This window comes from Peromyscus maniculatus, chromosome 5 (assembly GCF_049852395.1).
Source record: "Peromyscus maniculatus bairdii isolate BWxNUB_F1_BW_parent chromosome 5, HU_Pman_BW_mat_3.1, whole genome shotgun sequence".
Classification (NCBI taxonomy): domain Eukaryota; kingdom Metazoa; phylum Chordata; class Mammalia; order Rodentia; family Cricetidae; genus Peromyscus; species Peromyscus maniculatus.
Genome location: NC_134856.1, coordinates 53,041,103 through 53,096,722, shown reverse-complemented (window position 1 = coordinate 53,096,722; position 55,620 = coordinate 53,041,103). Strand labels below are relative to the sequence as shown.

At 51.9% G+C, this 55,620-nt stretch overlaps 1 protein-coding gene across 4 annotated transcripts; it reads right to left on the bottom strand.

Annotated features, from left to right (window-relative positions):
• Window positions 1-556: 556 nt before the first annotated feature.
• Wfdc1 (WAP four-disulfide core domain 1) lies at window positions 557-27,090 on the bottom strand. 4 transcript variants are annotated; one of them, XM_042277774.2, is made up of 7 exons: window positions 26,608-27,088; window positions 14,414-14,603; window positions 12,957-13,040; window positions 12,018-12,158; window positions 9,041-9,082; window positions 7,511-7,584; window positions 557-1,484 (listed from the first exon to the last, which is right to left on the bottom strand). In XM_042277774.2, exons 1-6 carry the CDS (start codon window positions 26,725-26,727, stop codon window positions 7,526-7,528), a joined length of 636 nt encoding a protein of 211 aa, XP_042133708.1. In that variant the 5' UTR covers window positions 26,728-27,088; the 3' UTR covers window positions 557-1,484; window positions 7,511-7,525. The 4 variants fall into 4 exon arrangements, with proteins under 4 accessions (XP_042133708.1, XP_042133707.1, XP_006990231.1 ...); XM_042277773.2 differs by lacking the exon at window positions 557-1,484 and adding an exon at window positions 3,339-3,774; XM_006990169.4 differs by lacking the exon at window positions 557-1,484 and adding an exon at window positions 5,810-6,155 and having other exon boundaries at window positions 26,608-27,083.
• Window positions 27,091-55,620: the final 28,530 nt, after the last annotated feature.

Below are 55,620 nucleotides of genomic sequence, written 5' to 3'. Positions count from 1 at the left end.
ATGTCCAGCTTGGTGAGCTGGTGAGTGTGAGTGTACTGGGATTATCTCCAGAAACATGGCTGCCTCGAAGGTAGCTACACCATCAACAATTCCCACCCCAGCATGGGTGATGCACAGATGAGTCTTCATCCAGTCAGCCCTCTCCTCCTGAACACTCACTCTAGTGTCTCCAGGAGAGCCACATACAGCTGGGCCAGCAGGTGGCTGTGATCTCAGGTGAGGGTCTGATGTCCCCCCCATCCCCATTCTTTTTTTTTTTTTAACTTTATTTTATGTGCATTGGTGTGAGGGTGTAAGATCCCCTGGAACTGGAATTACAGACAGTTGTGAGCTGCCATGTGGGTGCTGGGAATTGAACCCGGGTCCTCTAGAAGAGCAGCCAGTGCTCTTAACTGCTGAGCCATCTCTCCAGCCCCCTCTATCCCCATTCTACCAAGGGTCTCAGGAGTCTGGGTGATCACAGCTCTGAGTCTGAGTCAGTAATGGCCACCTCACAGTGTTACACAATGGGACACCCAGTTCCAAAAGAAAAGTGTTCCAGAAAGTCACTGGTTTATTTCTTCAAACAATGTAGCCATCAGGCATCAGGAAGAGGTTGTAGAATATTCCAGAAGGAAGGTGATGCATCTCAATAAAATGAGGCTCATGATCATGGAATCAGAGAAAATGTCTTTACCTTCTGTCATAGAGGAAGGGATGGATGGGGAGAGGGAGGGAGGGAGAGAGGGAGGGAGAGAACAGAGTAAGGGAGATCAATAGAGGATACTGTGGCTCAGAAGGTTGTTGTTGTGGGTCTCTTCTTATGTACTGTCCTTGAAATGACATGGAGTTGCAGTGCAGACACAGGAAGCCAGGCTAGGGACAGCTGGGGACACCTCTATGGGTGTTATGGGCCATTCTGTTCGGGTGGAGATGATAGTCATGTACACCCATACAAGTCAGCCAATGGCACAGACCACACACTTGCCCTGAAGTCAGACTGTGTCTCTGGCTCTGACATGCCCCATAGCCACAGCCGGGGAAAACATAACTGTCGAGGAGACAGATTCCTCATACCTGCACATCCTCTCTGCCTCTGGAGATCTGGGGGCCATCTCGGCACTCTCCAGTAACCCTGTAATTATTCCAAAATTGCGATACTTTGAATGTAACTGGCCCCCATAAGCTCATAGTGAGTGGCACTATTAGGAGGTGTGGCTTTGTTGGAGTAGGTATGGCTTTGTTGGAGGAAGTGTGTCACTGTGGGGGTGGGCTTTGAGGTCTCACATATGTTCAAGCCATGCCCAGTGTCTCAGTCTTCCTGCTGTCTGTGGATCAAAGATGTAGAATTCTCAGCTCCTTCTCTAGCATCATGTCTGCCTACATGTCGCCATGCCTCACCATGATAATGGACTGAACCTCTGAACTGTAAGCCAGTCCCCATTAAATGCTTTCCTTTATAAGCGTTGCCATGGTCATGGTGTCTCTTCACAGCGATAGAAACCCTAAGACAAAAAAAAAAAAAAAACACCAGAAAGAAACAGCATACACATTCATCTCTCCCTCCTGAGCTCCCATGTGCTCCCCCAGAACACCTCTGTCCACCCATGTGACTTAGAGTGCTGCCAACTGTCTGTCCCCCGTGGGCTGTCAGCCCCATGAGAGCCAGGCAAGGATCTGCCTTTTCCCAGTGACACCCCAGCCTCTGGAAGTGTATCTGGTACACAGTAGATGCTTATGGTCTGTTGCTAGATAACCAAATGAGAGACCTGTGGCTAACCTTAACTTAATACGTAGCCAAGGATGAAATAGAGCTTTTGACCCTCTTGCTTCTACCTCCCAGCTGCTAGGATAAGAAGCCAGTTTATTCCATGCTGGGGACTGAACTCAGGACGTTGAGCATCCCTGGTCTGGAGAACCTGGGGGACCCAACTGGGCTGGCAGGTGTGCTTGGGCAGCGAGGGGAGCTCGGGGCCTCCATCCATATGCTGCTGTAATGGACACAGCCGATGGTGGAGGATGAGCATCTCTTGACCCCTACAGTGCATCTGTAGTGTGGAGCCATCCTGGGACCTGGCTGGGGAGGGGACATCACTGCATATTGTGTGCATCTCAATGGAGAGCCATTATGGGAGCCCACAAGCTCCAGGTTCTTCCATTAGCCTTTGGGGCTGTAATGCATATTATGTTGGTAAATTGTGCACTGTTTGAACTTATGAAAAGCAGAGTCAGGGAGCAAGGAGACCTTTGTCTCCTCGCCTCCCCATGAGACTGGGCCCCTGGCTGTGCACACCCCCTTTCTGGCTGCCTGTGATACTGGGCCAGTTGCACATGGCCTCAGGAGGTGCTGGAGTAAATAGAGGGTGGAAGGGAACCAAAGAGGAGACTCCATCTGTGTGTGCAGTTAAGAGGAAGGCGTCATCCATGGTGGGGTGAGACTTTTCAATGATGTGTTTGCTCTGGTGTCACCCACGTGCCTGTAACCCTTCACCCATGCTCTGTAAGAATCCTAGCTCCCTTTCTACCGCTGTGATAAAACACAGACCAAAACTAATCTGGGGGCTGGGCGGTGGTGGTGCACGTCTTTAATCCCAGCACTCAGGAGGCAGAGCCAGGTGGATCTCTGTGAGTTTGAGGCCAGCCTGGTCTACAGAGAGAGATCCAGGACAGGAACCAAAACGACACTGAGAAACCCTGTCTCGAAAACAAACAAACAAACAAACATAAATCTGGGGAGGAAAGGGCTTATTTGGCATACGTATTCTGGGTCAGAGTCCATTGAGAGAAGTCAGGGCAGGAACTCAAGCAGGGCAGGAACCTGGAGGCAGGAGCTCCAGCAGAGGCCATGGAGGGGCGCTGCTCACTGGCTTGTTCTTCATGGCTTGTTCAACCTGCCTTCTTTAGAACTCAGAACCACCAGCCCACGGGTAGCAATGTCTCCCAGTGGGTTGGGCCCTCCCACATAAATCCTTAATCAAGAAAGTGGCCCACAGCTTTGTCTATCGGCCACTCTGACAGGTGCATTTTCTCAGTTGAGGTTTCTTTTCCCAGATAACTCTAGCTTGTGTCAAGTTGACCAAGAAACTAATCAGGACAGTAAATAAGAACAGCAAACTCATTGGTGGCCTTATTCCTTCAGCTGTAAACTATATACACACATATATAGGCATGTGTATGTATACATAACATGCATATATGTATACATGTGCACACATACATATACAAATATAGAAATAAATATTAAATAAGCCAGTCTCTTTAAGATTTCATATAATCTTGAGTCTGGTTCATAATCTTTTTTTTTTTCTAGACAGGGTTTCTCTGTGTAGCTTTGGAGCCTGTCCTGGAACTCACTCTGTAGACTAGGCTGGCTTTGAACTCCCAGAGATCCGCCTGCCGCTGCCTCCCGAGTGCTGGGATTAAAGGCGTGTGCCACCACCACCCAGCCTGGTTCATAATATTAAAGGGTCAGGTGCGTAATCTAACAGTTTATATTTGAAATATGTTAGTAATAAATCTTGTTGATTTCACAGAGGGGACATTCTGACTTCTTGTTTGGAGCCTGGGTAACAGGAGCAGGAGGCTTTCTGTGGCATTTTTGTGGCAGCTGGCTGCTGATGACACACAGGTGGTGAGCAGGTATTCCATGGCTCAGCTGTGACTAGTGAAATGAGAGATAGTCATCCTGATCCTCGGTTTTCCCCGTCTCCAAGACTGGCTAGGGCGGCACTCCTTCATCTAATGGGCAGGGTGTTGCCCATCTCCAGGCACCTGTTGAACCACTCTGAGTGTGACCTGGTGAGAACCCAGAGTCTCTGTGAGCAGGAGAGACAGGTGTGGGATAGGTGTGGACTGGGGACGTGGCTGTGCCTGTCCAACAAGCTCCTTTGTTGCCTGTGACTGTGGCCTGCTGGACTTTCTCTCCCTGGTCTCAGGGTCCAGGACAGGAGATTCCCAGCAGGTAGATCCAAGGAGGTGCTGACAGACTTCACAGAGCCCACCTGCCAGCCTGTCCCAACCCAGAGGTTGTATTGCTTGAATTTTGTTGCTTACAAACAAGATAAACCCATTGAGCAAGTCCAAACCAAAGTCAAGGGAGCCAGCTACTGAGGACCCTGGAGTCACTGCCTTGACGTCATGTGGGTTAGAAGCCAGTCCTGGAACGTGGTCAAGAGCTGCCCCCCCCTTCTCCTCTCCCTCTCTCCTTTCTTCTTCTCCTTCTCCTCCCCTCAGATCTGTCTAACCCACTCTCTTTTCTACCCCTGACATTTCACTTCATCCCATAGTAGTCAGGGGGAGGTGCCATTTTCATTGTTCTAAAGACTGGACAGGCCAGGGAAGCTGCCCAAGGCCACGGGGTGAGGGTCAGGCTCTGAAGCCAGGCTCAGTCATGTGCTGTGTTTCTTCTGTCTTTAATTACTTGGCTGGTGACCACTTGGGATGGCAGCCCCAGAGACCAACACTCAGAAACTTAGCTCAGACATTCCCCACCTCTGGGAAGCCCTCTCCAGCTGCTCTCCCCACCCCCAGTCCATGAATGGCTTTCTCCCACACTTATCTCACAGCACCGAAGGCACAGACACAGTGCACTACCTTGACTCTGCCGAGTTAGGTCACTGTGCCTGTAGAAAGGAGTGTTCTGGGGACAGGGGTCTGCTTTACCCAGGATCATGTGACTGTCCTCTGTAGCAGCACAAGAGGACCCTCCCTGGGGGTCATAGATGCAGTGTACTCTGCCCTTTGGCCACCCGAAGGGGACCAACCTGCTTTTTCCTTAGATCAGCCAGTATACTGATATTGTGAGAATGTTCTAGGAAAGAAAGAAAGAAAGAAAAAGAAGCTAGGTGTGGGGAGTTAAAACTGGAATGGCTGATAGAAAACCCCAGCCAGGACCGGGCCAAGGTCAGCAGGACCACAGCACAAAGAGATTGTTTAATTAAGTCTGCTCCTACAGGGAAGTCCTTGTTAAGGGAGTTGGCCCAGGGGAGGCCACTGGCCTGGGGCCGATCCCAGCTCACCTTCTCTTCCCAACTTCTCAGTGCCCCTCTTTGCTGTGGGGATGATGCACTCAGGACTCTGGCCTCGGGAGGCACAGCATCCCTGTGCTCCTGGCCAACCACCAACGGGGAGCCTCTAGCATGGCACCTCTGAGGACATGACAGTTAAAGCCCTGACTCTGTCTTGAGATGACTCAGTAGATCAGATGCTGACACCAAGCCCGCTCAGCCGAGTTCAGTTCCCGAGACATGGTGACCTCCACACATTTGCAGACTGTGGGAGGCACAGAGGTCCTTGTCCTCACAGATAAGCACCAGGGGAACCTGGAAGACTAAATACATAGGGCTGTTCTTTCAAAGGAAGGGATGCATAACCTGTTATCCGTCCAGAAGGCTGGGAGGGGATGTGGTTAATAGCCTGGTGACCTTTTCACTATCTGTGTGCCTGAGACCACACCAGATCCTTCCACAGACCTTTTCTGTGAGCTTGTCAATCTACAGAGCCTATCTTTATGGAAAGTGTCATATGTACTTTACAAAAAGTTTTGATATAGACACATCTTTGCTTTAGTGTGCACTCAGGATTGAGCTAATTATTGCCAAAAAAGTTTTCACCAAATTGTGCTGTGCTTAAATATGCCTAAAATAAACTACTTGCCGCCAGACTCCTGAAGTGTGAGCCAGCACCAGGCACTTAGTCATACTGAACTAAACTATCTTCTTGCCTCCCGAGGATCATTACTCTGCTGGCCGTGGTGGTCTCAGAAAACCCTGCAACAGATGTGCGTACACACATAAATAAATGTAACACAAAATTGAAAAACAGCTGTGGCTCAAGTTTGATAAAGGAGTTCATTTTCCACTATGAGCGGTGGGAGAATTTATTTTGGGAACAATTGGATTGGATATATGTCTTCCACAGTCCAAATCTGTAAAAGTCACCTCAAAGCTGCAGGCTTGTGTGACCAGGGTGCTGAGCAGGGACCCAGAGCTTGTCAGGGGCTTCCCCTCAAGTTACCACACCAGGCTGGGCCACACTGGTGTTGGGAGTCTAGAGTCCCATTTCCTAGGAGCTCTAGAGTTCTCTTCTGTGGAACTGGGTGTGATGTCTGGGGTCAAATTCTTTTCCTGTTTCCAAGGCTTAGCATGTGGAAAGCATGGGAGGGGGTCCCTCAAAAGCTGTAAAGGAAGAAAAAGGAGAAAGGCTACATATGAGTCGATTGTGGGCAGGACAAACAGCACAGGCCTTTTAAAGTTTCGTCTGCCCTGGACCCATCAGGAGCACCAGAAAGATGTGTTTCTTTGAAGGAGAAACCCTCAAGCCCCTGAGAGGTCTCTGGCCCCTGATTAGCTACTGACCATCCATTTCCATCATACTCATTTTATAGAGGGGAAAATAGGTTTGGAGAGTTGAGTCATTCACTTAAGGCTACACAGTAGAGAGCGGAGCTTTACAGCCAGGTCCCACTGGCTCCCGCGTCTGAACATCCACCCATCCTCAGCTGTGCTTCAAGACCATGCTGAGCCTGGGCCACAAGGCCCTGGTGAAAGTTGCAGGTTTGAACTTTATCAGACACACACCGAGGCTGGCTCCTGTCATTTTCAGACAGCAGACAGGCTGGCATCAGTCTCTGCCTGTTCCACAGTCTACCAGGGATTTAGCCCAGGATACCCTGGAAGCTGGAACCTGCTTCCTTTTCAATAACCCCTAGGGAACTGCTATGGTCATGGCTGCCATTTGCTTTGTGAGCTTGCTGAAGTCTGGGAGGGTTCTTGGATTTGAAGTTGGGGACCCTCTGGTGGCTGCTACATGGCACCTTTGTACTTTTCTGCCGGACAGACCCCTGTGCAGATAGCCTCCTTGACATCCCCTGTCCCCTCAGTAGCCTCCCGGTGGCTCCTCACAGCTGAAGTGATGCATTGTGGGAACCACAATCTTCACTTCCCTCCACCTGGTGCACCTGTCCTCCAGCCTCTTATCCCAGGTAGTACCTCCTCATCCGCAGATTTCAGTTACCAGCTTAGTGTCGGACCCCCGCCCCTCTGGGTCCTCCCTCATTCTCACTGGAGCCAGCTCCTGCACCCTGCTAGTCATTCCTGGCACAGTCCCTGCTATACCTGTGGCCTCCTTGTTGATCTACCCGGTGGCTGGTGTAGACTCCCTTCTAACAGGAGGTCAGCCTCATCTATGGGATTTGTCCCCTGCGGTGTATAGTGCAGACTACCAGCTACTGCTGAGCGGTAGAGTTTGGTCGATGCCACAAGCCATGCTGAGCCAGGGGGTGCTGGCACGACAGCCGTCAGACAGGTGCTCCCTACAGCACTGTCTGGCCGAATAGGGGAGAAGGCAAGATTTGGGAGGCACTGGAGGCACCACTGGCCTAAGCGTGGAGGCCACAGTCAGCCAGGTCTTCGGTTTAGATCCTGCTTCTGACTTACTGGGAATCTGGAGGGATTGTGACATTCTGATGTCGCCCTCATGTGGCCAACATGGGGACGATGGCTGTCTAAGCATCCATCTCACCTCCGCTTACCTGCCAGTCTTGGCTTCATTGAAAGTGCCTCTGTTGTCCCTTTCCAGGTTCCGCCACATTCTTGGAGTCACCTTCTGCAACAAGAACCCAGTTGCCGGGACAGATGTTCTGCTCAGATCCCCGCCTGGGCCCCCTGTGACCTCCAGAGGTAGTCTGGATGGATGCCTTGGCACAGCGTGGCAGTCTGCAGGTGCATCTCTCCCTTTGCCCCAGCAGGGTCCCTGCCTGCATGTCTCTGCTCCTTCTTTAGCATCCTGGAGCAGTACTGAGCCCAAGGCCTCAGACACACTAGGTGCTCTATCTCTGAGCCTTATCCTTGGCTCTCCTGCCTACCTAATCCACAGCTCACCCGTCACACACTGCAGCCATGGGGACGGCCACACCTCCCCCGATCATCACACATAACCTTCCACTGCCAGGGGCTCCAATCCCAGAGGCTGAGTTATCTTGATCCCTCCTTAGGAAGCTCTTCTCCTTAGAAACTCTTCTGGTCTAAAAGGTCCTCATGGTATCTGGCATGTGACATCTGGAGCCTTTGTCACCGGTACCATGAAATAACCACATAGACTTTATGAGTATTTGAATTTCCTGCCTGAGCTACTCTGTGACAGGAACTGGGTTCGCTGTGTTTACAGATGGAGCCACAGCCTCCAGCCCTGAATGGTGAGCAGTGCCTGATAACAACATGCTGTGTGGATGGAAGGGTGATGGATTGGTGATGGACAGGTAGATGAGTGGGTAGGTGAGTGGTGGATCCATGGAGGAATGAGTGGGCAGGTGGATAGATGAATGATGAAGAATGAAAGAATGATAGATAAAAGTGGATAGGTAGGGTAGATGGGTAGAAGAAAGGATAGATAGAGGGATGAGTGAATGGGTAGATGCGTGGATGAGAAAGGGAGATCAGAAAGGGATGCAAGGAAGAAGGGATGGATAGATGAAGAGATGATGGAAGAATGAATAAAAGGGTAGTTGGAAAGAGAGGTGGATGGATGGGTGGGTGAGTAGGTGGATGGGTGAGTGAGTGGATGGATAGGAGACTGGATGGGAGGATGGGTAATTGATGGATGGATGGAGAGATGGATGGATGAATTGATGGATGGATCAATGGATGGGTAGATGGATAGTGGGTAGGTGGGTAGGTAGACGGGATGGTGGGTGGATGTAAGAATGGATAGGGGGATGAATGAATGGATGTATGTATGTATTCTCAGATAAACGAACAACCAGGAAGATGGATGAAGGTCATCTCTTCCAATTCCCTGAGTGAGGGTAGCAGAGACATAACTGTCCCCATCCCCAGATTCTGACACTAGGGTGAGGGCATGGTTGCCCTGATCACCTCTCTGGCTCACATCTGTCCTGCCCAGCATCATAATGACAGGGCTCGGCTTTATTTCTCAGACCTAACTGCCATTTTGTCCTCTAGCTCAGCCCTGGACTTGGATATTTTCTTTGTCACTTAAAGGCTTGCCTCCTTTCCTTGTGTCTTCTGCAGAGAAAGAGAAAGAGTGCCTTCTCCCCTCTCACCTGGATATTCCTTGTGAAGCTTCTGTCTCAGGATCCGCCCCTCTGGAAAACAAGCGGGAAGAGAAAGCTTGCAGGCTCTCAGGGGGCCGTGTTAATCAGTTTCCAGTTGCAGTGTTGCGCAGATATTTTGACATTATTTTGAGGGTCAAAGGGGACCTGAGACCAAAATGTTTGGAAACTACTGCCCGGATCATAAAGCTGGCCTGACCCTCTGACCCCAGGAGAGCTGGTAGCAGGGAAGACTATGCCTTAGAGTGGTCATGAGCCCACAATTTATTGTGTGTGTGCATGCACACAGGTGTGTGTGTGTGTGTGTGTGTGTGTGTGTGTGTGTGTGTATGCATGCACATGTTATGTTTGTATAGGTGTACATGTCTGTGTGTGCTTGGAAGCCATAGAAGAACATTGGGTGTCCTGCTTTATCATGTTCTACCTTATTCCTTTAAGGCAGGGTCTCTCACTGAACCTGGAGCTGGGCTGGCGATCAGCAATCTTCCTGATCGGCCTGACCCACCCCAGTGGTGGGATTTCACACCTGGCCACACTCGGCTCTCAGCTTTTTTTTTTTTTTTTCAGGTCCTCATGCTTGCTCAGCAAGGGCTTTTATGCACTGAGCCATCTATCCAGCCCCAGAAATTAATTCCCAAATGGCCCAAGAAAGTGCATGCATCCATTTCTATGGAGAAAAAGAGGGAGAAGAATGTTTGAATAGTGCTGGGCCTGGAGGTGGTCCCAGGAATGTTCCTGCAGCTTTTCTGCAAGTCTGGGATTCTCTGAATATGCAGTTAAAAAAACTTTTTTTTTAACTCTTTCTCTCAGTTACCGTGACATATGTGTTCTTATGCTCTGCTGAGAGTTTTGCCCTAAAGGAAGGTGAGGGACTTTAAGATGACTCCAAACTCAGACATAATTACCACCAATTATTCCTGAGTGACAGCCCTGAGGTCAAGGCTGGGAGAATTTGCTTCCACCTGGGAGGCTGGAGGTGTTCCTGGGGGAGGGGAGGCATGCACAGCACACATGGGCATGGGCAGGTGCAAGCACACACAGGTGCATTCACTCACAGGTGCATCCTCAGGTACATACATGCCCTTTGCAGCTGGTGGGGTACGTTCCCGACCTGATTCCTCCCTCTTACTGTACCAGGGCTGGAGGTGGCACATACTCACCGAGCTTCAGAACCTGCCCCTGTGGTAACTACTACATTACCACCCCAAATCCCATTTACAGATAGGAAAACTGAGGCTAAGAAAGTCCCGGGGACAGAGCAAAGCCACCCAGGAAAGAGGAAGCAGCTGAAAGCTGTTTCTGAAGTTCCAAGTCTGTATTCTTGCCTCCATTACACTTCTTTCCTGGGCTTGGACATTTCTGGTGTGGTCTTGTTGGATAGCCTGATCTCTACGCTCAGCTTCCCCCAGGAAATGCATCCATCTGGACTGGGTTCAGACTCCCTAGATCTGGTCTGAACTGGTTTGATTTACACCAGTCTTAGAAGTCATAGAATCAAATGAGCAAGATCAGGGGACCAGGGGCTGGAGAGATGGCTAAGCAGTTAAGAGTACTGACTGCTCTTCCAGAGGACCCGGGTTCAATTCCCAGCACCCACATGGCAGCTCACAACTGTCTGTAACTCCAAGATCTGACACCTTCACACAAACATACATACAGGCAAAACACCAATGCAAATAAAAATAAGAATAAATAAATTGGTTTAAAAAAAAAAAAAAAAAGACCAGGGACCAGAAGGACCTTCCTGGGGCCTGGATGCAGCTCAGTTTGGAGAGTGCTGCCTCGCTACACAAAGCCCTTCACCCCACCCCCTGTGCGCAACCCAGCACAGCAGCGTATGGTGTTGGCCTGTAATCCCAGTACATTAGGGCAGAAGAATCAGAAATTTAAGGCCATTCTTAGCTATAGTAAGTAGAGGGTCTGGGCCAGCCTGGGCTACATGAGACTTTGCCAGAAAGAGGCAGGGATAGGGGCTTCCAGTGTATGAAGCATCCTCAGCCCAGCTGGGGCCTCTCATGGAAGACATCCCTCTGTCCTGCAGCCCCTGAAGGCTGCCTGCCTTCTGGTGTTCTACACCTGCAGGTCCATCCCCACTACCCCCCTCACTGTGCCCTGGTGTTTAGGAATTGGCAGTAATACATGGGAAGAATGGTGGAGCCACAGTGGTCATAATGTGTGTGGGTTAGCCTGGTTGTTCCTTACAGAACCCCGACTCCAAGCTTGACCACTCTGCTCTCGGCCTATTTCACACAGACGAGAGTTTGTGATTCGCTGTTTCATCCACGACCTCTGTGATGGATGTTCACGATGGCCAACTGCCATCTGAGAAGCAAGGGTTCTCAGACAGTGCAGATTCTATGAGGTTTGAGCCTCATAGATGGCTCAGCAGGTAAAGGGGCCTGCTGTGTGCCCAAGCCTGATGATGACCCGAGTTCGAGTCCCAGAACCTGCACAAGGGTGGCGGGAGAGACTGAGCTCCTCAGAGTTGTCCACAGACCACATGTGCGCCATGGTGCCTTCCCTTGCTCTTCCCTCAACACACACACACACACACACACACACACACACACACACACACACACACAATCGTAACAGATTTTAAAAACTCAAATTCTGTGGGGCTAAAGACAAATCTAGAGATGGGCACACAAGATCCAGTGTTCCCTAACACCTGTGGCAGCCTGGCTCCACTCCCAGAACCCTACACAGCTGTTGTCACCTGCTCCCGTGACAACGGGAAGTGGTCCCCATTGTACAGGGGAGGAAACTGAGGCTCAGAGAGATGAAGAGACTGACCCCAAGGTCACCCAGGTAGCAGACACAGAGCTGGGGTGACAGGTGGGAGCAGGACACAGAGGGAGCAGGAAGTGGGGCAAGGGGACTCTGAGCCAGGCTCTGGTGAGAGGGTGACAGGGTGACAGGTGACAGGTGGGGCGGGGCCGGGGCAGAGCGGAGCAGCAGCACTCACCTGTCTGTCGGCGCTGCTTGACACACTGCCCATGGTTGGGTATGCCCTGGGCTGGGTCCCCTGGCCGCAGGATGTGGCACTCATAGCCTGAGGGACAGAGTAGTGGCTCCGCCCCATCCTTGGTGGTGCTGCATGCCTCTGCTGCGGAGGGACACGGGCCAGGTCTCAGATGGCAGACCTGGGGGGCAGACAGTGCACCCCATCCAGAAAGGCCGATTTCTAGCCCCGCCCAGATACCAGGCCACGTCTGTGCTTCTCACACAGTGCATACATGTACACTCAGACCCTAGGCCATGTTTGTACATACATGTGCACCCAGAGAGGCCACCTCCCACCTGCAGACTCCAGGCTGCATCTGTGTCTTACAAAAACTCTGAGAACCACCTCCCACCAGCACCCAGTGCACACGGACACAGTCACGGTATCCTACACACACCAACCCCCAAAGAACATGTGATTACAAGTACACTGGCATACCCTGAAACATGCACTCACAGCTACAGCCACGTGTGTACACACAACACACCCACAATCAACACACATAAACATGCTTTTGCACACATGTGCTTATACACAGACACACCACATTCAGCCACATCCACAAGAACAGGTGTAGCATACCCTGATGGAGATGGTCCACATGAGAGTGTGCAAAGCCACAGGTCCAGCGGCATGCACACATGTGCAGCCCTACCTCTGTAAACCCCTGGGCCTCAGGCCTGTATGTGGTTCCTTTAAGAAACTGCCCTCCATGCCCCACCCACATTAAGGTGGCAACGAGGCCCTTTAAGACTTTAGGGGTTCCAGACCCCTTCCCTTCTCATTCTCTACTGAGGAAGGAGACCCGTTGTCAGGGAGAGCCTTGCTGGTTCTCTGCACAGGCCACAGACCCCAGCGAGGAAGAGGGCCGGCTCCGACTTGGGGATCCATGCCAGGTACCTTGCAACACCTCTTCAGGACCATCCAGCAGCCAGCCGTTGCCGCCAAGCCATCGGGGTTTGGGCTGCACCAGCCAGTCTAGAACTGACAGAGAACTGGGTGAGATGGAGGCCTTCCCGGGGCAGTTCGATGTGACCAGCCTTGAGGGAGGGGCGTGTCACCCCATAGAAGAGGGTGCGGATGGCTCCATCACGTCGCCCTGTGGGGCATGCCACAGGCCTGCAGCATCCAGGCCACCGCCACCCTCCTGTCCCCCAATCGCACAGCCGAGCACTGAGGCTGAGGGATGTGGACCAGATGCCATTGCTGTCAGCATCACTAACTGCTGTAGCCACTCCTGCTGCCAGGAAAGGAACGGAGGATGCATCTGTGTTCACCGAGTGCCATGCATGGGTCCAGAGACCACAGTACTGGGATACGGAAAACAGCAGGGCAGCCCACACTCTGCCCTGCTGGGCTGACTCCACGTGGGGGACACTAGGTACACAGAACAGTAAACCCAGACTTCTGCAGCCTCGAACAGTGGGAAGGGGCGGGGGGGGGGGGGGGAGGACCTGCTGGAGGAGGGGCTGCTGGCAAGGGAGCACCCTCTCGGAGGAGGGTCTGAGGGCTGTGGAGGAATGAACCTTGTAGGTATCCAGGGGAAACGTTAGGAGCACCCAGGCGTCAGATCAGGGTTCCACCCCTGCATGCAAGGGTTGCCTAGGGGAAATCTAGAGGCACTAGGGCCATGGGGCACTGGCCAGGGATTTTAAAGAAAAGTCCTCAGTCTGGATTTGATTACTTTTATTTTTTTGAGACAGGGCCCCCTGTAGCTCAGGCAGACTTTGAATTCCCGAGAATGACCTTGAACTTCTGATCCTCCTGCCTCTACCTTCTGAGTACTGGGATTTCAAGTGTGTACCACCACATCTGCTTTACACAGTGGCGGGAACCGAACCCAGTGCTTTGGGCTTGCTAGGCAAGCACTTTACCAACGGAGCTACATTCCCACCCTGGATATAAAGATAAATGTGTATTTAGAATGTTTATTTTGGGGGTGTGAGCACATGTGGAGGCCAGATGACAGCCTGGGTGAGTGTGTTCTCTCCTTCCACCATATGGGTTCCAGGGACTGAACTCAGGTCACCAGGCTTGGTTGCAGGTGCCCTGACCCCTTTATCCCCTACACTCCTATAGACTGAGCCGTCCTACAGACTGCACCCCTTTTAAAAGGGTGGAGTCTCGTGGTGGTGACACTGTCCCTGGAATGTGTGTATTCCATGCTGGGGGCTCCATGCATGCACATGAGGCAGCTGCACCCAGCAGATGCTGCAGAGGTGCGGCTGAAGGCTGCAGGTGAGCGCACCCGGGCTGGGCTGAGGGGAGCTCAGAACACACAGCTCCAGTTCCTTCCCTTCCTCAGGCTGGCACTGGGTCCAGCTGACCCCTTGTCCCCTGAGCCCAGCTCAGCTTACCTGGTGGAGGTGGCACAGCCTCCAGGCAGGCGTAGGCACAGCCGTTGTAGCAGCAGCGCCTGTGTCGCGGGCACTGGGAGTCGGCCTGGCAGCGTGTGGCCTGGCAGGCACCTGGGGGCAGCGTCCGTGGGGGTGGTGGGCAGCGGTCTGCACGGGGCTGCCGGGAGCCTGTTGGCGTACCCTCTTCAGCCTGTGGGACATAGTGGAAGGGCATCGGCCTGGGCTCCCAGCCCGAGCTTCCTCCCTGGGCGGAGCCTGCTGCCAGGGTGGGTCGGTGAATGGAGCAGTTCTGGGGTTGACTGGCTGTTTCTCTGTGAGTCCCCAAAGAGATGGCTGCAAGAGGGAAGCAGGAGGGGAGGGAAGAATGGAGGAAGGAGGGTGGGAGGAGGGATGGGAGGAGGGATGGGAGGAGGGGTGGGAAGAGGGACGGGAAGAGGAAGAAGCTGTAGAAGGAAGGTATTTGGGGAGTGTGTGGAAGAGCAACAGTCTACATACTAAGTACGATCCCTATATGATAGCTCTCCTCTGTCTACATGTGTTTGCACATACATGGGTGTACATGTAAACACACATGCAGATTCTATACATGTATATTTCTGTATAAACATGTATTTTTAGTCAGGTGGTAGTGGCGCATACTTTTAATCCCAGCACTCGGGAGGCAGAGGCAAGTGGATCTCTGTGAGTTCAAGACCAGCCTGGTCTACAGAGCAAGATCCAGGACAGGCACCAAAACTACACAGAGAAACCCTGTCTCGAAAAAAAAACAAAAAACAAAAACAACCATATTTTTTTATAGTCTATCCACATGTCTAGAGCTTTGAGTATTCATGGATCACACACCAAATATAATCACAAACATCTTGGACAAGTCTCACACACTAACACGGAGGTGGAAAGGTCACCTGAGAACATTTGTGTGCCCTCATTTGCTACACTAACCCAAAGCCAGGCAAAGCAAATGCCTGGTGTGGGGAGTCAGAGAGGCTGCTGGTGTCACAAGACTCCACCCATGCTGGTCACAGTGTCATGAGGGAACTTGAAATGGGACGTGAGGAGGGAGGATCATTAGACATTAACACACACACACATAGAGACACGCATATACACACACACACACACACGCTAACACACACAGGTGGCATGTACATACACACAGGTGGCATGCACATACACACACAGGTGGCATGCGCATACACACACAGGTAGCATGCACACATGTACAGATAAACAAAGTGACTTATGTCATCAGGTCTTGACTATGTGTGTGTATGCATTAGTCAGAACGTATGTGTTTCGTGCATATGCATGGGGGGGGGAAGAAGGTGGGAAGGAGATGTTTCAAAATAGTGGCATTGATCCACACTTGGTGATTGAATTATGCATTTCTTCCACCTTTTTTTATATACAGGGTCTCATGTATCCCAGTTGGCCTCGAACTTGCTATGTGGCTAAGAACAACCTTGATCCTCCTTTCTCCACCTCCCCAATGCTTCCTTTCTAGTTGAAAATGGCTGCTGGAGTTTGTTGAGGCTTGTGGTGGGCAAGAGGTCCAGGGCAAGCTGTTCAAAAGCGTTCTGGCTACGATAGTGCTTGCTGGAGCCAGAGTTGTGTGTCAGCAGCAAGCAGTCGAGGTTGTGTGCAGGGCCCTCTCTTTGGCAGCATGCAGCTGTGGCTGTGTGCAATGCCCTCAGTTCAGCAGCATGCAGCTGTGGCTGTGTGCAGTGCCCTCAGTTCAGCAGCATGCAGCTGTGGCTGCATGCACCTTCTTCGTGGCATCTGTGGAGTGTTCAAAGCAGCTGGGATGCATGAGACAAGTCCAGCACAGTGAAGGGTCTAACAACAGTCAAAAGACTCCAGTGCCAAACTTCTTGGGTTGTTTGCATCAGAACCCATCTTTAATATTAACAGCACTTTTCCTGTGTTTAACCGTGTTCTGCTCCATCCAGTTCTATCCAGTTCTGCTCTGTAGTCCTGGTCCTTCAAACCTGAGTCCCGGGAGTTAGCATTCTGCTGTGTGACCCTTCTCCATATGGGGACAACACAGCACCTCTCTCTCTGGGTTTTCCGATGACCAGACACACCGAGAAAGGCACAGCAGTGCCCAGGGTGGCGCTTGTCCCTGGATGGAAGCTAGCTCAGTGCCACCAGTGGCCACTCCTACAAACTGGTCTTTTGCCTGGAAGACTGCTCCACGTCTGTCTTCTGGCCGGATCACCTCCCAGCCCTCAGCATATATATCCTCCTGAAGGTGGCCTCCCGTCACTGGCAGAGGCATGGATCTTCCTGGTGCAATCCTGCCCCATGCACACATTCTGTGCTGCCATCTCTGAGGCTGCGAACACCATGCACTACTGCTGATGTCCCGCAGGGGGCATCTGGTCACAGGGAATAAATCCTGCTCCGGATGCCCCCAAGCTGGCATCAGAGCAGGCCGTGGCTTTCGGTTTCCTGCCCCAAAGCTGGCGCACAGGGTGGGGGCAGCTAAGATGAGGGTGCTCTGGTGATAGCCTGCTTCGCCCAGAGAACCTGTTTCTTCTTGTTGGCACAGACTGCTCATTCAATCTGTGAAAAGCAGGGGGCTCAGTAAAGAGCTTGCCTTGCAAGTGTGAGTACCTGAGTTCGAGTCCCAGAACCCTCGTAAAAATCCAGGCCCACTGAAAAGTGCTTGTATCCTGGTGCTTGGGAGGCAGAGACAGGCCAGCCTAGTCTCTGTGAGCTCCCTGTCTCAGAAAACAAGGTGAGAGCTGGGCAGTGGTGGTGGTGCACGCCTTTAATCCTAGCACTCAGGAGGCAGAGGCAGGTGGAAATCTGCATTTGAGGCCAGCCTGGTCTACAGAGTGAGTTCCAGGACAGCCAGGGCTACACAGAGAAACCCTGTCTCAAAAATTAAAAACAACAACAACAAACAAACCGAAACCAAGGTGAACAGAGCCTGAGGAACACTTGAAGTTGTCTTCTGGTGTCCACACACATGCATACACCTGTACCCACACCTGCACTTCCCACACACTTACAAACACCTACCCATACACGTACACACATCTATCCCCCACCTATACAAGACTACCCATAAACACCCATACATACATCTAACCCCCAAACACACACAAAAATGAAGGAAAGGAATGATAAGAGAAAGGCATTGCTAAGTGACTCTTGGTGGATATGGAGAGGAAGGTCTGAGGTTAGAGGTCCCCAGAGACTCAAGGGAGACCTGTGGGGGGCTTCTGAGCCCTGCAGTCTCCAGTCTTCAGCATCCTGCCCCTCTCTGTCTCTCATGTTCGTACACTGTCCCCAGTTGCTTGGAAACTGCTGGCAGGGGACATAACCCCTCACCCTCCACTTCACATCCATCATCTACAGGATTAAGTGAACTGGATCGAGTTCAGGCTCACCAACACTAATCCTGATCCACCATGACAGCCACGCCGGCCCCCTTCGGAGGGGGATTGAGAGCCACTGGGTACTGGCAGGGGAGGTGATGGGTTTTCTTCCCAGTAGGTCCCATGTGCAGGCACCGTGGTGCCCGGGGGTCAGCAGTAAGCCTCTTCTCTCCCTGGCCCCTGTCTCATTAGTTGGTCAGAGGCAGCCCGAGTGAGGGGTCTGCGGAGAGACTGGTTTTATGCTGGCCACTGTTGTCCCACGGGAACACAAGCCTGTTCCCCAGGGCGGAGAGAGGCACCTTAGGCTGCTTCCTGACCACAGAGGGTCGCTGTGGGGGATCAAGAGCTGAGGGGCCCCAGTTAAACAGTTTTGAAGAACATTCCGTGACCTGCAACGTGACACTTAGAAAAGCTCTCGACAAAGGTTCTTCCTGAGATCTGAGGGACTCCAAGAAACGCAGGGTGTGCTCTGCAGCTCCCGGTCCCAGATTAAAGGCTTGGCAGCCCCAAGGGTCAGGCCAGGACTGGCTCCCCAAGCCCCTCTCCTCCCGCCCCCTGCCCTCCCCAGACGTCCTGGTTGTGCCCTGCCAGCCATCCACACCTGCCTGGATGGTCACTCATGTACTCTGCTCACGTGCAACACCCCATCCAGCCATTTGTCACTCCTGGATGTACTCGTGTGTGTGTGTGTGTGTGTGTGTGTGTGTGTGTGTGTGTGTGTGTGTGTGCGCGTGCATGCGTGCGCATCTGTGTATGTATAAGTGTGTCTGTTTCTGTGCGTTCTTATCATACTAGGACGCCACACCCTAAAGACTAGATAGGGCTAGCCCATGAGTCGTCTTCCAGAGGCTGCCACGATGCCATCAATACCTATGATCTGCACCAGTCCTGCTCTTCACAGTGCTGCCCCCTCTACCTGCTACTTTCCCGACACCCTTTGCTCATTCTTTATGTTTGAACCCCAGAGCCGGGTCTACCTTTAGGCAGACTCAGGAGGAATGGGACCAAAGCTGGGGACAGGTCAAGGCTGACGGAGTTGGGATTAAGGGCTCAGGTTAAAGAATCAGGCCAGTCTGGGGTTGAACCTTGGAGCTGTGGGATCGATTCTCCAGGAAAAAGAAATCACTAACTTACCTGAGACTCAGTTTTCCTCCTCTTCAAAATGGGCACAATAGCGGTAGTTGCTGTGGTTGGGGTAAGGCCTAGCCTGTGAGGTGCCCAGCTCAGAACCCATGGTAGTACTGATCACCACTGTTTCTACCGAGTTTGACTCTGTGGGTTCAGGGGGCTCCCTTCCCTTCTCTATAACATTCTGTCCAACTCACATCAAAGTCCTTCATCGCTCCCTGCCTCCCTCCCACACATCACTCACAGGGAGTGATCGGCTAGACACCCCTGACGCCATGGACTGAGGTGTGGTGCTAAGACAGGTTCAAAAGAAGCCTGGGGCTGGAGAGATAGCCCAGTGGTTAGAGCACTGGCTGCTCTTACAGAAGACCAGGGTTCAATTCCCAGAACACACACGACAGCTTACAATTGTCTGTAACTCCAGTTCCGGAGGATACAGCAGCTTCTCCTGGCTTCCGTGGGCACTGATGCACATGATGCCCAGACATGCACACAGGCAAAACACCCATAGACATAAAGTCTTTAAAAAAGAAAAGAAGAAAAAAGAAAAACGTGTCCCCGGCCCCCGGAGCTCTGGTCCAGCTGGGCACAGAGGAGGTTCAGAGACAGACCCACAGACAGTAGGGCAGTGGTGACGTGATGACCTCACTGTGGCAGAGTTCTTAGGGGATGTGGGCACGTGGGAAAGGGACTCCAGCACTGAGACAGGGCTTCTGCGCTCACACCACTCTCGGACAACTGCCTGGTGTGGCCTTGTCCTTCTTGCTGGCACTGTCACACAGAGAAGAAACTGAGGCACATGGTCACCACCCCAGAGAAAGCTCCAGACTCAGACCCTGGGCCATCTGGTTCACGGTTGTGGCCTGAAGCAGAGCTTGTCAAGTTCTCAGCCCACTCAGGAGCCTGCAGCACGCCCCACTGTGGGTGTTACCAACCCACTTTACAGATGGGGAAACAGAGGCTCGGGACTAGAAAAGGCATCTTGCTCAAGCTGTGGCTCCCCATAGACAGAAGCAGGTTGGATCACCCTGACTCCTCCAGAGCCTGGCCCTGAGGATCCTTCATCTCACACACCCCAGTTTCCACCATCTTGGGGAACAGCCCCGGTTCAGGGCACAGTTAGCTGTTTGTCACCCTCATCCAGGGACATTCTAGAAACAGCTCGTTCCCAAGCCTGCTTGTGGCCGTAACCTACCCTTCTCTCCAGCCTACATTGCCGCCCGGCTGGAGACGAAACAAGCGCATGTCAAATCCCTCACAGAAGCCAGAGGCTCAGCCAGAATGACAGCATCCTTCATGAGGGCCTTGGCACCCCCTTCCCGTGATGTCCAGCCTTCATCCGCACTAAGGACTATCCTAGTGGAGCCTCAAACACCAGCTCTGGGTACCGCTCAGATGTCTCTCAGCTCCACACACCAGACCTGAGTAGAGCAATTCCCCTAAGCTCTTCAATAACCCGGTGGCTACAGCCAACCTGGAGATTCTGGTACCTGTATGGGTTGACAAAGCCCTTTTTGGTAGATGCCACCCACAGGAAATGAATCAAGGCTCTGCCTTCACTGGGCCTGAGAGGGAAGAATCAGCAGGTTCAAGTTCAGTGTCCTCGAATAGCCAGAGGAGGCGGGATGGACAAGTGATGGGTCGTCTGCAGGGTGGAACATCACATGGGCCGTGGGGGAAGGACAAGAACCAGCCACATTCACAAACCTGCCACCCGTCGTCAGATGTAGATCGTGTGCAGAGTGAATCCGTCACACATCAGGGGACCCAGAGCAGGGAACCCACAGAGACAGAGCCCTGGGGAGGCTGCTGGGAGAATGGAAGTGAGTGCTTATTGGGTATGGGGTTCCTTTGGGGGAGGGAGGGAAACACTTGAGAGCAGAGAGAGCTGGTGACCGCCCAGCACTGTGTGTGCACACAAACACACAGATATACACAAATACAGATATACACATACAAACACAACACACACACATACATAGATACACACACAGATACACATACAGACACATAGATACACACACACACACACACACACACACACACACACACACACACACACACACACACACACACACCGATAGTTTGTCTTGGGCTGTGGAGGAAGCTTAGTTGGTAGTGTGCTCACTTAGCATGTTTAAAAACCAGGGTTCAGTCCCCAGCCCTGAATAAACTGGATGTGGTGTACATGTCTGCAACCTCAGCACTCAGGAGGTGGAGACAGGAAGATGAGAAGTTTAAGGTCATCCACAGCTACATAGGGAGTTCGAGCCCAGCCTGGGCTACATAGATTCTGTTTCCTATAAAATAAAAAAATGTATTATGTCATGTGAGGTTCAACTCAACTTAAACATTTTTAAACAATGTGAATAAAAAGAAACACATGTGCTGTGGACAGGGCTCATGAAAAAGCAGAGGTCCACACAGATAAGTGATGTGTGGAGGAAGACGGAGCATGGACTGTCCTCAACCCTCCAGCTCTGGGCCGTCTGGATCTTTTGAGGGTAAGTATCAGTACTGCTGTATTAGAGAGAACTGTGGAGTGACCCCCACCTAGGGAGCTGGCACCCCACCTGCAAAGTTGCCCTCACCCCAGGCCTCCCCTACACGCTCCACCCCTTCATTCCACAAGAGAGCTTTGCCCTTCTTTGGAATGTTCTAGAGACTTCATAGCTAGACCAATAAAAATGTCCTCCAGGTCTGGTTTGCGTGGTGGAGGAAGAAAGCCAACTTTCCTCAGAGCCCCACTTGCCCTTCCTCGGGAATTCAGACGTCAGAGATCTAAAAATAAGCACCTCCCTGGCCCGCGGCGCTGGGGCTCAGTGTGAGGATGCACTGGGCCTCCACAGCAGGCCCTTCCCAGAGGGGTGCTCCGAAGACTTCAGCTGGAGCAGGGTTGCTCGCTGTCGACTGCACATACGATGCCCCTCTAGAACTTTCCATGGCTTCCTTTATGCTCTGGGTGACATGGGCATCCTCTGCCTGAGCCTGTATGTGCTGGGCTCTCAGTTAGATCTGAGGAGTTCTGGGCTGGACCCCAAGACACCGCCCTGTCTTCTCTCGGCTGAGTTCCAGACGTGGGCGGACCCTCCCCCTGACACTAAGCAAGTGAGACCCACCCTGGAGCAAACCCTCTGCTTCTTTTGTCTTCTACAAAAGCAGCCAGTGAAAAAGTAAACAAATCTTGTTGATAAGAACCACAGGAGTGAAGAGTACAGCCAAGATACCCCGAAAGCAAGCACGGGAGGTGGGCTCCAGGGAGAGAGGAGAGGCTGAGATGACGAATGTCTGGTGACGGCCTCTGTGACGGCCATTGCCCTCAGTCCCAGCTGTCGTGGGCTCCAGGTACCTTCATAGGTTACACACACACACACACACACACACACACACACACACACTCCAAACATACATATGCATATGTGCATATATATGTATACACATGTATGCAAGCATACACCCATAATAGTTACACATACATCCCTGCACATACATACACTCAAACGTATACATACATATGCAAACACACACAGATGTATGCATGAATGTGTGTAGGTGTGTTTGTGCGTGTGTGTGTGTGCACATACAAAGTGGTACCAGGCACAGAGCAAAGATCTGGGTATTTTTATGTGTATTTCACCTACATGTATGTCTGTGAACCAGTGTGTGCTTGGTGGTGCCTGCAGAGGCCAGACGAGGGCGTCGGATCCCCTGGAACTGGAGTCATTCAGTTATGAGCCACCATAATGAGAGTGCTGGGACTTGAAGCCAGATCCTCTGGAAGAGCAGCCAGCGCTCTTAACCTCTGAGGCACCTCTCCAGCCTCAACTCTGGTCTTTTCTTGAACCCACAAAGCACCTGCTGTTGGATGCCACACTGCAGATGTGGAAACTGAAGTTCAGACAGACGACAACCCTAGGCTTTCTTTTTTTTTCTTTTTCGAGACAGGGTTTCTCTGTGTAGCCCTGGCTGTCCTAGAACTCGCTCTGTAGACCAGGATGGCTTCGAACTCAGAAATCTGCCTGCCTCTGCCTCCCGAGTGCTGGGATTAAAGGTGTGTGCCACCACCACCCAGCATCCCTAGGTTTTTTTTTTAGGGCTTCTCATGGGAAGACAGGGTTAGTGTTCCTGTCTCTCCCCTCCTGGGAGTCACTCAGGAAATGAACAGGCCTTGGTCTGGGGAAATCCAGTCCCCATATACAAGCCACTCCACTGAAGGTGGAGGTGAGAAGCTCAGAGGTGAGAAGAACCAGGGCAAGGATGTGGCCAGCCATGGCCTGGCAGGGTTTAAAAAACATCTCACCGGCCGGGCGGTGGTGGCACACGCCTTTAATCCCAGCACTCGGGAGGCAAAGGCAGGCAGATATCTGTGAGTTCGAGGCCAGCCTGGGCTACCAAGTGAGTTCCAGGAAAGGCGCAAAGCTACACAGAGAAACCCTGTCTCAAAAAACCAGAAAAAAAAAAAAAAAATCTCACCTCTGTGACCTGGGCTGTCCACTCTAGTGTGGCTGACTCCAGGCCATGCGGAGAGGAGAAATAAACAGCATCACCTCATTACCCCCCCACAAGTCCACAGAGGCAGTGAGGACAATAAAATAGCCAAGCCCTCTGAGTGCCCCTCCCAACTGTGAGCAGGTAGGCATTCCGTTCGGGCACTGTAACCAAATACCTGCGCAAGTCACCTGGAGGGAGGAAGGCGCCTTTGGGCTCAGGATTTCTGAGGTCTCACTCTTAATGCTGTCAGGAAAGTGGGGAGACAGTGGAGAGGAAAGGGCAGGGACAGATGATCCCTTCAAATTCACAACCCCAGTGAGCTACTTCCTCCACCAGACCCCACCCCCTCAAGTTCTCAGGCCACGCTAGTGTCCTGACTGTCTATCCAGGTATAAGCCCATGAGGGGAATAACCCATCCAGTCCCCAGAGCGCTGACCTGTCAATCACCTCCCACGGGCCCCTTCTCTTAACATTACTATGTTAGGGACCAGACCTTCAACACACAAGTCTTTAGAGAACATTCCAGACCAGGCTATAATGAATTATCCGTCATAGATATACTGGAGTTAACATTTAACTGTGACTCACTCTGTTCTCAATAAAAAATGGCTTCCCTTAGGGCTAAGTCTGCTCCAGATACCTGCAGATGGGGTCCCCAGCCCTGACCAGCCCACAGCCATCAAGGGTCAGCACCAAGCTGCGTGAGGAGAGCGAGGCTATGGGAGCGTCTTGCCTCTAAGCACATGTGGGCCACATCTCTCCTGGTTACGCTCAGGTTGAAGGATAGCCTGAAACCCAGAGAGGGGCAGCGAGTGGCCCGAGGCTGCACAGCTCTTGAGAGGTCTGTGCATGAGGACTTCTAAGCCGAGCCTCTGAGTCACAGCCTGGCCTTCCCCAGGGTATCTTCTCTCCCCCCACTTTTTTTCACTCTATCACCTATGCCTGTCTGAGCAGCAGGGAGGGGCCCATGTCTGCGGATAATGCAAAGCCCAGGGGTTGTGTCCAAGGGCAGTGCAAGATACAAAGAGCTTGGATCTGGGAAGAGCAGAAAAAGCCTTTTTCCTCAGAGCTCATCCCCTCCCGCTGGCCTTCCTCCCACCCTGACCCCCCTCTAGATGGCCTCTGGCCTCTGATCTTCAGCTCATGCTGAGCCTTCCAGGAATGTTCCCTTTCTTCCCAATTCTTTTTTTTTTTTTGGTTTTTCGAGACAGGGTTTCTCTGTATAGCTTTGCGCCTTTCCTGGAACTCACTTGGTAGCCCAGGCTGGCCTCGAACTCACAGAGATCCGCCTGCCTCTGCCTCCCGAATGCTGGGATTAAAGGCATGCGCCACCACCGCCCGGCTCTTCCCAATTCTTAATCCTTCCTCAGGCTCCCTTCAGGATAGCCACCTCTTCCAGGAAGCCTTTGGTGGTTGTTCATGTCTCATATGAACTTCATCTCCAACTACTTTGCTCCCTGACTCCCTTCCGGTGACTTCCTGTCTCTTGCTAAGAACATCCAGCCAGCCGAGGGTGTTGATCTTCAGCCCAGATCAGCCTCAGTACAGATTAATACCCCAGCTCCAGGCTTCTTGATCTGGCAAATTCATATTTGCCCTTCAAAGCCCCACGTTAAATGTCTCCAACCCCAGAACCCTCCTGTTGCTCCTGGGCAGGGCTGAACAAGCTGACTCTTCTGTTCCCATCGCACTTGTTTGCAAGTCATGCACAAGAATGTTCCAGGTGCTGACTTGACGGCCGGAACCCGGCGGGGAGTCCAGCAGCCCCAGCCCCAGGAGGCTGCCTTCCTCCCAGGAGCCACGCATTGGCCCTTCACCATTCTTTGATTTGAAGCCGGTGAGACACCCCAGGCGTTCTGAGTCCTGAGCGCTTTCTGCACTCCGAGCCACACATCTGCTCAGGTGTGTGGAGGGTGCTGTCCCCCTGACCTGTGCTCCTTTGGAGGGTGCCCCCTTTTACCCACCCCAGCCCTTCCTTCGTTATCTGTCTCCTCAGTGCTCAAAAGCTAACACACCCCAGGGCTTCCTTCCCCTCATTCATGCTCTGCTGGCCACGCTGCTGTGTAGACGCCCCAGGCAGGCAGCGGGCAGACGAGTCCCCCCACCCAGGACAGTGCCTGCCAAACAGAGGCCATCAGAACACTAGAGCTGGGGGATGCCTCCGTGGATAACGCACCTGCCATGAAAGCATGGGGCTGGAGTTGCCACATCCAGAACGCAAGTAAGAGCTGGCAGGAGCGGCAGACACTTGTAGCCCAGGGCTCGGGAGGCAGGCCTGATGTCAGGCCAAGGTGGCCGGCTAGACTAGCCCACCTAGTGAACTCTGGCTTCAGTGAGAGACCTTGCCTTAGGAAACAAAATGGAGTAATCGTGGTAAACAACTGACGCCAATTGCCAGCCTCCATAGGCATCTGCACACACATGTATATGCACACACATACATTGCACACACCTGTAAACACACATACATGTATATCACACACATACGCACACGCACACACACACACACACACACACATCTCTACATATTTGCTGAGAGGAACACATCACTCTGTCTTTTGCAGAGGAGATTGTTGGTGTCCAGAGAGGTCAAACAACGTGCCTGAAGTCACACAGCCAAAGACCAGCCCTCACTTAGACTCAGCCTCAGGGCCCCACTGAGGCTTTCCCACCGAGGTCTCATTGGCTTTCTCCTCAGAACTTTCCTAGATTTCGCGGTTATTTGTCTCCAGGCTGTCTGCTTCACCCTCAAGGTGAGCGGGTCTCCTCAGCTTGTACCTGCAGGTTGCCATATAGAGCTTTGCCAGCATACTTCCCACTAAGTGGTTCCTGCCTGAGTAAGGCACCGTGGCCAGGCTTCAGACACTGGGGGGTGGGGGCCAGGGAGTCCGGGCGGGGGTGGGGGTAGGAGGGGGGAGACACCAAACGCCTAGATTCTGCTTTCCAGGAAGAAGGATGCTTCAGTTAAGCTTCAAAAGCAAAGCCTCCCTGTGGGGCAGACGTGTCTCTTGACTCCTTGCTGGCAGGAGGGTGTCCTCGGGAGGGCACCGAGTCCCCTCTGCCTACCACTCGCTACAGCTCAGCTAGAGGAGACTCCCACACTGCTGAGAAACCACAGCATCTGAGGACCTGTGTCCCCTGGGCCACCCCCCACCCCCAGAGGCCCCTCGACCCATCCCGGCACTTACTCGGGACTTCTCGGCCAGCCTGGCCGACAGCATTGCCTCCCAGGTGCCCTGGGCAGAGCTGGCACCCAGCAGCCACAGGAAACTCAGAGCCTGAAGGACCTTCCTGCTGCAGCGGCCCATCTTGAGGCTGGTGGCAGAGTTTCCTCCAGGACAAGTGACCTCCTCAGGCCCTCCCGGGAGAGGAGGCAAAAGGGGTTAACAGGGAGGAGGGACGAGAGCCTGGGTGGGGCCAGAGTGAGGGACAGAAGTGCTCTGCCTGGTCCTCCACACGGGGTCCCTGGGATCCTGTGTCCTCGGCCAGCACCTGCACCCTGGATGATGGCTGGTCTTCGGGTTATTTTTAGCCCACCCTGTGGCTCCGGGGATGAGGGTGGCTGCAAGCTGGACAGCTCAGCTCGAACAGCGGCTGGGCAGAGGGAGGAGGGGGCACCGGCGGAGACGTGGCTGCCACTCCTCTCTAGCCAGCATGCTGTTGCTGCCTCGGGCTGGGCTGGGCTGGGCTGGGCTGGGCTGCTGGTGGCGGCGGCTGCTCTCAGCATGGGCCGGCCGGTGACTGTCTGCCCCAGGAACTGCTTTTGGGGGTACTGCAGGGCGGGGGCAGGGGACCTCAGGAGCCTGTGGCCCTGGTATAGGGAGGCAGATCACGTCCTTCTCTCTGGGAGAAGGAGCTCTGATGTGGTTGTGGGACAGAGAGTGGAACTGCACAGTCAAGCGCCTTCATCCGTCTGCACTGAGGGCCCCGATGCAGGAACCGCTCACAGTGCCTAGCCCATCACCAATATGCCTGCCTGTCTGCACATGCAGAGGGAGATGCAGTTTGGATGCCCATTTCTCAGATGGGAAACGCAGAGGTGGAGGGAGGTTCCATGCTTGCTCTGACATCAGGCAACAGTGTGGGGTGCAGGTGTGATGCCAGGCCCAGAGGCCCTCCTGAGGGGCTCCACTGAAGGAGGAGGGGCCAGCTCTCCCTGCAGCCCCAGTGGCACTTTCGGGGGGTGGGGCGGGGCCCCAGGACACCATGCAGAAGCCTCAGTTCTGCCACCTATGAGAGGGCCCTGGGGCACAGCCTGTGAGGCAGGGTGGCATCGACAGCCAGGGTGCCCACGAAGGTGGGTCCATCCTCTCACCCACTACCAGAAGCACCTGGGACCTGGGGCCCTTAAAGCAGCTCCCAGCCCCCATTCCCCTTCCTTCTCCACATGTGCCTACACTACATTCTTGGACAGCAGGCTCTTGGCCCAGTTCCTGGGTCTCTCCGTGGGTGGCCCGGCTTCTGCCTGAGCTGGGATGATGCTCTGTGAGGCCCTCCTGACCTCCCTTGTCTTTGCTGTGCCCGGTCTCCTAGTTTCCCCCCAGGAAGCCTTTTCCTCCCAGCAGGTCCCTGTCAGAGCTCTCCCTCCGGTCCCACAGGTCCCTCTGCCAGGACCTGCTTTCCCAGTGTGGCTCCCGATAGGGCCTCTCATGCCGCCACCGCTGGACACATCTACACAGACTGGAGTGCTGACCCTCTGTCTTCTGAACTAGACAGCCAGCTCCACCTGGTGGGTTTTCCCCAATCTTCTTGGCTTCTTTGTCTACTCTGGAGTCACAGATAGGTAAGGCTGTGCTCATGAGCAGCAGGTGAATACTGGGGACCCCAGCTGCACCAGGTGCAGCTGGGGTCCCCTTCCCGTTTTCCTGCACCTGTGCCATGCAAGACACAGTCACAGGACCACAAAGAATGTGCCATATGGTAGCCCCAAATGAGGACTGTCCTAAAGCCGATGACATGTGCCAACAATGCACACGCGCGGGCGTGTGTGTGTGTGTGTGTGTGTGTGTGTGTGTGTGTGTGTGTGTGTGTCCCCGCGCGTGTGCAGGCCAGAGGACAACCTCACTCACATTCCTCGGGCACTAACCATTCACTTTGTTTTTAGAGTGTTCCTCACTGACTGGGAATTCTCCAAGATGGCTGGGCTGGCCAGCCAGTGATCACCAGGGACCCTTCTGTCTTGGCTTCCTCAGCGCTGGGGTTATGAGCACACACCACCACACCCTCCTCTTTGTGTGTGCCCTGGGGATCAAACTCAGGGAAGCGTTTATTTCACCAGCCAAGCCATTCACCTCAGCTCCCACAATGGCCCCAAAGCGCTTTGAAAACTGGTGGGAAGCGGGTATTTCCTTGGCATTTGACTGTGGTTGCACTGAAAATTGTTCCACCGGGTCAAACGGAACCATGACTGTGTCTGACGTCTCCCCTGCTCCAATCTCCCCCCCCCCCCATCCTCTTCCTTCCTTGTATGGTCACACATGGCTACTAGGAAATTCAGTCACTCCTCTGTGACATCTCACCGACCTCTAACACCGGCCTTCCCTCACGTAGCCCTGATCCAAACCTTGATCTCACTGTGAGATCCGCCCCTACAACTCCCCCCTCCACCTCAGGCCCCAGTTCTGAATTCTAAGAGACCGAATGCATTGGGTCATTTTTCTAAGAACCAGCTCTCTGTGTCTAGCCGCCAAGCATGCAAAAACTAAAAGGGAAGTGAAGAGAAGATTTGGGACCCCGCTACCCACTGCCAGCATCTAGAGTTGAGCCCCGGTGCGGTGAGGCAGCTGGATCAGGTTGCCACAAGCTGCTCAACGTGTGTGGCCGTGTGTCACACTGGGGAGAGGAGGCGGGAACCCGACCTGGGCTCACCAAGACCTTGTCTGCATCTCCCCCAGCAGCTCTCAGCATCTGGCCTGGACCCCAGCAAGTGCATGCTGCTGTTGGGTAAACTGAATCCTCTCAGCCACAAAGATTCTTCCTGTCCCTCAGATTTAGTGGCAGGTGTCCCCAAAACTAGGCCTGCAGTCTGAAGTCCCAAGGTGTGACTAAACTAACGTTCTGTCCCCTAGCTAACACCGAAGGGCCAGACATATAACATTAGGTGCTCAATAAACGTTCTTGGGTTGAGACTCCTGTCCCACAGTGGTATTCAGAGTCTCTGAACCGTGGCTCACAGTTAAGTCTTCACAGTGGTAAGTTACAAAAGGACCCTGCAGAGGCTTCAGGACAAGAGGGGCCACTGCTCAGGGGACAGAGCCACACGGACTGCTTTCTGTGGAAGGAAAAGACCCAAGAAGCAAACAGAACAAATCTGCCTAGGGAGCCAGTTTCTCTTTTGATCAGGGACTTGATGTGGCCGCAGGATGACAGCCACTGGATGTTTCCAGAAGGGCCCTGCATCCCACCGTGAGGTCAGGGCCAGCCCCCTTCCCAGCTTCCTGTCACGACTCAGAACTTGATGTCCCAAGCTGCAGAGGCCTTTCCAGTGTATGTGACCCAGGCAACCTGAACTTGACCCCAGCCCAGTGGGATGTCCCCCTGTGAAGTCTCTGACCTTTGAGGCACCTTCCTGCAGACTTGGGGGGTGAGGCTTCCTCCAGGGAACCCTGGGGGTTGTCTCTACCACAGAAAAAGGAGAAAACTTGCACCTTTAAAACACAGAGCGCTATGCTTGGGGACTCACGGCCAGGAGGCAGAGGATACAGTGATTGCTAAGGGTCAGAGTCCTCTAGGGAGGCAGAACAGTTTCAAGCATGCTGATCAGACCAGGCAAAAGTGGTACTGACTCATACCTCGTACCACAGTGTGAATGACTTCCAGTACAGAGAACATGGCGTAGGACATGTGGAGATCATTCATTCATTCATTCATTCATTCATTCATTCAAGCCTTTGAATATCTACCTAGGTCAGGCCTAAGAACACCAGGGACAGTGGCCCAAGCCCCACCTCTGTGTCTCTGGGGCTTAAGACCAAGTGGAAGACTCAGATATCAGCCCACAGTTCTGATAAACATATCGATGTCAGGCCCAGCTCCGAAGGCTTGGACAATGGCCTTCAGGGTCAGCATTTTAGGTTAACACCTGGTGTGTTAAAATGAGTCACTCATTTAAAGTTAGGCATAGTGGCATACAACTGCCGTCACAGCCTCTAGGAGACTGAGGCAGGAGGATTACAAGCTAGAGATCCGCTAGAGCTACAGAATGAGGCTGTGTCTCGAAGGGAGAGGACTAGTCTCACAGTCACTGTAGCGACAGTGACAGGTACGTGGTCATACTGTCTCCATCCTGCAAAGGAGGTTGGGGGTCAGGAATGAAAAGGACTGGAAGGAGGGTGCAGCAGAGAGGCAGAATGGGGATCAGATGGGGACCACAGCCTGTGCTTAAAACTGCTGTGCCGCGTGACCATGGGAGGTCAAGGCACTTGAGGAGATGCTGGGCTGAGGCCAGAGGCCCCAGGAGGCTGGGCTTGGGGGCAGGGGGAGGGGAGATCTCAGCTCCAGATTTCAAGGGCCTGGAGTGTGGGGAGGGCAAAGAGGATGCAGGCAGGGACCACAGCCCTGGCTGGGTGTACCCAAGTGGTTGGGCGGCGCCATACAGAGCCATTGTTTTGCCAGATCGAGACTGGCTTGCCGCTGGGAGCCCTTCCTGTATTAAAAATACACTTAACAACATTTTTCCCCTGGTGCATTGATAGAAGACCAGCTTTAACCAAAGCTACATCGAATTCTTTTTTTTTTCTTTTAGAAATAATTGTTTTTGAGAAAGGGTCTCATGCAGCCTCCAGCTAGACTTGAACTTCCTATAGAGCTGAGGATGACCTTTGAACTTTCTTTAAAATTACACTTATTTATTTTTTGGAGAGGGGCACCATGGCATTGGTGTGGAGGTCAGAAGGCAGCCTTTCAAGAGTTCACCATGTGGGTCCCCTGGAGTGGACTCAGGTCATCAGACTTGGAAGCAAGTACTTTTATCCAGAGAGCCATCTCAGCAGCCCTGGAATTTCTGATCCTCCTGCCCCCACCTCCTGAGATTACAGATATGTGCCACCATGTCTAGGTTCTGTGGCGAATCCCTAGTCCCTCTCCTTCAGATATGAAGAGACATTCAAACATGTTAGCAGCTGTCGGTTGGGAACTCAGACCTTGGTCCAAGCACATTGCTGTAGGACCTCTGGCTAGCCTCTAATCTCTCTGAGCTGAGAGCCAAAAGATGGACGGACGGACGGACGGACGGACGGACGGACGGAGCTCCGACACACCAGCCCCTCGATGTGCCCTGGAGCAGCGCCTTACCACTGCGGCTCCCTTGCTGTGTTCAGCAAAGGCAGCAGGCATGGGGTTGGGGTTAAGAAGGGGGAGGTGGGGGAGCAGGGAGTGAGAAAAGCCTCCCCACTGGCTCCATTCCTGGCTGGGAACGGAAACAGATGTTGCCCTGGGCCGCCTTGTCCTTCACGACCCTGGCCGTCCGGCCACTGCCTCCACTTAGCATCTTCCCGGTTACAGTTCACTGTCCTCCCAGCCAGGGAGCTCCCCACTTCCTCCCTAGCCTGCGGCAGCCTGCCGCTCCCTCCTGCCAGCCCAGATTGACCCATCCAGGGCCAGGCTGTGGGAACTGGTCCCAGGATCAGCTCTGGGTCTTTGCTTTAGGGATCATGGCAGAGAGGTCCCTCTTTTCAGTCAAAGGCACTGAAGGCCCAAGGTCGGGCTGGGCTGGCTGGGCCCTTGGCCAAGGCCCCTCCACTGCAGACTCAGGCCCCAGCCATGCCCCGCCCTTCCTGGACTCATCCCCAAGCTTAGTGGGTGACCTGGCCTTTCTCTGTGTACATTTCCCTCTGGAAGCAAATCCAAGCTAAACCACAAGGAAGGCTGCTCCTCTAATGCCAAGGGCCTTTGGGTGGCTCCCCTCTCACTCTTAGAAGCACTTCAGCGCCCCCTGCAGGGGAGGCTGAGACCACACCACATCTAAAATAACCACAATCAACCTGTGGAACCAGAACTCCATCCAGTGAAAACAGACCTGTGTAACTGAGGATGGTTGTACACACATTTAATCCCAGCACTTGGGAGGCAGAGGTAGACAGATCTCTGTGAGTTCGAGGCCAGCCTGGTCTACACAGAGAGTTCCAGGCCAACCAGGGCTACACAGTGAGACTCTGTCTCACACAAAGAGAAATGTGACCTCTCCCCACCTGTAACACTGGGCCTCAAGTCCTTCCACGCACCCTCTTGTATCTCCCACCACAGTACCCTCCCCACACCCACTCACCTTTGGTCCCCATGGTTTGTCCCAAGCTAGAGAACTGGTACTTAGTGTGGGGATGTTAGGAGGTAGTGGCTCCTTTAAGAGGTGGGGCCTAATGAGAGGTCTGGTCTCTGAAGAAAAGCCTATGGGAGGATTAAGAAAGTCCTTAATGTAGTTCTTGTGTGATGCTGAGTCAGTTCTCACAAGAGTTGATTGTCGGAAGCACATGCCTGATCTCTGCATCACCTCCTTCCCATCAGCACTTCGATCTCTCCCACACACTCCCACAGTGATGCAGAGTTCTCTCTATGCATCCCTGGCTGACCTGGAATTCTCTATGTAGACCAGGCTAGCCTTGAACCCATAGAGATCCACCTGCCTCTGCCAGTGCTGGGATTAAAGGCGTGCACCCCCATCACCTGGCTTCAGTGCTGTTTCTTATCCATGGAGTTCTACCCTTGAAGAGGAGCCTGTAGGCACAGCATCCAAGCTTGCTGCTGGAGCAGCGAGTGTGGGAGAGAGAACCCCCATCCTGGGGCTTTGCTTACACAGTGGGCACAAGGAGGCTGGGCTGAAGCCTGGGTCACCAGCCGTCATAGCAATATTGCCAGCGAAGTTTCTGGGGCACAGTTATGTTGAATTCCTGGGTGGAAGACAGCAGGACACAGAAACCAGAACCCACAGAGTGGAGTCCTTTCCTATCCCATGTCCACTGTGTTCCTAATCCCACCTGGCAGACCCAGGATGAGATCCAAGATCCATCCTTGTCTTCACCCAGCCTGACGTGAGGAGAGTAACCCTCCTCCGACCTCCAGAGGCACCCGCTCTCACATACAAGATGCCAACCCCAACACATACAAATATAAGTACAATCGTTTATAAATTAGATTTAGATAAATAAGATAAACAAAAATAAAAGATATTTAAACAACACCCTCACTTTCACAATCACCTGTTTCCTAGTCTTTTTTTTGAGACATGGTTTTTCTGTGGGACAGTCCTGGCTATCCTGGAACTCGCTTTGTAGACCAGATGGCCTCGAACTCACAGAGATCCACCTGCCTCTGCCTCCCACTGTTTCCTATTTTTGTCTCCTCCTCCAGCCCCCAAGTTCCTTCCTCAGTCCCAGGGCCCACTGAGCCCCACATTCAGCCTCCTCTTCAAGAGGTCTCTGGGCAGATGTGAACTTGGGGTTCAGCTGGGGAGTTATACCATCCACCCAGACCCTGTATCCTGCAGCCAACCTGGCCCGAGGGAAGAAGGCGCTCTCTCTCTGAAGGGCTGGCAGGGGTGCCCACACCCTGGGCCCCAGAGACCATGCCCACATCATCTGGAGGCACCTGGAGCCGTTTCTTGCACATGGATCTAGTTCCCATGCAGCGCAGGCTCACTGGACACCATAACTTTGTCTATGTGCCCCCCACCCCCCACTCCGCCCCAAACACCCTCCTTGTCCCTTATGAGATCCCACTCAGGTGATAGGGCCCAGGTCCTCTCCACGCTGGGGAAAGGAGCAGGGGGCAGCTTGGGGGAGCTGAGTAGGCATGGCTCTCCAGCCCTGGAGTCCTGGGTGGCTCCTCCAATCAGTGCAATCTATGCTCCATCCCTGACAGTGACACTCACCCCCCAAGGTCAGGGTTGGGCAGGTGTGCTGGCTAATCTTATGTCAACTTGACACAGACTAGAGTCATCTGGGAGGAGGGAGCCTGTATAAGATCGGGCTGCAGGCAAGCCTGGAGGACATTGTCTTCATTAGTGATTGATGGGGGAAGGTCCAGTCCATTGTGGGTGGTGCCATCCCTGGGCTGGTGGTCCTGGGTTCTATAAGAGAGCAGACTTATAGAACAAGCCAGTAAGCAGCACTCTTCCATGGTCTCTGCATCAGCTTCTGTCTCCAAGTCCCTGCCCTGTTTGAGTTCCTGCCCTGAATTCCTTCAGTAATCAACAGTGATATGGCAGTGTAAGCCAAATAAACCCTTCCCTCCCCAAGTTGCTTTGGTCATGGTGTTTCATCACAGCAGTACAGTCCCAGGGTGGGGCCAGGGCAGGGTGGGCTGGCACAGCGATTTCAACACAACCCTAACTAGAACAGCAGGCATTGGGCAGCTCCCTGCAAAGTACTTCCTTTCCCTGCAGGGGCCCACTTTCTTCTTCCCATTCTGACATAAGGTGACTGGTTTCCTAACTTTCCTTGGTCCTCTTCATAATAAAATGCTGCCTCCTAGTGCCTGCGCTATAAGCCACAGTGACCTTGTCTTTGTTAGGGTCCCTGTTGCTTCGATGAAACACCATGACCAAAGCAAGATGGGGAGAAAAGGGTTTATTTGGCTTATGCTTGTATATCACTCTTCATCATCAAAGGAATTCAGGACAGGAATTCAGACAGTGCAGGATCCTGGAGACAGACGCTGATGCAGAAGCCGTGGAAGGATGCTGCTTACTGGCTTGCTCTCCCATGCTTTCTTATAGAACCCAGGACCACCGGCCCATGGAGAGCATCACTCACAACAGGCTTGCCTCCTCTCAGATAACTCTTTCTTGTGTCAAGCTGACATAAAACCATCCAGCACAGGCACGAACTCATTGTCACTGTCCTTTCAGGCTGGTCCCTTCTGTCTGACTCTGCTTCCACCTTAGAGGTGGACAGTGGATGAGGGAATGAAGTCCTCCCTTTCCAAACCTTGCTGCCATCTCTTGTCTCACTACAGAGGCCCCTTGTGTGTGTGGTGGGGGTGGTTAAGGTGGGGTGTTAGATCCCATGAAGAAGCATCACTTGGGGGCTGAGCATGAAACTACAGTGTCCCTTGCTGGCAAGATGGAGGGAGCTGCCCATCCTTTGTTACCCAGTTACACGGATTATGAGGCCTACAGAAGACTGCCAAGGGCAGCAAAACGTTCTTTGCACCAAACAAAACCAAATAAGCAAATAAACAAACTGCGATCCTGACCAGACCAGGCCCACGTTGCTAATAGAATGGCTGTGAGCCTGGGGTTGCCTTCATCTGTCACGTGATACTCTGGTGCCCTGGACCTCTGCTTTCTGGTGGTGTGCAGAGCAGAAGTTGTGGAAGGCTGAGCTGGGCTGCAAAAGCAGAAAGAAAAAGGGTGTGGGACTGCCCACCCACACTGTGGGGAGTGAGGGGCCTCGGGCACCAGCCTGGGTCTCTGCAGGGCTGGCTCAGGACGCCACCTGCTGGACCCAATCAGTATCTTCTGTTCCTGGGGAAAGGATCCATTTATTAAAGAAAAATGAAGGCTGCTCATACAGCAGACCGGGAGGTAGGTCGGGAACACAATGGGAGCCAGGTGTGCGGAGTCTAACCTTTAACCCTTCCCAGCTGGGCTCCACCTCCTCCAGGCTCCCTGGCCTCCCAAAGTAGCATCGTTAGGAGGGACCAATCTCTAAAGCATGCCTGTGAGGCGACAGTTCAGATGCAAGCCACAAGGAGGGTAGGGAGGCTTTGCAGGTGTGGTTAAGCAGAGACCTGGATGGAGCAGATGGTCCTGCCTGATCCAAGTGGGCCCACTGTGGTCCCAAGAGTCCCGGGGTCGGGGCGGGATTCGGAGGGATAACACAGTTACATGGAAGCCCGAGGAGCCTACACAAGACTGGGGTCAGAGGTCAGACACACCGAGAGGAAGACTCAGCTGCTGGCTTGGACAATGGAGAGAGAGGCTGTGCATGGAGTAGAGGCAGCCTCCAGGAGCTGGGAGGACACAGTGGGCCTCCAGTGGGAACCGGCCGATGCCAGCTGTGAGACCCCTTTCACACTGAACTCTAGAACTACAGTGTGATAGCTCCAAGCTGTCTAGGCCTAGAGGTGAATTGTTAAAACGGTTAAGAAAGGAACATGTGGCTTTGGCAAGGAAGGCAGGCCTGGGAGCAGATCAGTTTGGAGATGCTCCAGGGCCACCGATGCTCTCCAGGAGTCCTCCACCTTGAGTCTCCTTGATAGACAAGGTTCCAGGCTTGGCTCACTGCACCCTCCTCTGACTCACTGCCTCCTCCCCTCAGCCCCGGCCCGCCCCGGGCCCCTTCAAAGGCCCCGGTGCCTTCCTAGACCAGGCCCTTCTAGTTGCTCCAAGACATGAACACTCCCCTGAGAGAGTGCTCCCCAGAGCGACTGTTTCACCGAGAACGACTCCCTCGGCTAGAAAGAACGTTTCCTGCCTGCCTTCTCATCATGGAGGCATTGGCACAAATGCCACCTGCCTGAGGCCTCCCCAGCCATCCCAGTTAGTACAGCCCCCTGTCACTGCTCAATTTCAGTTCTCTCCGCAGCATTCAGGCAGGACTCCTCTGTTTTCCTGTCCGCTGCAGGAACGCAGTGACCTTGCCTACCTCGTGCACTAATGGTTCTCTCAGGCCCAGGGCAGGATGTGGACTAGAGCAGGTGTTCAAATGTCAGATGATTGGGGTAGACGGATTAAAAGATGGCTGGAGACACGATTCATGGAAGGATAGAAATACAGGGAGAAAGGGAGGAATGGGTAGATAGCTGGACGGAAGGATGGGTGGGTAGAAACCTGTTCCCTTAGAGCAGAGATCCTCAACCTTCCTAACGCTGCCTTGTGGTGACGCCCAACCATGAAACTGTTTCGTTGCTACTTCATAACTGTAATTTCGCTACTGTTATGATTCATAATGCAAATAGCTGATGTGAGACCCCCAAGGGGGTCACAACCTACAGGTTGAGAACCACTGCCTTCGATAGATGGGAAGATGGAAGGTCTGGTGGAGAGCAAAAGACATGGCTGGAAGGATGCATTAAGATAATGTGGGTAGGGGCTGGATGAGATGGCTCAGCGGTTAGGCACATTGGCTGCTCTTCAGAGGACCCGGGTGCAATTCCCAGCACCCACATGGCAGCTCACAACTGTCCGAAACTCCAGCTCCAGGGGACCCAACACCCTCCTACAGACACACATGCAGGCAGAACACTAGTGCATGAAATAAAAATAAATACATTTTAAAAAGATAATGTGGGTAGATGTCGGGGAGATGAGAGAGTAGGAAGATGAAGGGTGGGTGGGTGGGAAGACAGTTCAGTGGCCGCGTGGAAGGAAAGAGTAGTGGATGACTGGACAGAGAAGGGGCAGGTGACAAACGGGTCATGGGGAGTAGACAGGCGAAGGACCAATGGGTGGAGAGTGGGCAGGTGAGAGTGGGAGCGGATGTCGGGAGGATGGTGGGCGGGGAGAGAGAGGGAGGGTGGGCAGAGGGAGGGTGAACATGGGCTGAAAGAATAAAGGAGAGCAGACAGGCAGACAGGTGAAGGAAGGATATTTACAAAATTCTCCATGATTACTGAGCTGGCACTGTACACTGTGTGTGTGTGTGTGTGTGTGTGTGTGTGTGTGTGTGTGTGTGTGTGTGTGTGTGTGTAGGGCGTCTGGCTGCTCTACCTTCTGATAGACTTTACTGCCAAGTGACAGAAGGCCATGGTAGTTTGCACCTCCAGCCCTCAAAGCTGTACCATAATCGTCTTAACTCCATCCACATTTACTGAGCTTCTCCCCTGGGGCTGGCTCCCCATGCAGCGGTGACTCCGCCTCTTCATCGCCAGAGCTGGGTAATCCCTGTTCAAAGCGTGAGTGGTGACTTCTGCGCACGGCCCTCCTTCCCAAACACGTGTGCACGTTGCTTCCTGGCTTAACACTCCGCCGCCGCCTGTGCTTCACGGGCAAGAGCAGGTTCCCAGGCACTCAGAGCCCCTCCCTTCCTGGTGCCAGCCCACCTCATCAGCTTCATCTCCCACCCGTTTGCTCTTCATTAAACCCTTCAGAGCACGTGACCCCATGCATCCGCAGGACCCAGCCTCTAAGGATCTCTGTACACGCTGCTCTCTCATCCTAGATGACTGTTTTTCTCTGCCTCTAGGACAGCGGTTCTCAACCTGTGGGTAGCGACCCCTTTGGGGGGTGGCATATGAGATGTCCTGCATGCCAGATATTTACATTATGGTTCACAACTAGCAAAAGTACAGTTATGAAGTAGCAACAAAATTATTTTATGGTTGGGGGTGTCCTGGCTGCTTTTGTGTGTCAATTTGACACAAGCTAGAGTCATAAGAGAGGAGTCTCAGTTGAGGAAATGTTTCCGTGAGACCCAGCTGTAAGACATTTTCTCAATTAGTGACCAGTGCGGGAGGGCCCAGCCCACAGTGGGTGGTGCCACCCATGGGCTGGTTGGTGGTCCTGGGTTCTATAATAAACTAAGACTGAACAAGCCATGATGAGCAAGCCAGTAAGCAGCACCCCTCCATGGCCTCTGCATCAGCTCCTGCCTCCAGGTTCCTGCCCTGTTTGAGTTCCTGTTCTGACTTCAGTGATCAACAGTGATATGGAAGTGTGAGCCAAATAAGTCTTTTCCTTCCCAAGTTGCATTTTGGTCATGGTGTTTCATCGCAGCAACAGAAACCCTAACTGAGACAAATTGGTACCAGCATAGTGGGGTATTGCTGTGATAGACCTGACCGTGTTTTTGAGAGGATTGTGGAAGGACTTTGGAACTTTGGGTTAGAAGAGCCATTGAGTGTTAAGAGGTCAGTGGGATGTTCTGTGGGAACTTGGAAGATAAGACTGTTGAGAGCAGTGCAGAGGATGGAGGCTTGGCTCGTGAAGTTTCAAAGGGAAGTTTGAAGACTCTGTCAGGGCCATTTGTTATTTTGAATTAAGATCCTGTGGTTCTGGTTAGCTGGGGCTGAAGAATCAGCTGTGATTAACAAGATACCAGAACTACTAAATTGAAACTTTTTTTTTTTTTTTTTTTTTTTTTTGCTGGGTTACTTGATACTGGTTAGCTGGAGCTAAGAAATTAGTGGCGATTAAGAAGAGATCAGCATCACTGAGGTGAAATCTGGGAAGTGTTTTCTGGAGCACAAAGAAGCTGTGGTCCAGAGTCGGCCAAGGTTGTACTTCATGCTGGCAGCTGGACTTGGTAATGTCTTAGTCACTCACGTGGAACCGGTTTGGAAGGCATGAAGGGGTCATGGAGAGCAGCTGAGGCTTGGCACTGTGAGAGGCCAGGAGAGGCCATTGGTGAAGGTGCAGCCTCAGTGGCAGCTGAAGGCCCAGGACTGAAGGTGTCATGCAGAGAAGTTGAGCCCAGGAGAGGTTAGAAGGAACCTAGAGGTTAGGTTGGAACCTAGAAGACAAGCTGTGTGTGCTGCAGAGGGTGGAGCCGGAGAAGTGACGAAGCCCTTTGGAGGAGACCAGAAGATCGTGAGTGGACCCCAGACATTGGATGGTTGGAATTTGGTTTTGCTTTGATATGATTGTGACTGTGCCCTGATTTTTCCTCTTGAAGTAAGGAAGTATTTTGCTGGTGCCCCACAGTTAAGAGACTTTGGATTTCAAAAGACTGGATTTTAATAGAAATTGGCTATTTTTTAAAGGGACTGAAATTTTAATGTCTTTGAATTTAGAAAGACTGGGACTTTTAAAGTAATTTTTTTTTTTTTCGAGACAGGGTTTCTCTGTGTAGCTTTGGTGCCTGTCCTGGAACTTGCTCTGTAGACCAGGCTGGCCTTGAACTCACAGAGATCCACCTGGCTCTGCCTCCTGACTGCTGGGATTAAAGGCGTGTGCCACCACCGCCCGGCTAAAGTTATTTTTTAATGTGAGATATTGGGTATGAAAAAGGAAGGGTTGTGACTTAATAGTGATGTTTGTGTGTCACGTTGACAAGGGATCAGTTGTACTGGCTGGTTTTGTGTCAACTTGACACAAGTTAGAGTCACCAGGGAGGAACCTCAGTTGAGGAAATGCCTCCTTGAGACCCAGCGTAAGGCATTTTCTCATTTAGTGATTAATGGTAGAGGGTCCAGCCCATGGTGGGTGGTGCCATCCCTGGGCTGGTGGTCCTGGGTTCTATAAGAAAGCAAGCTTTGCAAGCCATGATGAGCAAGCCAGTAAGCAGCTCCCCTCCATGGCTTCTGCATCATCTCCTGCCTCCAGGTTCCTGCCCTGTTTGAGTTCCTGTCCTGATTTCCTTCAGTGATGAACAGCAATGTGGAAGTGTATGCCAAATAAACCCTTTCCTCCACAAGTTGCTTTTTGGTCATGGTGTTTCATTGCAGCAATAGAAACCCTAACTAAGACAGGGGTCACCACACCATGAGGAACACACCATGAGGAACTGTACTAAAGAGTTGCAGCATTAGGAAGGTTGAGAATCACTGCTCTAGGCAATGTCTCACTCTTGAAGCACAGTTCTGGCTTGTACCACATTTCACTTCCACAGCTGGAGCCGCCTTATCTCCTGCCCAAACTGATCCTTCCACATCATGCTTGTTCTTGAAGGATTTACCCTGCTGCCCAGACCAGAGACCCAAGGGGACCCCAGGATGTCTCCCCATCCCTCATGAGCTCCAAACACCACAGGGCCGCAGCGGTCCTCATGTAGCCTTTGCTCTCCATCTGTCACCACAGAGGCACAGCACCTCCCCCACTGGCTGCCTGTCCAGACCCCTGCTCCCTCCAGCCACACCCTGGCAATCTGCAGTAGAGCTTCGGCCGGGGCCCACCTCTGCTCTGAGAGACTTAGAATGAAACCTCCAGTCCTTTCCTGGTGACAGAGTCTGTCCCTTGGGCCTGGGACCACCCAGTTAGTTCTACCTCCTGCCCAGGGGCTTCTCTCCAGCCCTCTAAGCAGCAGGGGCTGGAAATCCCTGCCTTAAGCAGAGCCTGGTTCTTCTGCCCCCTCAGCCTGGAGATCCACAGTGATTACCACCGTCACAGTGCAAAAATCACAACAGCAGCTGCTGTTCTAGAATTTACTGTGCTGGACTCGGCACTCAATACTTTCCAGGCAAACTCAACGGGTCCATGCAGGAAGAGAGGCTTACTGATACATGCCAACCCCGTTTGATCAGTGAGGAGACTGAGGCAAAGACCATCAGTGACCACCCCGCTCTTAGCAAGTGCAGTCAATATTTGAGCCCAGGCCGCCTGCTGTCAGTCTTAACCATTCACACACACTGGTGAGCACGTGGACACGAGAGCGCACACGTACCAATCCTGGCACCAAGCACTAGCCTTGTTTTGACCCCTCATCATTATGACTTCCTTTGACCAATAGAAAGCCAGGAAGCATGAAGGCCTGGGAAAGCCTGAACATTGGAACTGAGCTGTGTTGGGGCTGAATGCCTAGGGCGGCCTCCACCCACAGGGTTCTTTGCCCAGAGAAGTTCAGCATCTAACCTGTGCTGCTTCCCAGCATGGCAAAGCCCTGTGGGTGGAGGCCGCCCTAGGCATTCAACCCCAACACAGCTCAGTTCCAGTGTCCAGGCTTTCCCATGGCAGGAGCAAGCTCCAGGGACATCAGCAGGGAGGTGCCCCACTGAGCCCCAGCAACCCACGAATTTGGAAGAACATTGGAAGCCATAGCCAACTCCGGCCTCTGGCTTGGTTTATCTTTGGAGATTTTTGTTTAGACAGGGTCTTGTGTAGCCCAGGCTGGCCTGGAAGTCGATATGTAGTGGAGGATGGCCTTGAACTTCTAATTCTCCGTCTCCACCTACCAGGTGCTGGGATTAAAGGCGGCACCACTATGCCAGGTCTTATCTGTGATGGGGATGGAACCCAGGACTTCCCAATGCTAGGTTAGCACAGCCTTTGGTTCAACTTTTAACCTCAGTTTCCCCATTTGAAAAGCAGAAACAGTGCCTCTTGCCTTTCAGGTTTGCTGTGAGGACTGAGTGTAGGTGACCTCCCCAGACAAGATGGTCACCAGTGAGTGGGACCAGCATACAACCTTATGCATTGTGATTTAGGTCCAGGCCACCCTCCCATCCCCAGGTGACCCAGGAGCACAGTTTTCTACTACTTCCTAGTATTATCCTCTGTGTCTGTGGTCCATGTGGTGCTGGGCACATGGCACCAGGCAGGATGATGCCTTCCATGCCCTAGAGCAGTCAGCTCTGAGACCCTGAGGTTCCAAGGACTTATCCCATCCAGATGTGAACAAGTTTTCCAGGGCAGCTGTATCATGGGCACATGAGAAGCCTGGCCTGCCCCTGTCTGGCTATAAAGCACATCCACATTTGAATTCTCACTGTGCCACGACTTGGCTCAGGCCTGCTTGAAGCAGGAAAATAAGAAAGCAGTGCTGTTATGCTGAAAACATTGCCAAGGTCACTGTCCCCCAAACCAACAGTGTGTATAGGGCAGGTGAATTCAAGACAGTGGCCCGTGAGCTCAGCCTAAGCTTCTCCCCGACCATACCCACCCTCCCCCATGCACCATTACACCGGATATTTCAATAATGACTTTTGTTTGGATACAACCTCTATTTGGGCATTGTTGTCTAAGGTTGGGGACCAGGGACTATCATTACAAAGTTATTGCAAACAGCCTTTTTTGTTTGTTTTTTGAGACAGGGTTTCTCTGTGTAGCTTTGGAGCCTATCCTGGAACTCTCTCTGTAGACCAGGCTGGCCTCGAACTCACAGAGATCTGCCTGCCTCTGCCTCCTGAGTGCTGGAATTAAAGGCATGCACTGCCACCACCCAGCTCCTCTTTTCTTTTTAACAAGATGCAAATGTCCCCAAATTAGACAGTGGTGTTTCCTGCACAACTCTGAATATACTGACGATAAAGCACTGAGTCATAGGCTCCCACAGAGTGGATTTGTGGTGCATAAACTATCTAGAGTTGTACAAACTGTGCTTGCTCTTCCAGAGGACCCAGGTTCAGTTCCCAGCATCTACATGGCGGCTTACAACCACCTGTAACTCAGTTACAGGGAATCTGATGCTGCCTTCTGATCTTTATAGCTGGTGAACACACAACATATACACATAAAATAATGTGGATCTGGGGATGTGGCTTGTCGAGTGCTTGCCTAGCATGCATGAAGCCCTGGGTTCCCAGTGCCACTTCAACCAGATTCGATGGAGCCAGCCCATAATCTCATTTCTCAGGAGGGAGAGGCAGAAGGATCAGAATGGCAAGGCTATCCTTGGCTACATAGTGAATTGAGGCCAGCCTGGGCTACAAGAGACCCTGATGACAAACAAAGCAAATTGGTGGGAATAATGGGGAAAGAAAGGTAACAAAGCTCAGGGGATTTTAGTCAAGGTAACCATGATCCAGTTCGTTGTGGAGCAATATAGCTTCTGTGGAGCCCTGCTCCAGGCTCCATCTCCATCCCCACTCCTGTCCCCACCATTGAGAGGTGACCATGGCCCAGACTTCTGGGGCAGAAGCCAGTTAGAGTCAGCTGGGTATTCACTCTTCCAAGCCTGGCTCCACTCAGCCAGGTTGTGAGATCCACCCAGGCCAGCCATCTCCAGGGCTCTGGCAGACGCTTTGCCACTGATCAGCCCCAGAGTGCCAGGTGACATGTGCTCAGTTTAGCAGACACCGTTCCAAAGTGCTTGTTGCAAACCCACCGTATTCCCACGGTGTTTCCATCATTTCCAGACCAAATCCAGTCACAGCCACAGGCTGTTTTCTGCCTGGGAGTTGCCAGTATCAAAATCTAATCTCCATATTTATTTTTCAGCTCTGTCTGAAATCCGCCTCCATCCCTCCGTCATGGATGGCTGCTGTAGCAAGCTGAGAGCCTTAAGCTCTGGAACAAACTCTTGGAGTTGCAAAACTACATCCCCAGCTGAGAAATGGGATGATGCAAGAGATTATCGGCCATTGCTTGCAGGATCCAGAGAAATGGTCCAGGAAATTGTGGGGTCCAGGGTCTACCTACCTGCACAGCCTGCAGTTCACCCCTTCCCAAAACTTACTCACTCCCCTGAACATTCCTTGCTTGAGAAATGAGATCAGCCCCATGAGGAGCTTCCTCCTTCCTTCCCTCCTCCCTTTCTTCCTCCCTCCCTTTCTCCCTTTCTCTTCTGTCCCTCTTTCTTTTGAGAGAACATCTCATGTAGCCAGGCTGGCTTTGAACCACCATCCTCTTTGCTGGATCACAGCTATGCCCCATGATACCTGACATGTACCAACAGTTTCTTATCCCACCACCCATGTGTCTAAGCAGAAATATCAGTCCTCAAAGGTCAAGCCTTGCTATGTCCCCACAAAGCCTGAGACCTGACCCTAGGTGAGTATGCATTCTGAGATGTGTTCTGGCCCTAAATGGCCTGTCATGCTGGTCACACACTTCCCGTTTCCCTTTCCTGACTGTTTTTGAATCCTATTGTGGTTGAGCTGTTTTAACTTCTGGTTTTCTAAGTTTCTCAAGGTCAAGCTTATGCTAAAAGTAAATATGTACTCACATAATTGTGTTTTCAACTACTATTAAAATAAGAGCTGAGCCGGGCGGTGGTGGCGCACGCCTTTAATCCCAGCACTCGGGAGGCAGAGGCAGGCGGATCTCTGCGAGTTCGAGGCCAGCCTGGGCTACCAAGTGAGTTCCAGGAAAGGCGCAAAGCTACATAGAGAAACCCTGTCTCGAAAAACCAAAAAAAAAAAAATAAAATAAAATAAAATAAAAATAAAATAAGAGCTATTTAGCCGGGCAGTGGTGGCGCACGCCTTTAATCCCAGCACTCAGGAGGCAGACACAGGTGAATCTGTGAGTTCGAGGCCAGCTTGGTCTACAGAGTGGGTTCCAGGACAGCCAGGGCTGCCACACAGAGAAACTCTGTTTTAAAAAACAAATATAAGAGCTATCAGTGTTATCAAGTCATCATCAAGCATTTGCTGTCTGGGCTTCAGGAACTTGAATAGCCTAGAAAGGGCTCAGAAGCTGACCTCCAAAATATTGTGGCCCTCAGTGTGTTTTGAGATGTCTCAAGCTTCTTCAGTGATCTCATGGAAACATGGACTTCCCAAGGTACCATTCACCCCATTCTCTAGATGAGGAAACTGAGGCCTGGAGAGTACCATTGGTCCGTGGTACCCTTTGCAGCTGGTGAGTGAGCCAGGAGCTTACTTCCATCAGAAAGCAAGGAGTGGGGTCTGGGGTCTGGCATCCATGCCAGCTTTGTATAGTTGGAGAACCCTTAAAGCTGGGGGAGGGTGGGAACAGGAAGGCATTGCCTGCTCTTCCGCTGGAACCAATGGTTAAAGAAACAGGCTGGGAAGTAAGAGGCCACCACAGAATTTAGGCTTAGGACCCACCCCTGGGAAGACTAGGCTTTAGGGAGGACACCTTTCCAGGGCAGGCGACAGCTGAGGCTGGGGACATTATGCAGCTGTGTTGCAGGTGGTCCGTGGGAACCCCGAGCGCTTGCCTTTTATCTCCTCTAATTCTCTCTTGATGAGGATTTAGCATAATTGAAGTGGTGGCACCTGAGAGATAAATCAGCGGGAGCTTCTCCTGCGAGCTGTGGGATCACTCAAATCCCCAGCCGAGATATTAGGTCATTAGCGCCTCCCTAATCCAGGGGAGCTTAACCCAGCCTGCCTCACTCAGGAGCAGACGGGGCAAGGCACCAGGAAACCGAGGCTGACACAGGACACCAATGATGGCGATGGAGCAGGTGAAGGAGGCACTGGGGATAGAAACAGAAATGGCTGGTGGGGTGCCGGGGCCACAGAGGCAACCTGGCAGACCAGCTGCACTCAGCAGCCAATGCTTCTTGCTCCTCATCCCCCAACCACACCTGTCCTGGATTTAAGGGTTGCCCAGCTGTACTGAGGGAAATGTAGGCCCTCATCCCCTGTTCCCACTTCTGATGAGGCAGCTGCATGAGTAAGTGTCCGAGCTCACTTTCCAGCTGCAAAAGCTAACAGTGGTATCCAGTCTCCCTGGACCTCAGTGTCCTCATCTGGAGAATGGGGTAAATGATAACCTGGCTCCCATAGAATAGGAGTTAAGGAACATTCCAGAGAGCTGCAGGCAGGCCTGACAGCCAGGTGCTGACCCGCGCCTCCTCCCAGGAACAAGTCACTAAGACAGGGTAAACTGCTGGCCAGGAAATACTTGAAGGGCACATAGGAGAGAAACACATGGGCATTCGTCTTTACATATAAGTCCTGGTGCTTTGGAGGGATGGTTCAGTGGGTTTGAAAGCAGGAGGACCTGAATTTGAGTCCCAGCACCTGGGTAAAGAGCTGGACATAGCTGCATGTGCCTGTGACCCCAGCACTGGAGGGAGGGTCCTGAGAACTCTCTGGCTGGCCAGCCTAGCTTCCAGCTCAGTGAGAGAAGCCTGTCCTAAGGCAACAAGGGCAGAGAGCAACAGAGGAAGACACCTGACATCCTGCTTTGGCCTCTGCATGGGTATGTTAGGGCATGTGCATGCGTACACTCATGTGTATGCTACAAACACCATACATACATGTACACCATAACATACATCCCATATACACAGACAGCATACACATATACACACACCATATATACACGTACACTACACACACAAACACATCATAGACACACACACGCACAACACACCATACGCATGCCACCACCTCCTAGTACAAGCTAAGCCTTAAATGATTTTATAGTGTAGTATTAACTCGGCTGTGAGGTCTAGCAAAAGTTTCAGGCTCTTAGCTGGGTGTGGTGGTGCCCACACTTTCAATCCCAGTGCTCTGGAGGCAGAGGCAGGCAGATCTCTTTGAATCTGAAGCCAGACTGGTCTACAGAGTGACATACTGGACAGCCAGGGTTACATAGAGAGGGATCATCTAAAAAGAAAAAGTTACAGGCTTTTAGAATGTAAGGGGTATTTCATAAAAATGTACCACCAGGCCACATTCCACTCAAGGCTATTGCTGTTGGAAGGAACCTCGAAGACTCAAAGATGTTCAGTGACCTAAGCCCACAGAGAGTGGGATGGGGGTCCTCCCAGGGGACAGATGCTATCAGTCACCACTCAGTGACAGCAGCTTCAGTTTCGCAATGGAGGAAAGTCCTAGAGATGAGCAGTGGCTATGGCTTGCAGTGGCTATGGCTTGCCCATGAAGTGAATCCCACAGACTCACGTTTTTTGAACACTTTGTCCCCAGGTGGTGGCGCTGTTGTGGGGAGGTTGTAGCGCCTTTAGGACCAGAGAATGTGGGCTGCTAGTGATGGGCCTTGAGGTTTTATAGCCTCATCCCACTTTCTGTCTTCTCTGTGCTTCCTGTTTTACCAAGATCTGAGGAGATGAGGAGGCTCAGCGGCACACTCCCATGCCATGGCTCCACGCCTTTCCTCCATGATGGACCATATTCCTTCAAACTATGAACCCAAACAAGCCCTGTTGTAAAACATTATTTCAAGGTGGGTTACTTTTGTTGAATGATGCAAAGATGTGTTTGATTAAATAAAATTCACCTGTAGTCAGGAGGCTGGGTCAGCAACTAGCGGACAGGAAGTGGTAGGGAGGAGCCAGGGAAGAAAGGGTTTATAAGGAGGGCGAGGAGACACATGAGGGCTTTTTGTAGGACACTAGCAAGGAGAAGAGGTGGGCTGCTTGCTATTCAGCCTCTCTAAAGAGCAGAATTCCACCTTAACCTTTGAATCTTGAGTTCTTTAGAGGGACAGAGGTTTGGTTAAGTTCCCTGCGTAGCTTTGCAAGAGCTGGAGCAGAGGGAACAGATTTCCCCTGGCTACGTACGGCCCTTGCGGCAAGACCACTACTGGTAGAGGAGGAGTTGCAGTTGCTGTCTCAGACAGCTGTGGCTTAGAAGGCAGAAACGATTTAAGAAAGGACAACAATTGGTGCCCAACATGGGGCACCAAAATGCTGTTCTTAGTTTGGGGCTCTTTTGGGGGGGCCCGCCAACCAGCTCCCAAAATCTCTAATCTCTCTCTCTCTCTCTCTCTCTCTCTCTCTCTCTCTCTCTCTCTCTCTCTCTCTCTCTCTCTCACACACACACACACACACACACACACACACACACACAGAACTCACCTGAATGTGAGATGCTGCACAAACCCAAAGACGATGCCAGCCTGCACAGTGGGTTTGGGGTGCTGGCCACTCTGGAAGAATACTCAGTCCATGGGGTTTCTGTATTAGTCAACCCCTTGCTAAGCCTTTGGCCTAGAAGAGTTGACCTCAGCTAATATGACAGGTGGCTGGAGCCTGGGGAGCTGGGGGTGGGCAAGCAGTGTCCCCAGGATGGATCCGACTCCCTCTTTTAAGGCATCATGACGTCCTCAGGGTTTCTGAAAAGGAAATGAAATTAAAGGAGTGTTATAGGAAGGATGACCCCCAAACTCAGAAGACCTGGTCAGAGGTGGTGCTGGATATGTGTGGAGGTGGGGTCTTCTGGGGCCATACCTGTGGCCAGGCCTGAATCTGATGTTTCAGACATTTTGTCTGGGCAGTCAGGTAAATGGGTGTGTGTGCATGCATGATATAGCACATGTGTGAAGACCAGGAGACAGTCTTTGCTACAGTGAGACACAGACCTCCACTGAGTAGAAGGCTATCATGTTATGTGCCGTATTCTACCACAAGCAGCTAATTTCATATGCCAACTTGATTGGACCACTAGGTACCCAGAGAGTTGGTCAAATGTTATTTGAGGTATTTTCTGGACGAGAGGAACACACTGAGGTTCCAGGTGAGTGCATTATTTGGGGGCTGCCTTTCAACCCCCTGCCCTCGGTGACAGTTCTAGTACAAGCTTACTGGATGTTTGCCGCTGCCCTGGGAGGTGTCAACAAGCTGTCCTCTCCACAGTGACACACAGGAAGTACCACAAAAGGCTTGGATAAGAAAGGGGGGGCTCCATAGAGAAGCTACCTGCCACTAGGAAGCGGAAGAGCTGGGCTGTGCATGGCTCTGTGCAGTCACTCAAGGTTTAAATGTGCTTGAAGATGCTCACCATTAAGCCACAGTTACTGTTTTGTCCTCCAAAAAAAATCTCATCAACACCGGGTGTTTAATAACATCGAGAGAGAGGAGAATGAGATTTGGTGATGCTGTGTCCAGATGGAAATACAGTGCTCCACTGAGTGAAGCCCAGCATGATGCTGGAAGGAGAGGCATCAAATTGGCTCCTCCTGGCACCGTCCCCACCAATTGATTCCATGACTAATGGACCATGTCCTACTACAGCCGTAGTGAGCCGTTCCTGTAATATCAGATAGCTTAAGTATCCTCACTGATACCACGAAACCTGTTTTTCTTTCTCATCACATCTACCAATAGTTATTTCTCAGCCTCAAATAGATGCAACAGGCATAGGAACATTGATTCATAGAGAGCCCTGGGGACTGATTTATCCAGGAACGAATACATCTTCCTACCCCAATAGTACCCTAAGGAAAGGGCAGAGATATGGGTTGAAATCTCTGTCCTTGCTGCCTTTTGAAACTGTGTTACCCTAGGGGAGGCACCCAACCTCTCTGTGCCTAGGTTTCCTTATGCACAGGGCTGGAATGACATGCCCAAGTCAAGGTGTGTCAGAATGTCTGATGCAGAAATCAGCCCCTGCTCATTTGCCACCTAAGAAGAGCTTGCCACTGGTAATTGGTAATTTAGACCTCCTGGTTTTTTAATCTAAGTTCAGTTTGCCCCACTTCAAATGTGTGTCTTTAAATAATTAACTTCTTTCCATATTTTAATCTTCAAAGCCCTCAGTGCCTGCAGACTTAGCAAGCGGCTGACTATGAAAGCAATTAAATTCTCCCCGGAGCTGATGGTGGCGGGTGGCGGGGGGTGTGTGCAGCCTGGAGGTCAGAATCACGGAGAACTGTGCCGACTAGTTTCAGCTTATGCCTTTACTCCCAGCACTAGAGACTAGCACTGTGCCGACTAGTTGACTAGCTTGTGCCAACACAAGCTAGAGTCATTTTGGGAGAGAGAACCTCAACTGAGAAAATGCCCCCACCAGACTGGCTAGAAGGTAAGCCTGTGGGGCGTTTTTCTTGATTGATGGTTGATGTGGAAAGGCCCAGCTCACTGTGAGCAGAGTCCCGGCCTAGGCTGGTAATCCTGGGTGCTATAAGAAAGCAGGCCCGCTGGGCATGGTTGCCCATGCCTTTAATCCCAGCACTCGGGAGGCAGAGGCAGGTGGATCTCTGTGAGTTCGAGGCCAGCCTGGTCTATAGAGTGAGTTTCAGGACAGGCTCCAAAGCTGCACAGAGAAACCCTGTCTCAAGGAAAAAAAAAAAAAAAAAGAAAAAAAAGAAAAAAGAAAAAGCAGGCTGACCAAGCCAGTGAACAGCACTCTCCATGCCCTCTGCTTCAGTTCCCTATTTCCTGACTTCCCTGGATAATGGACTACGAGCCATAAGATGTAATAAACCCTTCCCTGAAGTTGCTTTTGGTCATGGTGTTTTATCACAGCAACAGAAAGCAAACATGGACAGGTGCCAAACAGCCTCTGGCACAGGAATTCCAAATGACAGAGCCAAGCTTTGGGGAACCAGAGCTGAACAGTGGCCGTGGACCTCAGGGTTAGTCAGGGTCTTACTATGTAGACCAGGATGACCTTGAACTCACAGAGATTCACCTCCTTCTCTCTAGCGCTGGGAGTAAAGGCTTGTGCTACCACACCAGCCCTGATCTCTGTACTCTGTGAAGACTATGCAGAGGGGTCTTTTGGACTGAGCACAGCACACTCCTGTGGTAACCCTAGAAGTCTCCCTTCCAGAGTGTCCACAAGGCCAGACAGGGTTATCACCCCATCATCTTCCCAGATACCAGGAGTAAGCCAGCCAAGAGTCACAAGCCGGGGGACATCTGTCAGCAAGATGTCATCTCTGCCTTGAAAATGCAGTTCACTTTGCAAATCAGCAAACATATTCACAAATTAATTCTCTCAAAAGGATGGGATGGCACAGTGGGTCTTTCTAGCTATGATCTCAGGATGCCTGTATTCAGACTCAAGATTGATCCCAGCTGCTTTGTGACTCTTAAGGCTTGGAGATGAAGTGTTCCCCTTCCCACCCCCACCCTCCACCCCACCCCTGCAAAGACTCAAATGGCAGAGCTTGGTCCTCAGCTGGTAGGTCAATCATTGCTAAGGGAGTGGATTCCCAGACCTAACCAATGGGTTCACAATTTGGTGATGTTATTGGAAGGTGGCAGAAATCTTAGAAGGTGGGGCCTGGTTGGAAGCACCAGAACAGCGAGTGGGTGGGTAGGTGGGAGCATTTCTTGGAAGGGTATGTCTGTCCCTGATCTCTCTCCCTCTCTCTCTTCCCCCTCCCACTCTCTCTTCTCACACTTGCCACTGTGATGCTCTGTCTTCCCACAGCCTGGAGATCAATCCTCCCTCTTTTGAAAAGTTCTCTTGGGGATTTGTCACCGCGAAAGGAAGCCAAGTGACATGTGGAAAGACAATATGTAGTCTCTCTTTGCTGTCTGTCTTAGGGTTTCTATTGCTGTGCTGAAACACCATAACCAAAAGCAACTTGGGGGAGGAAAGGGTTTATTTAACTTACATTTTCACATCACAGTTCGTCATCAAAGGAAGTCAGGGCAGGAACTCAAACAGGGCAGGAACCTGGAGGCAGGAGCTGATGCAGAGGCCATGGAGGGGTGCTGCTTACTGGCTTGCTCCCCACGGCTTGCTCAGCCTGCTTTCTTACAGCACCCAGGACCACCAGCCCAAGGATGGCAACACCCACCCACAATGAGCTGAACCTACCCCATCAATCACGAATTAAGAAAATGCCCTACAGGTTTGTGCACAGCCCAATCTTAGGGAGACATTTTCTCAATTGAGGTTCCCTCTTCTCTGATGACTCCAGCTTGTGTCAAGTTGACATAAAATTAACTGCCATACTGTCTCTTTCTGCAATCCTAGGGTAACTGAGTTTGTGATAGAGAGATGGCCATAAGCTCTCAATCATTTGTCACTAAACGGATCAAAAATTAGTTCACCAAATCATTACACATTTGTTATGTGTTGAGTTGAAGCTTGCCTATATATATAAGTTCAACTCTATGAAGATAATTGTTTTGGACTCAATGTTTGTGTACCCTCCCCCCTCCAAAAGTGCAGAGGTTGTCACCCTAAGCTCCAGGGGGGATAGAGATAGGAGGTGATGCAGTCAGGTGGGTTGATTCGAGCCTCCATGAAAGGGGCCCCAGGGCGCTCTCTGTCACCTAAGGGCCGAAGGCCACAGTCTAGAGAGAGCTTTCCCCAGAAGCCAGCCATGTGGGGGGCCTCGTTCTTGGATTTCCAGCCTCCAGAGTGGTGATAGATAAATCCCTGCTGTTTCCACGTTAACCAGTCTATGGTACTTTGTCCTGTCCACCCAAACTAAGACAATTCACACGTGCTACAGAAAACAAGGCACACTATTTGCAAGAAAATTGACTCCGTTTTCCTTTCTCGGTAGCTTACTCAGGCTGTATTTTTGAAAGTAGCATTTCTATTTGTGCAGGGACATGTTTTTGAAGCCAAACAAGATTCTATTATAAATTCAGTGCCTTTTTAAAATTTTGATTCGGTAAGTCCCTGCTTTCATCTTTCCACAAGTTTTCGTCTTGTCTGATGTCAAGGCTGTATTCAAGTTACCTTGGCCTTGACCCAAAGTGTCTCACAGCAAATTGATAAGACCCTCAAAACCCAAGACTTCAAGCACCTTGGGACATCAGAAAAAAAGGCTAGATATGAGTGTGTCCCTCTACCCACCACCCCTTCGTCTCTCCATCCTCCCATCCCTCTGTCTATCCCTCAGTCCTTTCCTTCATCAATGTCAACGTGCCCATTCGGTGGCAGCTCTGGTGCTAAGTGTATAAAGATGAAATTCTGGCTCTAGTTCAAACCTACCTTCTGCAGCGAAGCTGGATCAGACCCAGGTCAACCTTGTCCCCACAACACACCCATGCTAGAGTGTTTTGGCCTGCTAGTCCTGTAGGAACCACTTCCTCCAGCACTGGATCCTGAGTCACACTTGCTTTAAATTTACACTGGATTGTCCCTGTGTGTCCTTCCAAGATATTTCACTAGGAGAGACATTGGGTGCAAACGCCAACGTTCTTATTGCCAGCAAAACAAGTGGGCCAAAGCATTGCCTTTTATGATGAAGAGTCCCATGTCTCAGCAAAGCACAAGGCTTCTGCATTCAAAAGGGAATCAGGTCAATTATTTTACTGCTCTGGTGTTTCAGTCTTGTCCGAGTAAGTCCTCGATCTAGAACACTGAGGACAAGGACGGCAGATGTTCCCTGTGACCTTGCCCCTCCCTCTGAGGAAAAGCTCTGTCCTAGATTTTAAACCTTCAAGAAGGCAGAAAGTGTCCAGAGCAAACAGCTCTCAAAACAAAGTGTGAAAGCAAGTCAGGAGGGTTTTTTCCAGCAAGAAAATGGGATTTGTGCTCTTGGGGAGGCAGATACACACACACACACACACACACACACACACGATGCTGTGTTCAGATATCAGGAACACCTAACATGCGTTTATCTCCTTTAAGAGTTATTCATAAAATAACTAAAAATGATCCTCGGGCTGCTTATCTCAAGCCCAGCACGATGCTTTGCTTACATGCATATCTTATCCATCTTTACAACAGCCCCCGATACTATGCCTATCACTTTACAGATGAGAAAACAGCTCCAGAGAAGCGAGGGGACTTGGCTCAGGTTGCAAAGGCAGAAATTACAACCTGGACATTGACCCAGGGTAGGATGGGTCCAGAGCTGAGCACTTAATCTCCAGGAGATACCTGAGCTATAGAAAGGGAAGGTGACTTCCCAGAGAAAGCCACCCAGCACCCGGCTCCCCTTCTTCCTGTTTCCTTTGATTACCGGATGTAGTATGGACATTCTCTCGTGGCAGTACATACTGGTCTGGGTTATATTTTGAATTCTCTCAGTATGTTTGGTGGAAAAGCCAGTGTTCCTGTTATAGCAAATCAAGCCAGGCAAAGCGCTGCATTTTACAATGGAGTCATCTGGCCTCAGGTATCCTAGCAGGGGCCTCAGGCACCACGGAGCTGAGCCAAAGCATCTTGAATCCCTGAGTCCTGACCCCAGAACCCAAGGTCTTCTCTTCCTAATCCATGTGGAGTGGTGCTGGGTGACATTGCTGGGGACATGTGAGCAAAGATGTATTCAGCCCAGGTAGAGTACTGACAATAAAGAAATGGTTTTACTAAGTCCAGTTTAGGTGAGGGGCCCTTTGCAGGACACAGGTGACTCAAAGCCCACTATATCATTGAAAAGCCCACTGCACCATGAAGACGTGAGACAGAACCTGGCCTTGGACACAGGGATCACCTGATACAAACTGACTGTTCAGGGTTGCCACGTCCACCTCCCAGGCACCATCTTCACCAGGAAGCCATGAGTTCCCTAGCACCCCATAGTCCCATTGGTCTCCACCTGCCCTCTCTACATCCCCAGGAGGCATCTGTAGCTGACAGTGGACATCTAGCTGGTATGGTAGTATACACAAATAATTCAGCACCCAAGAGTTCTACCTCTTTCTGTAGTAGGATGGTCCTGGGTTCCGCAGTTAGCAAGTTCTTTGCAGACTCTTCTTGGTAGAGATAAAGTTGGTCTTTCTTTGCCAGAAAAGCCACCCAAAGTCACATGTCACTACCCAGATTCGTCTCACTCCCCAAAGTGTGGTGGGATCAGGAATTTTAAGTCAGCTTTGACCACAAAGCAAGTTGAAGGCCATCCTGGGCTATGTGAGGCCAGATCTCGAAAATTCAATAAAAATATTTTCAAAGAGCCTTTTAAATGCTTCTCATAAAAATAAAGACTAAACACATGTCAAAACTCCATTGCACTCTGCACCGAGGGAACTCAGGGTGGTAAGTTGCTTCCAGAAGCAACTGTGGATTGGAGCATTGACAGGCAGAACCACACTTTGGGGAGTGAGACAAATCTGGGCAGTGACATGTGACTTTGGGTGGCTTTGCTGGCAAAGAAAGACCAGCTTTATCTCTACCAAGAAGAGTCTGCAAAGAACTTGCTAACTGTGGAACCCAGGACCACCACGCTACAGAAAGAACGCTGGTTAACCACCATCTCCAGAGAACCTCCCAAGCCAGCCCGCTATGGAAGCAGTAGGGGAACTATGGTCTCATGATTGAAAATGGTCCCTATAGGCTCATAGGGAATGGCACTATTAGGAGGTGTGGCCTTG

What these genes read in the sequence shown, in the direction of transcription:
- Wfdc1 (XM_042277774.2), bottom strand. Translation starts at nt 26,727, where the DNA reads ATGGGCCGCTGCAGCAGGAAGGTCCTTCAGGCTCTGAGTTTCCTGTGG. An exon ending in TCCTGAAGAGGTGTTGCAAG is followed by an intron (nt 12,159 to 12,956) that starts GTACCTGGCATG and finishes GTCCCTCCGCAG; the next exon opens with CAGAGGCATGCAGCACCACC. An exon ending in GCTTCACAAGGAATATCCAG is followed by an intron (nt 7,585 to 9,040) that starts GTGAGAGGGGAG and finishes TTCTTGTTGCAG; the next exon opens with AAGGTGACTCCAAGAATGTG.